Here is a 72,089-nt window from a genome sequence, read left to right as displayed (position 1 = left end):
TATTTTATTCATTCTTTTTTAATGACTTTTCTATTATCTCTCTTTATCGATGATGCCATAAACCTTGACTTTGAGGTCACTGATTCAATTTTCAGTCTAACATTCTGCTATTGAGTGCTGGGACTATAGTCTTTCAGTCCATCAATTACATATGAATGAGTTCTTTCACTTTTTCTCATCAATCTATCTTTGAGTTTATTGAGCCTTTCTTCTAGTGATTTCCTCAGTTCAGTGAGCATTATGAGGACTGTTGCTCATCCTTGGGCAGTATTGAAAGTACTTATGTACTTGATGACTTTTCTGGGCTTATTTCCCCATATGTTAGTACAGACAAATTCCTTCATTTTTTCCTTCTGTTCTTTGTGCTTCATGTAGCAAGTATATAGGTCCAAATTCCAGCTTATAAGAGCAGCAATCCAGTACTCTGGCTCTGATAAAACTCACTCCTAGTGGGCTATTTCTGACTTGGAAGGGGAGTGGGCAAGTATGCAGGATGTTCATCATAATTTCTAAGAGGCTGGAGTAATGCTAGAGAGAAAATCACCCACAAGTGTGTATTTATGACCTGGGCAGGGAAGCCGGCAAGCTAAGCTGAGACCATGATTTTAATTTTGTGTAAATATTATTTCTATTTAATTTTAAATATATATAATAGCTATTTTTATATGTCCCTAAAACTACCACTTACGACTTTTTGGAGACAAGTAATTCATACCCTGTTTCATTTCCATAGGTGATTGCATCAAGTTTACAATTTTTCTCTGAAAATATAGGAGGTCTAGGTTCCAATTGTAAAAGCTCTGTTTAATAATTTTTCACCTGAATTTTATATAGTCTAATGATTATTTTACTAAGAAATTTATTTATTGGTTATTTGACCATGTTACTTTAATACAGTGTAATTCCCCTACAATCAGGACCCTCTGAGGTCATCGCAAATTAAGCAATTCAATAGAAGTTCTAAATAGACTCTCTAATACTTTTTTTCCCTTTTACTTTGCCTGGTAAACTCCTGGTTAACATCCCTTGACTGGCTTCATATCCAGAATCTACTAATAGATATATGATAGCAATATTTTTGAGATAACCTTTGGGCATAAATTTTCCCATAGTTTGATCCAATTTGATTGTAATATCTTCACAGAATTGTTGAGATTTGCTCTAACAACAGAATGACTATTCTTTCTCATAGTCTTTTTATAGTTATGCTTGCTATTATTGTAATTGGGAATTACCTTTTACTTACTTATCTAAGTAAATAATACTATGTATTCCCCCTTACCTTTTCAGGAAATGAGCTTACAAACAATTTTTGATCTAAAAAAAGTTGAGACTCAGAGAGAAGTGTCTTTACCCTTGAGAGGAACTCTGAGTGTCTCCTCTTAATTTTAGTTGCAGTGGTTTGCTATTTTTAGAGGTATTTGTTTTAACAATAAGGGCCTGGTAAAAGTTGTTACTTTAGATCTTATATTCCCTTTGAACTTAAATATACAAATAAGTAGAGGTAAGAATAAAAGAGTCAACATTATAGGTGAATCTTACTTGAATATAACTTCTTTACTAATAATCAAAGCTTTTAATGAATGGGCAAAATCTGGACTTTTCAATCTTTCTTGCTGGAAAATTTAATGTTTCATTCAATTGAGAGATTGTGTAGAACTAATCTGAGACACAGGGCAATAAAACTACTTTTCACTTAAACTGCCTGTGGTAGAGTTTTATTATACTCAACACAGGTGGTGGCTTTCAGTATTTTTATATGATATGGTGCATTTTTTATGTGAGTGTTCCTTCATTTTAAATTTGTTTAGAACAATTATGGTTTTTTTTTTTTAATTTTGGATCACATTCTGCTGTGCTCATGGTTTATCCTGGCTCTCCACTCAGGAATCACTCAGTGGCAGGACTTGAGGACTGTATAAGGAGATAGGGATTGAATACAGGTTGGCCTTCTTAAAAACAAGCACCGACACATTGTACTATTTCTCTATCAGCTAGAACAATTTTTAGAAATGTTTTTTTTGAAATGTTTTTTGAAACATTTTTGAAACATTCGAAACATTTGAAACATTTTGAAACATTTTGAAACACTTTGAAACATTTGAAACATTTTTTGAAACATTTTTTGAAATGTTTGCTATATTTTATTAAACTGAACAACTGAGTTTGTGAGAAGAGAGCTTTCAGAACTTCTCATATGAACATTCTTCCACAGGTTTGTCATTTAAAATATTTTTTTCTCCCAAGATACCACCACCACCACCATTACTACTACTATAACTACTATTATTACATCATTTGTTTTTTGTGCCACACCTGGATGTCTCATGAATTATTTCTGGCTCTCTTCTATGGCAGCAGCTTCTGGCATTATCTAGAAATTGTTTTAAGTATTTTCTATAAATAAATATAATAAAAGTTTTGTATTATCCATTTACACATTTATTTTACAAATTAAGAAAACTGCGACTTGTTGAAGTACAGAAAGCAAGTTAATAAAAACTAAATATTGGAATTTAAATTTACTTGTGTCTCAATGAAAAATACGCTATGTTAAAAAAGAAAACGTATGTAGTAAATTAATTTTAGAGCTTAAATATTCGCCTTCTGGGGAAAAGACAACCAGGTAAGTAGAAAAGAAAGTAAATCCTGTCAGGGTTGCTTGCTTCTAGCAATTACTTTGGGCTTACTGAAGTGGAATTAAAAATATGCAAAGACATGTATGTAACTGACTACATAACAATTTTCAGATTCAGCAAAGCACTTCATATTGCCACCCAACCTGAAAATGACTATGAGCATGTTCTAGTCTGAGCAGTCAAAGCTCTTAATATATCCAAAACTTTTCACTAGTAATGCTGCACTTAGACACACAAGAAAATAACTATTATTTCATCATGTTGTGTCAAATGATGGGCTAACACTTAGGGAAGAAGAATCTAGAAATATGTAAACACTTGAGGGGATTGCTTTACAGATAAGGGTGTATACGCCTCATGATCCTCTTCATACTAAGTTAGTTAAGAAAAGTGTAAGATCTGGTAGCCATTTGCCAAATCCAACTCAATAGACATATTTATTCTCTGAAAATAGGTGCTGAATCAATGATCATTCTTTTAATAAGGTGGGTGTGATATTCTAGAGGAAGTCTTTGACTAGGTTTTAAACTGCAAATGGGACCACATTCAAATTCTTGTTAAAAAACACACCAGAATCTAACTTCACTTATGCAAGAATCTTAGAATTAATGGAATAACTACTTCAGAAATTGAGTCAAATATATCTGAGTACACTATTTTGTCTAACTTAAGGGTAAATATTGGATAAATTAAGACTTACTTATTTTTCATTTTATCTAGCAATACACTGTAACTTGTATTAGATTTGTAAAAATTATAGTATCTTCATTAATTAAGTATTGTCAAACTAATGACTATTTTAATAATGTATTCTGTCTCTTCAAGATGTCTATATTAGACATGAGAAATAGCTCAATGAGGAAGGTCATGCTTTTCATATGAGAGACTCTAGCTCAATCCCCAGAATTGCTTTTTTCTCCAAGAATTCCAATGGACTGGTTTCCTAAAAACAACATTGGAAAAAAATTTATTGTGTGTATATGTAAATTAAAATATATGCATATATGTATATATTTGTGTTTATATATATACACACACACAGTTTGACTGTATTTGGTATATAAAAGCTTTTCATGGATCATTTTGGGGCCACAACCAGTAGTGATACTGGTTTTATGCTCAGGGACTATTCTTTGCCAGGTTCAATGGACCCTATGGGGTGCTCCTGGCCATAGTGCTGTCACTGTGGCTCCAAGACCTTCAATAAAATAATTAAGGTTAATTGAAGTTATACACTTGAGACTAATTCAATAGAACTGGTGCAATGATAAAATGAAGAACAAATCTCTCTCTCTCTCACTCTCTCTCTCTTTGTCTCCATGTAAAAACATAATACAAATACTATAGCACTGTCCTCCTGTTGTTTATTGATTAGCTTGGGTGGGCACCAGTAACGTCTCCATTGTGAGACTTGTTGTTACTGTTTTTGGCATATCAAATACGCCACAGGCAGCTTGTCAGGCTCTCCGCGAGGGGCGGAGGAATGGAGCCCAGGTAGGTCTCGTGCAAGGCAAATGGCCTACGTGCTGTTCTATCGCTCCAGCCCAATAAAAATATTACTGTCTGTAAATGAAACATGGACATTTCTCATCAAAACCCAATTATTAGGCTTCCAGTTCTACAACGGTGTGAAAACAAGTTTTTGTTTTTAAAGTTTAGGAACAGACAGAATGAAGGGAAATAAACTGTTGGATTTTTTGAGCACTGAACTTGTTTACCATGGAGAGACAAAGGCTTTATGGACTATGGTAGGGGGATGTTTGTCCTTTGGTTGTGGGCAAGATGTGGAACATATACTTTTTTTTTCTTTTTGGGTCACACCCTGCGATGCTCAGGGGTTATTCCTGGCTCATGAATTCAGGAATCACTCCTGGAGGTGTTCAGGGGACCATTTGGAATGCTGGGGATCTAACACAGGTGGGTAGCGTGCAAGGTAAATGCCCTACCCACTGTACTATCGCTCCAGCCCCAGAACATATACTTTGAATAGTCATGAGATTCAGATTATATCCCTAAAAGGCATACAATGACGTAAATGCATTATAATTAATATCCAGTCTCGTATTTTATGCTCACATCATATTTATGTGATTTTAGACCAAAAGTCAATAAGAAACATTTACATTTTATACCTTTAACATATTCTTTTAAATAGCTTTAAAAATGCATTAAATTAACAATCTCTGAATGAAAAATAGCCCACTTACTTTTAAACAAAGAACAATGTTTATAAACCACCTATTTATCTTGGTTCCTAATTCAAATGAAGAATAGCAATTTTTTAATTATCTGAGATAACTTTCTTTATAATGAAAGAATAATTAATGTAGGTTTATTTTTTAGAGAAAAACTTTGTATAAATGATAAGTATTCAGCTAATTCTTATAGTATGAGGAAGGAGAAAGTAGGATGATTAATTATCATAATAGCCATAGTACTTAACTAAGGAGGTAAATATAATCCCTCCTTTTCATTAGTCATTTCCATTTCAAGGAACAATGAAATGACACTTAAATAAAAGATATCTTTTGCCAACATATTTTGGATAACTTACATAAGAATAAATATAAAACTCCATAATGAAAATCTTTTAAAAACAAATACTAACTGAACATTTAGAAATATCAATACCACAGCCTTCGAGGAGTATGATTAAGAGAATCATCTAGGAATTCTCACATATTTTTCATTTTTATTTTATTTTATATTATGCAACTATGCATTTAAGTGTATAATTTCAAATGTTTTCATAGTATAACTCTAATTATAATTCCAAAGTAGAATTTCAATTCTTTTTAAAATTGCTACATCACATCTAATGAAATAACTATAGATTGAATCCACAGGAATGTTTCTTTGGGTTTTCATTTGGTATACACCTTTCTCCTTCTGCTTTATTTCATTGAACATAGCACCTTTTCAGTCATCTCCATATAAAGCAAGATTTTATCTTTTAATAGTTGAACATTGTTCCACGTGGTATAAGTACTACATCTATACCCACCCATTTCATTGAATGTTTGAGTTCTTTCTAGATTTTGCCCTATTTTAAATAATGCTGCCATGAGTACTGTAGCACTGCATTGTCCTCCCGTTATTCATCGATTTGCTCAAGGGGGCACTAGTAACCTCTCCATTGTGAGACTTGTTATTGTTTTTGGCATATCGAACATGCCATGGGGAGCTTGCCAGGCTCTGCCATGTGGGTGGGATACTCTCGGTAGCTTGCCAGGCTCCTCAAGAAGGACAGAGAAATCAAACCTGGGTCGTCTGCGTGAAAGGCAAAGCCCTATTGCTGTGCTATCACTCTGCCATGAGTAGAGACATGCAAATATATTTTCAAATTGTTTTTTTGTGTTTTCCTTCTAGTAACCTAGGAGGGGGATTGACTAATCATATAGCAGACTCATTTTTTTAAAAAAATAGTTTGAGAGCAATTCATATTATTTAATAGAAATTTAATCACTTTACAACCCACAAACAGTAATTGGTGAGTGAGGGTTCCTATTTTTCCAAATCTCATTCAATAATATTACTATTGTTTTAGTTGTTGTTAGGCTGGAGCGATAACACAGTGGTAGGGCATTTGTCTTGTGCGCAGCCAGCCTAGCCGAGCCGGGTTTGACTCCTCTGCCCCTCTGGCAGAGCCCAGCAAGCCACCAAGACTATCATCAGCACAGCAAATCTTGGCAATCTCCCCATGATGTATTCAATTCATATGTCAAACACAGTAACAACAAGTCTCAAAAATGGAGACGTTACTGGGCCCTTTCAAGGAAATCGATGAACGGTGGGAAGACAGTGTTTGTTTTATTGCTGTCATTTATATAGGTTATTGTCGTGGGGTTGTGATTTTTGACTTACATTTTCCTGGTAATTAGTGATAATAAATAGTTCTCTATGTGCTCTTTAGAAAAAATATGGCTACTTTTTCAGAATGCTGGGGGGTTGAGCCCAGACCTGGCAGTGCTCATCAGGGCTTTGTGATCAAGGCTCACCCCTAGTGAGATGTGGAATATGAAATGTGTTTCTAGAATAGAGCAAGGTCTGGATATATGCATGGCAATAACCTATACTATTACTGTACTATGTTTTTGGACCTGTATAATTTAGTAAAATGTCTGTTCATCTCTTCCCCTTTTTATTGCAATTTTGTTGTCCCTGCTATTGAGATTTGGGGTTACAGATTGTTGTGGTTTGGATTATAAAGTCTTTCCCAGCAGTGCCCAGGACTTATTCCAGACTCTATTCTCAAGGGTATTATTGGATTTCCAAGGATAACTTGGGATTTGTACTTAATATACATTTCATATTAGCCCTGTGTTAGTTATCTGGTGCCAAATATTTTCTCCCAGCAGGGAGATGTTTAGCTTAACATAATTAATGCATGTATATGCTTTCTTTTATAAGAAGGATCAGTATCAGTGACATTGCAGTGCTCACTATCAATAATGGTCGAGAGAAAGGAAGTTGAATAGGGGATCAAATTAAGGTACCTGCAGGCAAGGCAAATGTTTTCATCATTGTACTATCTTTCAAGTCCCCACAATTTATTTCTTTACGCTATTGAGTTTGGGAAGCTGAGTTTAATCAAGGCATACACTAGTAACTTTGCAAATAGAAAAGTTTCTCTTTATTTATTTCTTTATATTCATTTATTATTTATTTCTCTTTATTTGAGAGATATATTATTAATAAGAAATCAGTAATTCCTTAGGGTAGCATTTGATACATCTTTTGGAAAGAGCCTTGAAACATTCAAAAAGTAATATTCAGAACTCAATTTTAAGCATTCCAATGCAGAGAGAAATATATTTTTTCATTAATTCTTCAAGTTTAAATATCATTAGAACAAATAATCTACATTGCAATATCAAATTTCTAAAGATAAACATGTAAATTTGCTTACTGATATTAAATATTAAATAATAAATGTAATATTACATCTGTAAGTAAATCTTTGTACATTAAAAATAATTGCACCTCTTTTGTGATGCCTGATATCATATGAGAGAGCATATTCAAGAAGACTTTCAAGAGCTGTAAGACTCAGGTTCCTAGGAGACCTCAAAAAAAGTGCATGTACAACAAAGGGAAGTTAGAATATATTTTAGAAAAAAATCAAATAAAGAGAAAGTTTTGTTTCTTAAAATTATACAGAATACTGCTAGAGAAAGCATTCTTGGAGTTGAAAGTTTAATCATCCTAAATTAGGCAATTAAATCAACAGTAATCTCATTATGTTGTTTAATCATACATTGCTCAAATATAGATAAAAATTAAAATTTAAAAAGATATTGACATTGGAGAAATTAAAGTAAGAATAATTTTATTAGTAGTATGACTCATGAATAATATTATATTGAGAAATTCATTAATATAGAATGGGCTGTCATAGTTCTATGTATGCAATATGCATCTGGATGCAGTTCCTCTATGTTAGGAACATTCATATAAACATAGGTGGAAGGGGTAGTTTTAAAACTTATTCTGAAGTAGCACTGTAGCACTGTCCTGTAGCACTGTCCTGCCGTTGTTCATTGATTTGCTCGAGCGGACCCAGTAATGTCTCCATTGTGAGACTTGGTGCTACTGTGTTTGGCATATCGGATACGTCATGGGGAGCTTTCCAGGCTTTGCTATGTGGGTGAGTAGTGTTATAAAATTCAGAATAATTCCTTTTATTTATTTTGTTTTTGTTTTGTTTTCTTCCGGCACATCTAACAATTCTCAGAGCGATTCTTGGTTATGTAGTGGGAATAGCTACTGATGATGTTTGGTGACCATATGGAGCTCTGGGGATGAGTCAGCTAGGAGCAAGGCAAAAATCTGGCTTCTGTACTTGCTCTTTGAGCCCTTTTATATTTCTTTTAACCTGAATTGCCTAATAGAAGATTCTCATCAATTTTACATATTGTTCTTCCTAAGTACAATAGGAAATATGGAGATAAGGGTGAAACATAAAGCCACAACACCTTTTTATTTTTGTTCTACATAGAATGCATATTAAAATAAGCATCTACAGAAATGGAATGAATGTTTTATACTAAGTATAACATGAGGACATATTTAACATAGAGAGGGAACTAAAGTCACTTGTCCCATTTCCCTAAATCAGTATTTGAATTGCAATCAAATATTGGGAATTTAAATATGCAGTGTGGAAAGAGAAAGAACAAAAAGCAAAAAAAAAAAAAACAAAAGAAATGCTTTTATTTAACACCCTATAATAGATCATTAAAAATATTGTTCATGTTTTAATTGTGGGCCCAAACCATTAGATCAATTAAAAAATCCATTAGTATATATATTTTTGCTTTGTGAGCACCACCCAGTGGTGCACAGGAATCACTCCTGGAGGGGCTTCTGGGGACCAGATGTCCTGGGTATGAAACCCAGCAGCTCATGTGTAAGAGCCCTACCCACTTAATACTGCGCTAGTTCAAGGTCTTTAAGGTCGCTAAGTTTTAAGTTAGAAGCATTGATTTTCATGCTTACATCATCTGCCTATAACCTTATTTACTTTTAATATTTACCTTCAATTGTTCATGATGACTTGTCTTTTTTTTTCTTCCTTATTTTTAGAATTTTTTTATTGTTTATTAGAGCATTACAAAGCCATTCATGATTGAATTTCAGTCATACAGTATTCCAACATCTATCCCTCCACCAGTACACATCTCCTAGCATCAGTATCTCCAGGTTCCCTCCAATCACCCCCACTCCCCAACCCTTGCCTGCCTCTTTGGCAGGCCATTTTCTTCTCTCTCTCTCTCTCTCTCTCTCTCTCTCTCTCTCTCTCTCTCTCTCTCTCTCTCTCTCTCTCTCTTTCTCTCTCTTATTTTGCCTATTTTGCCTTCTTTCTTTCTTCCTTCTTTTTCCATACTTCTCACCATCTCTTTCCTCTCCCTTCTGATTCTTCCTGCTGCTCTTCCCTTCCTAGAAGGTTTATATCTTTCATTTTTTAATTAAATTTTATGTTATTCCCTAGAAACAGTATATCGATTAAAAAAGATTTAGAGCTGAAATGTTTAGTAACATATGTGGTATCCGAAAATATTAAACACATATAAATAAGCTCACCCCAGTAAAATTCACCAAGAAAAGGTGAGTAGCAATATTTTCTGATATTTCTAATACTCTCTATTTGACAATTTGTGCTACAACAACTACAAGACAGAAATCACTTTTGTATCCAATTTAAAAACAATAATGTTCTTCTTTTTACCCTAGAGCTTAAAGAAAACTTATAGAAATAGGCCAGTATGAAGTATTGCCACAATAAAAAGTTGTTTTAGTTCCCTGTTGTAGCAAAAATTAGGAAAACACTGAAATGCTGTTGAGTCATAAAATATATTAACAATAAGACAAACATAAGCCATCAAGCTTATTTAATGCTTGCTGTTATAATCATTATTCAGAGTTCTTTTAAAATTCTTCTATAAGTTTGGGTATGATTTGTTTTGAAAAATATCTACCAAACTTGGAGTAATGGGTTATTTTCAAAATGCTGTTCCTAAAAACATAATATTTCATAAAGCAATTTTACTTGTCTCACCGTGGAAAAGTATTATTTGAAAATTTATTTTGAAAATATGAATAACAACAATATGTCAATCTACTTGGAATCTTTTGAAATATTTAGCTCTTTATTTACCCTCATGAAAGCATAAATTATTACATGTACTGTATCTGTATTAAGCAACAAAACATAGGAAAACATTACTTTGCTCCATTCAGAAGACTTTTATATTTAATAGATTTCATTTTAAACTGTGTCTGGCAGGTCGAATACTCTCGGTAGCTTGCCAGGCTCTCCGAGAGGGGCGGAGGAATCGAACTCGGGTCGGCCATGTTGGCCGCTTATAAGGCGAACGCCCTACCCGCTGTGCTATCGCTCCAGCCCATTTTAAAATTTACTTTCCACCATTGAAGTAATACAAAGTTATAAACATATATAAGTTTCTGAATAACAAATAAATAAATGAATAAAAATAAATAAATAAATAAATAAAAATTTGAAGCACTGTAATTTACAATACTGTTTATGCTAAAATTTCATAACTACAAAACAGCTAACACTATGCTATCCATGGTTTCTACTTCTGTCCACTATTATCCCATGGTCCCATCCCATACATACCCTTCCCATTTCTCTTGGTAAACTCAGTTCAAGATAAATTGTTATTTATAAATTTTTGTCTACCTAGAAATAACAATTTGTATGGCTATTGTGATTTTCTTTATATTTCTTTATAACCCACATATGAGAGATGCCATTTTGTGTCTGTCTCACTCCTTCTAGTTTCACTCAGCATAATACCCTATGGATCTCTTTAATTAGCATTATTCCCATTTTCATAGATGAGTAGTGTTCTATTGTTTAGTATTTCATTCTTTATTTAGTCATGTTTTCTCAAACGGTTGGGCTATTTTCAGATTTTTACTATTGTGAATAATGTTGCAGTAAGTGAGATCTGTTCATCTCAGTGGTGTGAGGCTGTATATAATTGTTGTTTTGATTTATATTTTCTTGATGATAAATGATAGAGAGTACTTTTTCATATACCAATTTCCCATCTTTAAATTTTTTTATTAGTGAATCACCATGAGGTACAGTTACATACTTAAAACCTTTCATGCTTGCGTTTCAGTCATACAATGATCTAGTACCCATTCCTCCACCAGTGCCCATTCTCCACCACCAATGATCCCAGTATCCCTCCCACCAGTCCACCCCATCCCCCCCACCCCACACTTTGCCTCTGTGGCAGGGTATCCCATTTTGTTCTCTCTTTCTTTTAGGGTGTTGTAGTTTGCAATAGAGGCATTGTGTTCAATCTATAGTCTATATCTGGCATGCATCTCCCAACCCGAGTGGGTCCTCCAAACACCCTTTACCTGGTGTCCCCTTCTCTATCTGAGCTGCCTTTTCCCCCAGCATTTGAGGCTGGCTTCCAAGCCGTGTAGCAGACCTCTTGGTCTTTATCTCTACTATTCTTGGGTGTTAGTCTCCCATTCTGTTACTTTATATTCCAGAGATGAGTGCAATATTTATTTGCCATGGAGAAATGTTTATATCTCTTCTCCTGATTTTTATGTGATTGATTTTTTGTCATTAAGTTATTAAGTGCTTTATTTTGTATATTAGACATGACAAATGACCTGCACCCAAGCTGCGCAGGAGGAAGAGAGCGGCTTGGAACGCCTTCAAGAGCTTCGAAGAAATAGCTAAGGGGACAAAGAATCTCTGGCTCTGGCCACATCTCTTTGATTCCACTGTTCTTCCTGCATTAACATACACCTCAGAGACCTGGGCCCTACGCAAACAGGATGAGAACGCTATTCCGGTCTCCCAAAGAGGAATTGAAAGAGCTATGCTTGGAATATCACGTTTCACTCAAATGAGAGAAAGAATCCGGAGCTCGACCTCTGTCGACGATCAAGAATCAGGGATGCTGTCTCGTTTGCCAAGGTGTCAAAAATCAGATGGACTGGTCACGTAATGAGATTTAAAGATGACCACTGGACTAGAGCTGTTACTGACTGGATACCACGGGATGTCAAAAGACCGCATGGCCGCCCACCTACCAGATGGTCAGACTTCTTCATCAAGATCATGAACGATCAGTTTGAGGCTCTTCGTGTTCCTAGAGCGAACAGACGTCATTGGGCTACACTAGCATGCGACAGGAACAAATGGAGACGTTACTGGCGCCCGCTTGAGCAAATCGACGATTAACGGGAAGTCAAGTCAAGTGATCAAATGATTATAAATTTAACAATTACTTAAAATTTTAAGTAATTAAATTATTAATAATTAAAATATTAACAATTACTTCGTTGTCACTGTCACTGTCCTCCTGTTGTTCATCAATTTGCTTAAGCATGCCCAGTAACAGCTCCATTGTGACAATTGTTACTGTGTTTGACACATCAAATACACCACGGGGAGCTTGCCAGTCTTTACCGTGTGGGTGAGATATTAAAATGCCTTTTAAATGTTTTCACATATATCAATCAAAGTTTTAGCAAAAAAAAAAACATTTTATATTTACCATAAAATACATTAGAATATTTTGGGAATTTGTATTCCATATTATCTGGAGTTACTTAAAGAGGCATTATTACAAAATAAATTACATTTTTATTGACCTCTATATTGTAAATGTGTTACATCAGAGACTATTTCTGATTTTATCTCAAATATTAAACAGTTTAACAGAATCTCAAATCTATCAACTGAAATAAAGGTGGAGAACACCTAACCTTAAGAAAGGTTATAATTCTCTAAACAAGCATGAAGAATCTTAAACAATGTAGTCAACTTCAATTTTTATGCAATTTATAGATATTATGAGAAATGCAGCAGTCTTAGAAATACAAATACTTCTTAGAAATAAAAATGATACTATATTATCAGAAATATCTGGCTGAAAATAACAATTCAAAGTAGAAATGTCCCTGTTTATTTAGAGCTAAGAAAGAAACAACTTGGAAAATAGTGTGAATTTGTTTATATTAGTGATTTAATTATTATTATTTGGTTCTTTAATTATTTTAGTAAATAGTAAAGGCCCTCCCGTTGTTCATCGATTTGCTCGAGCGGGCCCAGTAACGTCTCCATTGGAGACTTTGTTGTTACTGTGTTTGGCATATCGAATACGTCACGGGGAGCTTGCCAGGCTCTGCCGTGCGGGCGAGATACTCTTGGCAGCTTGCCGGGCTCTCCGAGAGGGGTGGAGGACTCGAACTCGGGTTGGCCATGTTGGCTGCGTGCAAGGCAAACGCCCTACCGCTGTGCTATCGCTCCAGCCCCTGCTATCGCTCCAGCCCATTTATTTGGAAGTATCAAATGATCTAGAAATTCTACTTCTTTCTGTATATACACAAATAAATAGAATCCTTTACTTCAAAATAGTTATCTGTGACTCTCTTTTCATTGCAGCATTATTTACATTGTGAAGAAGGAAATAAAATTAGATTTCACCAATGGATGAATAAGATACAAGCATATATATATATGAATGCAAATATATATGCATGTGTCAGTATATATATAGATATAGATATAGATATAGATATAGATATACATGCACAAAATGGGATAATATTGAGTTACAAAAAGTAATGAAATGCCATTTGTCGAAATATACTATCATGTCTGTACCATAAGTTAGGGAGATACATAGGACAGGAGGATTGCTCCATAGCTGGAAGCCTGAATCATGAGCAAAAGGGAGAAGGCTGCTGGAATAGAGAAGGGATCACTAAGAAAATGATGACTTGAGGTACCGGTCAGGATGGGAGATGTGTGCTGAAAGTAGATAAAGGACCAAACACGATGACCTCTCAGTATCTGCATTGCAAACCATAATGCCCTAAAGTAGAGAGAGAATGGAGAATATTGTCTGCAATGGAGGCAGGGGGAAGGTGGGGGAGGGGGGTATATTGGGAATATTGATAGTGGGAAATGTGCACTGGTGGAGGAATGGTGTTTGATCATTGTGTGATTGTATTGCAAACATGAAAGTTTGTAACTATATTACGGTGATTCAATAAAATTTAAAAAAATATAATTGGATTCCCTAAAAAAAAAACAACAATCACCTTTCCAATGAACTACTCATCCTACCGCTGTCACCTCTACTGAAACATTCTCCTTCTAAAAGTACATTCCCTGAATGTTTTTAGAGATGAGAAAGTTCTGTCTTTTTGTGTGTGTGTGTGAAGTTTTTTTTCTTTTTTTTTCTTTTTGGGTCATTCCTAGCAATGCAAAAGGGTTACTCCTGACTCTGCAATCAGGAATTACTCCTCTCGGTGCTCAGGGGACATGCTGTGCTATCTCTCCAGCCCCAAAGTTCTGTCTTCTGTATTGACTTCCTGCTAAAAATTGGGAGCTGATTTCTCTCAGGACATTGGGGTTTCCCTTTTTGCTATGTAAAGGGTGCAATAAAGGGTGACTCCAATTCTTGGAGATTTGATTAAACAGGGCATGGTAGAAAGAAACAGAATCTCTTGAAATTGCTTTGGAATAGACTATTCTTGGAACCTGTGGCCAATGTGTGAAACTTTCTCCATATATCTAGGGATATCTGTGAAATACAAATTTCTCTAAGGATTAATTCTCAATGTGGGGTATCAGGATTCAAAGTGGTGATTTTTCTGTGTACCTTTCCAAACCAATATAAAATGTTTTCAAGAGTTTTTTTTGACTCTCGCACAATAGTGATTAATGTATATTTATGAAATTTTCCCCAGTTTCACTAATCCTTCAACTTGAAAACCAAAAATTGTGACAAACACCAAACATCATTCTTTTTGTCCATTTTCATGAGCCAAATCCAGTGATGCTCAGGGGTTACTTGAGCTCTGTGAACCGTATTGAATGCCAGGGATAGTACCTGCATGTAAGGAATGTGCCTTACATACTGTGCTATCACTCTAGTCCCAAACATCAAAGTTATGGTAATGATCCCATCCTGGGTAAACTCAGAGAACTGCTTCAGCTCTGTCAGATTTTGGCAATTTTGTCAAATGTAGCTGATCTCCAAAGCCTTCTGCATTTTCTAGAGTACTATATCATTTCCTTGATGTTATAGTCTGAGTTTACCTAAACATTACGAAGTAATAAGAAATAAATGTTTTATATACCTGCCAAGGGGACACACTGCAGTAACATGGAAACTGGGGCTCTGGTGGAGGAAAGGGGATATTGGGGTGGGATTCTTGCTGAATACAACTCTATTATGAACAACTTTGTTAATCACAGTGTCTTAACAAAAATTTAATTAATAAAATAAGTATTATACCATTGCAAGATTGAATGCCTGTGCCAAACTCTGAAAGTGATGTCGAGCTTATTTGCCAAATTGGCTGGGGGCTAGCCTCAGGCAACCACAGCTAATGTCAGAGCTTGCAAAGCAGTGCAGAGAAGCAATAAAGGAAGACCTCAAAAAGAGAGAAGAGCAGCAGTGCTGACAGATGTGGCAAAATCTGGGAAAAGCATTTGAAACGCCCACCTGTCCTTCGCCAACTACAAGATAAAGGTGACTACCCTCCGATGTCCTGATGGATCTATCACATCTCCCATAAGGGCAAAAGAGAAGATTATCCACAACTTCTACTCAGATCTCTTCTATAGCCGTGTCTACCTGCCTTTATACCAAATTCCACAAGATAGATATGTCATTCCCAACGTTCTCCCTTCCAAAATCCAACAGGACATTTCTTTGCTAAAGAAGTGGACAGCATCTGGCCTGGGCAAAGTCAGACCCGAACACTTGAAGAATCTGTCATCAGTACTTGTCAATACACTGGCTCAGCTCTTCACACACTACCTGTCTGAATGCAAGGTTTCGTACCAATGGAAAACCAGCAGGACCTTTCTACTGTACAAGAAGGGCAACATCCATGACATTGGTAACTATTGCCCGATCTGCCTGTTGTCCATCATCTACAATCTGTTCACTCGAGTCATCATGAATAGGACTGGCAGAACACTAGATGAAGGACAACCACGAGAGTAAGCCATTTTCCGAAAAGGATTCAGCCCGATCAACTATATCCACATGGTAATGGAGCGCAGGAGTTCAAGATGCCGCTAAGATGATTTAAAGGCCTTCGATTCTGTTGAGACTGATGTGGTCATCGCAGCCCTAGCCAAACAGAAAGTTCAAGCTCAATACATCAGGATCACCCATGATCTGTATTACGGATTCACTACCAGGATCTTATGATTCTACAAGGAAGTGATCATCCATGTCAAGAGAGGGTTTCGGCAGGGTGATACCATTTCACTGAAACTCTTGCCACCCTTGAGAATGTCATGCAACACTGGAATGGGAAGAAATAGGAATGAAGATAAATGGTCAGCAACTACACTACCTCTGCTTTGCTGATGACATTGTTCTAATAGCACTAAACATTAGGCAAGTGACACAAATGCTGGCCAACATTGACCATGAATTTGGAAGGTCAGCTTGCAGTTGAATCTCATGAAGACAATGTTCCGAGAAATGAACTCGTTCCTGACTTTCCATTCACTCTCAAAGCAACGGACGCCTCCGAATGCAGCAGTTATGTGTACCTAGGTCGAGAACTCAACATGATGAATGGCCTGGCACCTGAGTTGCACAGGAATAAGAAAGAGGCTTGGAATGCCTTCGAGAGCGTTGAAGAAATAGCTAAGAGGATGTAAAACCTCCAGCTTCGGCCACATCTTTTCAACTCCACCACTCTTCCTGCATTAACATATGCGTCAGAGACCTGGGACCTATGAAAACAGAATGAGAATGCTGTTGGTTCCTATTTGGGTCTCCCAAAGAGGAATTGAAAGATCGATGCTTGGAGTATCATGCTTCACACTCAAGTGAGAGAAGCAATACAGATTTCCGACCAACACTGACAATCGAGAATTAGGGACACTGTTTCCTTCGCCAAGGCATCAAAAATCAAATGGGCTGAACATGTAAGCAGTTTGGAGATGCCCACTGGACTAGAGCCATTACTGACTGAATTCCACGGGATGTCACAAGATCATGTGGTCACCCACCTAAAAGATGGTCAGAGTTTTTTGTCAAGACCCTGAATGAATGATTTGAGTCTCTTCGTGTTCCTGGAGCGAACAGATGCTATTGGGCTATACTAACACGAGACAGGGACGAATGGAGATGTTACTGGAACCCGCTTGAGCAAATCGATGAGTAAGGGGATGCCATGTGATTGCATAATCAAGTATAATTTTATTATCTATCCCAGGACTTGTGCTGGAGGAATAGAACAGTGCATAGGGCATTTGCCTTGTACGGGACTGACTTGGGTTTGATTCCTCTGTCGCTCTCGGAGAGCCTGGCAAGCTACTAAGAGTATCCTACCTGCACAACAGAGTCTGGCAAGCTCCCTGTGGCATATTCGATATGCCACAACAGTAACAACAAGTCTCATAATGTAGATGTTACTGGCACCTGATTGAGAAAATTGATGAACAGTGGGAAGACAGTGCTAGAGTGCTAGTACAGGACTCATGCTCTGTTTAAAAAGTCCCCTTTTGGCATCAGGGTAGCATTTCTTATAATCTTACACAAAAATGACAATAATATCTTGGTGGCAGCACATTCTTTTCCTCACCAAAATCAGTTTCTGCAATGGTTGAGTAGGTGATAACACCCATTCATAAAGCATCTGTGTCTTCTAGTTCATGACAAAATTTTTGAATGAAGCAAAACCAGAACCCACTGACCAAAGAGCTGCCCTCATCTTGGAGGCATTTCATGGACTAGATAGAAGTTGACTTTCTTGAGAATAAAATTATACTGGCCTTAGGCAAAAAACTGGTAAGGTTTGATGAACTTTTCTCATGCTTGGTAGAATGTCACTATAGACTCCGACAGGAAAAACAAAACAAAACATCTTATAAGCTGATGTAAGAGTGAATTTTCAGACAACTATTTATGGAGCCTGGACTTGAAATTGTGAAAAGATTTCCACATTTTATTTCATGTTCAATCTAGAGTCTACTTTCAGCACACATCTGCCGTCCCAAGCAAGCTCTCGAAGCAACCTTTACTTGGTGATCCCTTCTCAGCTGCCTTTTCCCCGAGCATGTGGAGCCAGCTTCCAAGCCGTGGAGGAATCCTCCTGGTCCTTATTTCTACTATCCTTGGGTGTTAGTCTCCCATTATGTTACTTTATCTTCAACAAATGAGTGCAGTCATTCTATGTCTCTCCCACTCTTTCTGATGCATTTCACTTAGCATGATACTCTCCATGTCGATCTAATAGTATGCAAATTACATGACTTCATCTTCTCTAACAGCTGCATAATATTCCGTTGTGTAGATATACCAGGGTTTCTTTAAACAAGTCATCTGGTCTCAGACACTCAGTTTTTTCCAGATTCTGGCTACAGTAAACAGTGCTGCAAGGAACATATAAGTGCAGATTTCATTTTACTGTACTTTTTTTCATCTCCGGGATATATTCCCAGAAGTGGTATTGCTAGATCAAATGGGAGCTCAATTTCTAATTTTTTGAGAATTGTCCATATTGTTTTCCACAAAAACTGAACCAGTCGGCATTCTCACCAGCAGTGAAGGAGAGTCCCTTTCTCCCTACATCCGCGACAACACCGATTGCTTTTGTTCTTTTGGATGTGTGCCAGTCTCTGTTGTGTGATATGATATTTCATTGTTGTTTTGATCTGCATCTCCCTAATGATTAGTGATGAAGAGCACTTTTTCATGTGCCTTTTGGCCATTCGGATTTCTTCTTTGAGGCAATTTCTATTCATCACCCCATTTTATGATATGATTGGATGTTTTCTTCTTGTAGATATCAACCAGTGCCTTGTATATCCTTGATATTAACCCCTTATCTGATAGGTATTTCTCATTCTGTAGATTGTCTTTATATTCTGGTCACTGTTTCTTTTGAAGTATAGGAAATTCTTAGTTTTAGATAGTATCATTTGTTTATTTATGTTTCCACTTGCTTTGTCAGTGACATCTCATATTTGAAGTCATCTTTGGCTTCAATGTCATGGAAGGTTTTGTCAACCTTTACTTCATTGTACCTTACGGACTTTGGCTTCAATGTCATGGAAGGTTTTGTCAACCTTTACTTCATTGTACCTTATAGACTTTGGCTTCAATGTCATGGAAGGTTTTGTCAACCTTTGCTTCATTGTACCTTATGGATTCTAGTCTAATGTTGAGGTTTTTAGTCCATTTTTAACAGACTTTTGTGCATGGTGTTATGTACAGGTCAGAACCATTTTTTTTTTGTAGGTAGCTGTCCAGTTTTGCCAGCACCATTTGTGAAAGAGGATTTCCTTGCTCCACTTAACACTTCTTGCTCCTTAATCAAAGATTAGATAACCATATATTTGAGGGTGTATGTAAGGATATTTTACCCTGTTCCATTGGTTTATGGATCTGCCTTTGTTCTACTACCATGCTTTTTTAATTATCATCTCGTTTTAGTAAGGGATGGAGTGATAGCACACCGGTAGGGCGTTTGCCTTGCATGCCTTTCCATGTCATTAATTTCTACTCTAAGTTCTATGATCTCTTTCCTTCTGCCTTGTTTGGGTTCCTTTTGTTGGTCCTTTTCTAAGATCTTGATCTGTGAAGTCCAGTTATCTATGTGGTCCCTTTATTCTTTCCTGAGAAATGCTTGCAAAGCTATAACTTTTCCCTTTAGCAAGGCTTTAGCTGTGTTTACTTATTTCATGTTTTTTCATGTTTACTTATCCAGTCACAGTTCCTAAAGTAGTGTCTCACAAAAGATAGGTATTCAATAAATTTGTGGAAGAATAATAAAATTAATCAAATAATAATAATAATACAACTTAAACAAGATAAAATTATTGAATTTGGGTACATTTTTTTTTTTAGTTTTTGTTTTTTATTTTTTTATTTTTATTATTTTTTAAAATTTTTATTAGTGAGACATCATGAGGTACAGTTGTAGACTTACAAATTTTGTGCTTGGGGTTCAATTATACAATGATCAAATACCCATCTTTCGACCAGTGCCCAGTGCCCATTTTCCACCACCACGGATTCCAGTATCCCTCCCACCACCCATCTTCCCCATCCCACCCTGCTTCTGTGACAGGGCATTCCCCTCTGTTCTCTCTCTCCTTTTGGGTGTTGTGGTTTGCAAAATAGGCATTGAGTGGCAATCATGTTCAGTCTATAGTCTACTTTCAACATGCATCTCCCATCCTGGGAAGATCCTCCCAACACCCTTTATTTGGTGGTCCCTTCTCTATCTGAGCTGCCTTTTCGCCTAGCATGTGTGGCTGGCCTCTAAGCCATGGAGCAAAATTCCTGGTACTAATCTCAGCCATTCTTGGGTGTTAGTCTCCTATTTTGTTATTTTATGTTCCCCAGATGAATGCAATCTTTCTATGTCTATCCCTCTCTTTCTGACTCATTTCGCTTAATATGATACTTTCCATGTAGTACCACTTGTATGTAATTTCATGACTTCATCTTTTCTAACTGCTACATAGTACTCCATTGTGTAAATGTACCAAAATTTCTTTAACCAGTCATCTGTTCTCAGGCACTCAGGTTTTTTCCAGATTCTGGCTATTGTAAAGAGTGCTGCAATGAACAAACAAGTGCAGATGTCACTTTGACTATACTTTTTCCCTCTCCGGGATATATTTCCAGGAGTGGTATTTCTTGGTCAAATGGGAGCTCAATTTCTAGTTTTTTGAGAATTGTCCATACTGTTTTCCAAAAGGGCTGAACCAGTCAGCATTCCCACCAGCAGCGAAGTAGGGTCCCTTTCTTGCCACATCCATGCCAGCACCGGTTGCTTTTGTTCTTGTGGATGTGGGCCAGTCTCTGTATTATGAAATGATATCTCACTGTGGTTTTGATCTGCATCTCCCTGATGATTAATGATGTGGAGAATTTTCTCATGTCCTTTTTAGCCATTCGGATTTTTCTTTGAGAGTTTCTGTTCATTTCATCACCCCATTTTTGGATCGGGTTGGATGTTTTCTTCTTGTGGAGTTCAACCAGTACTTTGTATATCCTTGATATCAACCCCTTTCGGATTATTTAGGTGAATATCCTTTCCCATTCTGTAGACTGTCTTTGTCTTTTGGTCACTGTTTCTTTTGAGGTGCAGAAGCTTCCTAGTTTAATATGGTCCCATTTGTCTACCTCTATTTTCACTTGTTTGGCGAGTGGCTTGACATCTTTGAAAATACCATTAGCTTCAATATTATGGAGGGTTTTGCCAACTTTTCTTCAATGTTAGGTACATTATTTTTTACATAATTTATTACTTGAGTTGCATAATAACTAGATGTCATATTTTTAAAGATGGTGGTGAGACAGTTCTCACAGATCTCTTTGTAATGTGATCTTGCCACTATCCCATCCTACTACTCATCAAGCAGTTTTGTTAATTTCTCAATCCAATAAAACTGTCTGAGTTTTTATATTGATCATAAAAAGGTATAGATTATAAAATGTAACAGCAAAAGAATTAGAAAGAACAGTAAGTGACAGCTTTCTTAGTTGATGTCATGTGGAATGAAGTCAGGTCACTCAACTTTTCCACATGGGACGGGAACAGCTTAGAGAATTCATAGCCCTGAAACCAGTTTTGCAAGAAGCATTAAAGGAAATTCTTTTATTTTTTTATTTTTATTTTTTTGCTTTTTTGGGTCAGACCTGCAATGCACAGGGGTCACTCCTGGCTCTGCACTCAGAAATTATCCCTTGCAGTGCTCAGGGGACCATATGGGACACTGGGAATTGAACCCGGGTCGGCCAGGTGCAAGGCAAACACCCTACCTCTGTGCTATAGCTCCAGCCCCTAAAGGAACTTCTTTAAGGGACTAAAGGACAGTACATGGAACTCACTCATGGGTCTTTTGGTGGCCTTCTATTAGATTAAGACAGGTATGCTTATTGCCAGCTTTCTAAGATATTCTGTGCATTTAAAATAATAAATTAACATCTCATTTATATTGCTTGTTCTGTGTGTCTAATCAGTTATTTTTACATCCATAGAGATTTTATTGCAATCTTTTACTTTTTCCTGCTGATACTGAAGTATTATATATATATATATAATAGTCTATAATATAAAATGAATTTTCTTTTCTCAGAAAAAAACACTTTGTATTTTTATAGGCCTATTTAGATATTCCCACTTAAATTTAATTAACTCTCCTTACTGTTACTAAAATTTACATTTGCAGTGTACATTTTACCTATATCATGCACTCTAATATATATCAGCACAGAAGTTTTTTGAAAGTTTTATAATTGGAAAAATATAATAATAGCGAAATAAGATCCAAAATACAAATTAAAATTTAATGCAATATATTTCAGGTGCCATAATTGAAAACTTATTTATGTGAATGACAATAGGCACTATATTCCATGGTATTAAATGCTTTTAATTTCTTTAAAATAATAGATTAATCAATCATCACAAATTAATTAATAATTACACTGCACTGTAGCACTGTCCTTTTGATTTACTCGAGCGGTCACAGTAACATCTCCATTGTGAGACTTGTTACTGTTGTTTGGCATATTAAATATGTCATGGGGAACTTGCCAGGCTTTGCTGTGCGGGCAAGATACTCTTGGTAGCTTGTCAGGCTTTCCAAGAGGGGTGGACGAATCGAACCAGGGTCGGCTGCGTGCAAGGCAAACGCCCTACCCGCTGGGATCGTTCCAGCCCAATTAATAATTTTTTTATAATTTTAGTTCTCATTTCTTTAAGTCCTTTAAAGGAATAAATATAAAATAAATGTGTTACATGTCTGCCCATGGTGCAGTTGGTGGGGAAGGAGGAACCCTGGGGAATTGATGAAAAGAAGGAAACTCTGGTGGCAGGATTGGTTTTGAAACATTATATGCCTGAAAGATCTCGTTGATGAAAACTGTAAATCACAGTGTCTTAAAAATAAAAATTGTTGTTAAAGGACAGAAAAATAAAACAACAAACAAAAATCGCATACACTATAAATGCCTGTTTTTAGCTATTTGTGTGTGTGTGTTTGTGTGAATATGTTACACTATTTACTTATAAATACAAGTATAAATAATCTCTAATAACACCTGGATTATAATACTCCTTTTAGTGGAGTTATTTGTTTAATTTTTATACATTATTTGATATTTTAACCCTAATAACTATTATACAGTACAATTAGCCTTTTGCTCAGATACTTGGACTTTGACCTTGGGAGTCTCACTCCTTGTCATGATGCTAATAAATGATGCTAATGAAACAGAAACTAGTCAAGCACACAAAATAGCTAATTTTGCCAAATGTGTTTAGATGTTTTATACACATTCAGACATTTTAGGATGCATTGAAGCCACATAAGCACTTGAAGTATTTGTAGAGTTCTTTAACTGAGAAAAAGAATATAATATGTATATATATATATATATTTCTTCATATATATATGGAGAAACATGTAAGGAATTGAGAAAATTGCCTATTCATGATTTTTTAGTATCAATATCCCTTTAAAAAGCAAAGATTTATTATGGATACTTACAGTGTTTTCTGAAGAAATTTAAATATGAGGCTTGTGTGATGACAGTGTGTGAGCTTCTTGCCTTGCTTGTGGCTGGTCGTGTTTGATATCCAGCATCCCACATGGTCCCTGAGTCCACTATTGATCCTTAAGTGCAGAGCCAGGAATCATTCCTAAGAATGCCAGCTGTGATCCCAAAACAAACAAAACAAAAACAAACAAGTAAATTTAAAAATATATTTTGTTAAAATTTTTAAAAGACATTTTTATTATTTTGTTACTTGCAACATCCACCACTACATAGAAGTAGCCTAAAAGTATATCTCAAGTAGCCTTCAAAATTCTTTAGAAAAGAAAAAAAAACTTTAAAAAAATAAAAAAAATCTTAAACTATAAATTCTTTTAATATGCTTTTAAATACTTTGGTCACATGATATATACTAGCACTAGCTAGTATATATATATATATATATAGCTAGTATATTTATATTAATGTTTTATAAAATTATATAAAATTACACTACAACATCAACATATTGCCAATATATTCCCATGCTATTCCGAGGTCTTAGAGCCCTGCAGCACTGTAGCACTGTCCTTCCCTTGTTCATCGATTTGCTCGAGCAGGCCCAGTAACGTCTCCATCGTGAGATTTGTTGTTACTAAGTTTGGCATATCAAATACAGCACGGGGAGCTTTCCATGCTTTGGCATGTGAGTGAGATACTCTAGGTAGTTTGCTGGGCTCTCCAAGAGGGGCAGAGGAATCGAACCCAGGTTGGCTTGGTTGGCAGCATGTAAGGCAAACACCCTACTCACTATGCTATCACTCCAGCAGGTCTTAGAGGCTCACTCAATATTCACTGGTTGGCAGACTTAATTCTGTAGAGAAACATAGTGTTTGTTTTCATTGATCATTGTATATTCCCTTACTTTGTCTTTATATTCTACATACTAGTGATCATCTGTTTTTGTCCTCCTGCTGACTCATGTTACTTAGCAGGATTCCTTGAGTTTCATTCAGTTTTCCACAAACTGCATGATTTCATCTTTCCTTATAACTGAATAGTACTACCTTTTGTAAATATAACACAATTTCTTTATCTACTTATCTGTTACTGAACATTTGAACTGTTTTCAGTTCTTGGCTATTGTAGGTGGTGCTGACATGAAGACTGGTGTGCAAGTATTTTTAAACTCATTTTTTTTCCTAGGATAGATGTCATGGAATACCTGATCAAGTAATAGTTCTATTTTCTTATTTTGTAATAATTTTCCATACCACTTTCCAAAGAAGCTGAATTAGTCCAAAGAAGGTAGATGCACAATATAAAGTAAATGATGCTGGAAAAACAGCTATGCCAAAGAACAGAACAGAAAAGAAAAAAGGAAAGAAAAGAATAATATCAACAAACACTTTTTTTCTCACAACATTAACAAACATGAATTCAAAATGGATCAATGACATCAATAAAAGTCCCAAATCTGTAAAATTCACTGATAAATGAATAACTTCCCCATGATGTTAATTTCAGAGGTATAATCAATAATTTAAGGGTCATTGGAAAATAAAGCAAAATTTAATAAACTAGACAAATACAATTTAAAAAGTTTCTTAATGTAGAATGAAATGACAGTTATAATAAAAATAGATTCTCTGCACTGCAGAACGTATTCTCAACCATACATCTGACAAGAGTTTCATGTCTAAGATACTTTAAATTCTCAAAATTCAACAATTAAAGTTAGAAACTACACAAACATTCCCCCAAAGCAGGAATATAAAGACTGGAACTGTAATGTGGCTGTTAGGGCACTTGCCTTATATAACCCAACTGGGGTATGAGTTCAGGCATTCTATCTGGGTCCCTAAGCCCTGTCGGGAGTGACTATTGAGGGAAGAAATGTGTCTTGAGGACTCTCAGGTGTGGCCTAAAACTGTAGCACTGTCCTCCCATTGTTCATCAATTTCCTCGAGTGGGCACCAGTAATGTCTCTATTGTGAGACTTGTTGTTACTGGTTTTGGCATATCAAATATGTCACGGGTAGCTTGCCAAGCTTTGCCCTGTGGGGCGGTTACTCTCAGTAGCTTGCCGGGCTCTCTGAGAGGGGCAGAAGAATTGAACTTGGGTAGGCTGTGCCAATGCTCTGGCCCCCCAAAAGTAAACAAAATTAAGGCATACAAATGAACAACTGATATGTGAAAAGCTGTTCATCATTATTGCTTATTAGAGACAGGCTATGTAAATTAAAATGAGATACAATTTACACCATCAAGAATGCCCTACTTCAAAAATAATAGAAATAACTAATTCTGGGAGGGATGTGGTGCAAAATGATTGTGAAAACTTCAAATCACTAAAAACAAAAAACAAAAAAAGAACAACCTAGCAAGTTCTGCACTGAGCACTGTCCTCCTGTTGTTCATTGATTTCCTTGAGTGGGCGTCAGTAATGTCGTCATTGTGAGACTTGTTGTTACTCTTTTTGCCATATCGAATATACCACTGGGAGCTTGCCAGGCTCTGCCATGCAGAAGGGATGTTCTTGGTAGCTTGCCGGGCTCTTTGAGAGGGACAGAAGAATCAAACCTGAGTCGGCCACATGAAAGACAAACACCCTATCTGCTGTGCTATCTCTCCAACTCTAGCAACTATGTACTAAACAAAATTTTAGTATAGTAAATAATAATAATTATAAAAAGTCAATGATAATATAATTTCAGTGGAGTTGATAAAAAGCACTCTTTTAATTCATAAATGCTACAGTGACTTGTGCTCTTGTTTTTCACCATGCTAATCTCCTTTACTTACTATAGTTTAATTTATATAAATAGGAATACACTATTTTGAGTTAATTTAACTCTAATTAAATGTTTGAATTATAAGAGCATGTGTAAAGGGAACTAAATACAAGGCATTTATTATAATAGTTTATAGATTAGTTACTTAAATCCATTATTGTAGAACACCATGAGCTCTTGTGATTTTTTTCAATTGCTTTTAATTGTACTGGTTTTATTATTTTATTTATAAGAATTGCAATAATAAAATAATCATAAAAATAATAAAACACATTTTGAGATTCATTGTTATCAGGTTTAAAAGTCCTCCCATTTTCTTTGTTTATTGATTAAGCATAAGCAGAAGGCACATGATAAAATCCTATTGTATCTGTTATTTATATATGACAGCATTTCATTTTTCATTTCATCTTCCAGTTATTCGTCGATTGCTTCTAGCTGGCCCAAGTAATGTCTCTTTCATTCTAGCCCTGAGATTATATTCAAGGCTCTTTAGGAGAATGAGACCCATCATTGTTACTGGTATTTGGCATATTTGGTATGCCACGGGGAGTTTGCCAGACTCTGTCCTGTGGGCAGGCTACATTCGATAGCCTGCAAGTTTGTCCAAAGTAGGAATGAGATAATAAGATGTCATAAAAAGATGTCCTGATAAGATGTCGCGTGGCCGCTGGTCCTGGCTGGTCCTGGAGGTCTTTGGCTGGTGGAGCCCTGGTCGGGGCGGGTAGGAAAGCTCAACCCGCTCCCCTCCAAGGGGTCCCGGTGAGGAACAGCCAGGCGCGGGGGCAGAAGACTGCACTGTTCTCGTCCGGGAGCTGGATTTTATAGTCTCTGAGTCTTGGCCGTTGATGGGATTACACGGCGCCAGGGGGCCAGGTGGTGGGTGTGACCCCCACCTACTGGAATTTGGAGGATCTGGGTGGAGGATGCTTGACTCCAATCCGAGTAGGCTTGGAGATCTTGGCCCCGGAACCCACGTGGCTTTGTCCCTCTGCCAGTACCTTCATGTGTGTGGAGAGTGGTCTCAGCATGGTGGTGGCTGGTCCTGGAGGTCTTTGACTGCCGGAGCCCTGGTCGGGGCGGGGAGGAAAGCTCAACCCGCTCCCCTCCAAGGGGCCCCGACGAGGATCAGCCAGGCGCGGGAGCAGAAGACGGCAAAGTTGTTCCAAAATGTAGTTAAGATTTTATGTAGGCACTAAAATATTCTATGCACTTTCAAAGAAGAAGCACATTAGTCAAAGTAAAACAGGCAAGGTTGACTTTATTCACAACCATTACGTTAGGGAAACAGTTCTCAGTTCCACTGAAACAAAGACATAAAAAGGGTTAAAGATTTAAAAATAGGGAGTGGGATCGGGAGAATAAGTGTTGACTGGTTGTCCTTACTCAAAGGAAAATCAAACTTCCTTTTTACTTAGTGACAGAAATTAATTTGTATCTTATAGTAAGATATCCACCCAAATTGGGATATTACCATTCCTCAGAGACTAGAAGATAAATCACTATCTCTTTTGATTAAATTTCTAATGGAAAATTCTAGGTCTTTGATAAAGATACTCTTTAGGATATAAAACTCTCAGGAGACTTTTAAGGGAACTATACATTTCATAGGAAATAGAGATGAAATTTTCCATTATAGGTTTTCTCACCAAAAAAAGGAAGTAAAACAAAAATGGTTAAAGCATACAACTGCTCAGAGACCAAGAGAACAGCAAGTAGGGTACTTGCCTTGCATGCAGAGACAAAGGGGTTATCCCTGATATCACATAAGGTCTTCCACAACCAGACTTACTCCCTAAGTCAGACTTGAGCACAGTAAGGTATGGCCCCAAAACGAAAAAAGTCAGTGTTGGTGTGAATGTACACAAAAAGTGATCCTCATTTAGTGCTGGTGGGTGTGTTGACTGGAGTAGTCTTTTTGAAAACAATGTTGTCACTTCTCAGAAAACTAAAGATTGAGATTCTATATCACCTATAATTTTACTTTTCTGGCTTCTACTCCAACAAGAAAAGAATTCTATTCAGAAAAAGACATTTTCATTCCTATATATATTGGAATGAATATTCACAACAATCCAAATCTGGAAACAATCCAAATGTCCAAGAACAGATGACTAGATAAAGTATAGTACATATGTACACAAAGGACTATTACTCCTTTAAGAAAAGATGAAGTCATGCAATTTGCTTGCACGTGGATGGACCTGGAGGTGATCATGACAAGACATTTTAAAAGAAGAGATGCAGAATGGTTTCTCTCATATGTGGGATATGAAGAAACTAAGTAGGAATATAACAAATGCCTAAGGGCTGAATGGAAGCTTCTGAGGGTCCAGGTGGTTGGGAGTGAGGACACAGGGGCAAGAGTGCAGAGATGTAGATGCTCTAGTGGAGGGGATGGTACTAGAATGTTTTATGTCTATGTTTACCAGCTTTGTATGCTACAGTTGCCAAGAAAAAAGTTTAAAAATAAGTAAATGAAAATGTATAGCAAATCACCAAGACATTTAAAAATGTGTTCATAGCATTAGAAATTGTGTATGATTTAACATTTAACTCATATAATTGGCTTATGAATGTTACATAATATAAAGTAATAAAAGCACAAAATTAGTACAAATAAGACCAAAACCTTCATTAAAATAATCCTAAATATGTTTCATTTTCACTAAAATTTATATAATATTTTGTTATTTCATCTTATATTTTTATATACTATACATAAAAAAAGGCTGTTTTCACTCAGGGAACCCCAGAGCGGGGTGTGTGAGAGCCTTCCCTGCCCCAAGGGACCCAGCCCCTGCAGCCAACCTCCACTACCCAACAGCTACCACGCTCCAGACCACTTTCCACATGCTCAGGCCGAGCTTCATATATGGGTGGACATATTCCTGGACACATCATAAGACACTCCCTACCCATTTTCCATAATTACCACACCATATTTGATGGGGTTCATACAGTAGGCAACAAATCATAGAGGGAAATATATATATATGTATATATATATGTGCGTGTATATATATACATATATATATATACATATATATATAACAGCACAACAGGTAGGGCTTTTGCCTTGGCCTTGCATGCGCCCTACCCAGATTTGATTCCTCTGCCACTCTGGGAGAGCCCAGCAAGCTACTGAGAGTATTTTGCCCACATGGCAAAGCCTGGCAAGCTACCCGTGCCATATTCGATATGACAAAATCAGTAACAACAATTCTCACAATTTGTTGTGAGATGTTACTGGTGCCTACTTGAGCAAATCGATGAACAACAGTAGAGCAGTGTTACAGTGATATATATATATATAGATATATATATATATCTCTCTCTATATATATCACTTGGAGAGCCTGGCAAGCTACAGAGAGTATCCCATCTGTGCAGCAGAGCTTAGCAAGCTACCCATGGCATATTCAATATGCCAAAAAACAATAAAAATAATAGGTCTCATTTCCCTCACCCTGAAAGAGCCTTCAATACAGCAGCATTGGGAAAGACACTAAGGAGAGGCTGACAAGTAAGGAGAGGCTGATAAAATCTCAGGGCTGGGACGAATGGAGACATTACTGGCACCTACTTGAGTAAATCAATGAACAATGGGATGGCAGTGATACAGTGATACAGTGATATTATATTTTAACAAACTGTTATTTAATATTTTTTTCTAAAACAGAACTCTAGAAAAACCTTCAGTATAGACAATTTTGGAGACAGAGTGATAATACAGAAAGACAAGGCATTTGCCTGGCATAAAGCCAACCCATGTTTAGTACTTGGCACCTCTTATGGTCCCCAGAGCACTATAAGTGTTCTCTAAGCACAGAGCCCCATTCACTGAAGAGTGTGGACAAAAACCTCAAAAGAAAGGTTATCATTAAAATGATTTTATATGACATGGATAATTCTGTAATACTGAAAATATAATTAATTTTTTAAAATTTTTATTAAAGTGTTATGCTTCACAAAGTCACTGATGGGTTTGTTTTAGGCACACAGTAATTGAACACCAATCCCTCTACCAATATCAAATTCCTTCCACCAGTGTTCTCATATTCCCTCCACACTCCAACTCCCACTTCATCCCCACCTGTCAAATTGATAAGCACATTAAAATTTCAGTGGTTACCTCTTAGATTTCATGTTTTCAGTTCTGTTGAAAATGTGTTTTGGGCATATGTCCATAGCCCCCACTCACACATTGGTATAATAGAAGCCCTGATGCCTGTTCACCCGTTGTGTCTTGTTGTCTTCTTCCCTCCTTGATTTATTTCTTTCTCTTTTTGTCTCCTCTCTAAATACTGGGGGCACAGGTGGTCTAGGCATCCCCCTTTTACTACAATATGTTTCCTCATCCAGTAGTCTATATTCCCAAGATAAGTGACATTATCCTGTATTTGTCTCTATCCTTATGGCTTACTTCACTCTACAGGATATCTTCCAACCATGTTAAGCAAATTGCATGATTTCACATACCACATTTTCATAATCCATTCATCTATCAATGGACACATAGGTTGATTTCATCCATATATTAGCCATTGTACTGAGTGAAGCCATGAATAATTATGTATATTTGAGAGATTATCTTTATGTCCTATTTTGAGCATCTATTTTCATGAGATCGGGAATTTTTTCTTTTTTTTTTTTTACAATTACTAATAGGAGAGTCTGCAAATATCAATTTTAAACAATGACTTCTTAAAAGTTGACTTCTAGTTAAGTATACTTTTGCTCTCTGCTTATAAGTTTAATTCCCCATTCAACAAAATAAGATATTCAAATATTTAATGAAGCAAAATAATAAAGTATAGTTTAGAATAAAAAGGAATAATCACTTATTTTGTCTTTTCTCTCTTCTAATGAAGACCACCGAGGCCCAGCCAAGGCCATGCTGAGAGCACTCTCCACACACTTGGATGAGCCTCACGCATAAAAGAACTGACAGAGGAACCCAGGTGTGTGGGACCCGGGGCTGAGATCTCCAAGCCTGTACAGTTTGGGACTGGACCTGCCAGTAACTAGACAGTTACACCCACCAACTGCCGTGTAACTCCAACAACGGCCAGGATCCAGAGATCATCACACTCAGCTCCCGGAAGCGCGCGGCTGCATTCGCGGCCGCGTGACATCTTATCATCTAATTCCTAATTCGGTCAAACTGGCAGGCTACTAAATGTAACCTGCCCACACGGCAGAGTCTGGCAAACTCCCCGTGGTATACCCAATATGCCAAATACCAGAAACAATGATGGGTCTCATTCTCCTAACCCTGAAAAAGCCTTGAATATGGCACTTAAAAAAAAAAATATCTCAGGGCTAGGACGAAGAAGACGTTACTGGTACCTGCTCGAGGCAATCGACGAACAACAGGGTGGTCGTGATCGTGATCGTGATCTCTTCTAATACCACTCCCCTATGATGCTATATTTTCTCACGTTCTGTTGTAACACAATAGATTGAATTATTGACTCTAAACCAGTGTGCTCATTTCTACATATGTTTATGCTCCTTTTTAGGGGTGGCTAAGCCCAGCAGTGCTTAGGACTCCCGATGGTTGTGTGCTCAGCAGCCACTCCTTGTGGTACTAGGGAAACCATATCCTGCACCAGTAATGGGACTGGCATGGACTGTGTGCAAGGCAGTAGCATGACCTTTTGTATTCCTGCTTGCAAGAGGCCTGTATTAGATATACATACTACAGGCTGAACAATGAACACTGCCGGGAGAAATGCATAAGTACTGAGAAATATGTCATTCCTCAATTTCACAGCTGTGGCTTAAAACAAAACTGTATGTGTGGAGTGATGCCTCTATCTAGCACTTAGTGTTGACTGATGGATGTCCCCATTTCAAGGAGTAGATTGGTCAGTTCTTCAAGAGATCACAAATCTTCATAAGGAATTTGTTTCTTTCCTTGAGTATCTCTATTATTAGGTCCAATGTGAGTGAATGGCCTGGTGTTTCCATGTCCATGATAGAACCTAGACCCAAATCCTTTTCTATCAAACAAATTCGTGGTTAAGACAACACTTATCATTTTTATAATCATAGAAATAGGCATAGTGCTATTGCTATATTGCTTTAGTTTTTGTGTTTTTAGTCTCATCATCCAGAGAGTGTTTTCTAAGCACTGAACAGCTCTGCCCTTCCAATGACAAGGGGAAAAAAAGGTTTTTTAATTCTTTCAGTTCAAGCCATACTGTTATCTATTTTCAGAATGACAGTTCTAAACCCAGTGAATAATGAAAGGACATGGGTCCCATTAAAAGAGTGAATAGTGAATGGCCACTAAAGCATGATGTCTCAGTCCTTTTGCAGGCAGGGTCTAGAGTCATTCTGTTAGCATGAAGAAGCTCTAGAAGATAAACCTTCACCCATGCCCTTCTTTAAAGATTTAAGGTGGTGAAATCTATAAGGGTGGATATGAAGCAGGAAGACAGACAGATAGGAAGACCTACCACCCCATGGAAATTATCTGAAAGTAATAAAACTAATAGCCCCCAAAACCCACGTTGTGGACACAGGAATTATGGTTTGAAAATACCTATATCTGGTGCCAGCGCTGACCTAGAGAATGCTGGAACTCTCCCTCTCTCTAAGGGAAGCTATAGCAGGAACAAAGACACAAAAGGATTTTCAAAGAAGACCATCAACAGCTCCTCACTCTACCCCTTGACAACCACCTTAGCAATGCCAAGACCATGTGTTACTGCCTGTGGCCATATGTTACTGCCAAGCACATGTGGTGCCCAGAACTCCCTTATTGAGATTGTACTTTTATACTTTCATATCTATTGCTAGAATGCATACTGCGCTTTCTCTCAACGCTTTGACTCTTCTAATCTGGAGATCCCCACGTTCTCTGATGAACACTTTCTCTGTCTGTCTGTCTGTCTTTCTCTTTTGCTCTCTCACTTTTCCTGCCCTTTCTCAAAACATCCAAATAAAAAACTGTTTTTTATTTTAAAAAAAAAAAGTACATTATATTTTTATATCTATCTGGTAATATAAAAAATATCTGATCTATACGTTATCAAATTTAATTTAAGGATATTTAGAGCATTTAGTATTTTTCAAAAATATGCAGAACATTATATTTATAAGTCTCCTTAGATTATTTTATGGAATTCTATGTAAATCTCTGAATTATACACATTTTTTATTTTGCATTCTCTTCCTCTGTATCATGTTCTATTAATAAAAATCCCATTTATTTAAAATAACTTGTATGTATCTGTGGGTAACTGACATATCCAGGTTGAATGAAGAAATAAAAACGGATACTAAAGATATTTCTATACAGCACTGATACATTTATTCTGACAAAATTGTTATAAAATATCATTTTAGATACAAAGTCAAAATTAAAATGTTCATATTTTTCCCCTTTATTTTATTTTATTTTTTTTAAAGTTGTAGATTTACATTTTTTTGTGCTTTGGTATCAATTATACAATGATCAGATACCCATCCCTCCACCAGTGCCCATTTTCCACCACCATGGATAATATCCCTCCCACCCCCATCCCCCCATCCCCGCTGTCTCTGTGGCAGGGCAATCCCCTGTGTTCTCTCTCTCCTTTTGGGTGTTGTGGTCTGCAAAAGAGGCATTGAGTGGCAAACATGTTCAGTCCATAGTCTACTTTCGACATGCATCTCCCCTGCTGGGAGGATCCTCCAAACATCCTTTATTTGGTGCTCTTTTCTCTATCTGAACTGCCCTTTCCTCTAGGATACCCGGCTGGCCTCTAAGTTATGGAGTAATCATCCTGGTGCTAATCTCAGCTATTCTTGGGTATTAATCTCATACTTTGTTACTTTATATCCCCCAGATGAATGCAATCTTTCTATGTCTATCCCTCTCTTTCTGACTCATTTCGCTTAGCATGATACTTTCCATATTGTACCACTTGTATGTAAATTTCATGACTTCATCTTTTCTAAGAGCTACATAGTACTCCATTGTGTAGATGTACCAAAGTTTCTTTAACCAGTCATCTGTTCTTGGGCATTCAGGTTTCTTCCAGTTTCTGGCTATTGTAAAGAGTGCTGCAATGAACAAACAAGTGTAGATGTCACTTCGACTATACATTTTTACCTCTCTGGGATATATTCCCAGGAGTGGTATTGCTGGGTCAAATGGGAGCTCAATTTCTAATTTTTTGAGAATCGTCCATACTGTTTTCCAGAAGGGCTGAACCAGTGGACATTCCCACCAACAGTGAAGGAGTGTCCCTTTCTCGCCACATCCACACCAGCATCGGTTGCTTTTGTTCTTTTGAATGTGGGCCAGTCTCTGAGGTGTGAGATGGTATCTCATTGTGGTTTTGATCTGCATCTCCCTGATGATTAATGATGTAGAGCATTTTCTCATGTGCTTTTTTGCCATTCGGAATTCTTCTTTGAGAACGTTTCTGTTCATTTCATTGCCCCACTTTTGGATGGGGATGGATGTTTTCTTCTTGTGGAGTTTAACCAGTATTTTGTATATCCTGGATATCAACCCCTTGTCAGATGTGTATTCGGTGAATATCATTTCCCATTCTGTAGACTGTCTTTGTATTTTGGTCACTGTTTCTTTGGAGGTGCAGAAGCTTCTTAGTTTAAGATAGTCCCATTTATCTATCTCTGTTTTCACTTGCTCGGCCAGTGGCGTGGCATCTTTGAAGATACCATTAGCTTCAATGTCATGGAGGGTTTTGCCAACTTTATCTTCAATGTACCTTATGGTTTCTGGTCTGATGTTGAGGTCTTTAATCCATTTTGATCTTACTTTTGTACATGGTGTTAGGCAGAGTTCTGAGCCTATTTTTTTGCATGTAGCCGTCCAGTGATGCCAACACAATTTATTAAAGAGACTTTCCTTACTCCACTTCACATTACTTGCACCTTTATCAAAGATTAGATGAGCATATGATTGAGGGGAGATGTCAGTGTATTCAATCCTGTTCCATTGGTCTGCAGTTCTGCCTTTGTTCCAGTACCATGCTGTTTTAATTATTACTGCTTTGTAGTACAGTTTGAAGTTCGGGAGGTTGATTCCTCCCATTTTCTTTTTCCCAAGAATTGTTTAGCTATTCGTGGGGGCTTATTGTTCCATATAAATTTCAGGAGTGTTTGCTCCATTTCTTTGAAGAATGTCATGGGTATCCTTATAGGGATTGCATTGAATTTATACAATGCTTTCGGTAGTATTGCCATTTTGACAATATTAAGTCTCCCGACCCATGAGCAGGGGATATCTTTCCATTTCCTCATGTCCTCTTTTATTTCCTGAAGTAGCGTTTTGTAGTTTTCTTTGTACAGGTCCTTTACTTCCTTCGTTAAGCTGATTCCTAGGTACTTGATTTTTCTGGGGCACAATTGTGAACGGGATTGCTTTTTTCATGTTGCTTTCTTCTCTCTCACTGTTTGCGTATAGGAAAGCCATGGACTTTTGGGTATTGATTTTATAACCTGCAACTTTACTATACGAATCTGTTGTTTCTAGGAGTTTTTTGGTGGAAGTTATTGGGTTCTCTAAGTAGAGTATCATATCATCTGCGAATAGTGAGAGCTTGATTTCTTCCTTTCCTACCTGAATGCTCTTAATATCTTTTTCCTGCCTAATCGCTATTGCAAGTACTTCCAGTACTATATTGAACAGCAGTGGAGAGAGTGGGCATCCGTGTCTCATCCCTGATCTTAGAGGGAAGGCTCTCAGTTTTTCCCCATTGAGGATGATGCTTGCTGTAGGCTTGTGGTAGATGGCTTTAATTATGTTGAGGAAGGTCCCCTCTATACCCATTTTGGCTAGGGTTTTCATCATAAAGGGGTGCTGGATCTTATCAAATGCTTTCTCTGCATCTATTGATATGATCATATGCTTTTTATCTTTTCTTTTGTTGATATGGTGGATTATGTTGATTGATTTCCGAATGTTAAACCATCCTTGCATCCCTGGGATGAATCCTACTTGGTCATGGTGTATGATCTTTTTGATGAGTAGTTGGATTCTATTTGCTAGTAGTTTGTTGAGGGTCTTTGCATCTGTGTTCATCAGGGATATCGGCCTGTAATTCTCTTTCTTTGTGGTATCTCTGTCTGCTTTTGGTATCAGTGTGATATTTGCTTCGTAGAAACTGTTCGGGAGTGTTTTTGATATTTCAATTTTGTGGAAAAGCTTAAAGAGCATTGGGAGTAAGTCCTCTTTAAAGATTTGGAAGAATTCACTAGTGAATCCATCTGGGCCAGGATTTTTGTGCTTGGGGAGACTTTTTATTACCATTTCAATTTCCTTGATGGTGATAGGTCTGTTCAGGTATTTCAGGTCTTCTTGGTTCAGCCTTGGGAGTCTGTAGGAGTCTAGGAATTTATCCATTTCCTCGAGGTTTTGATGTTCCATGGCATAAAGCTTCTCAAAGTACTCCCTGAGGATCCTCTGAATTTCTGTGGTTTCTGTTGTAATGACCCCCTTTTCATTTCTGATTCGATTTATTAGGGTTTTCTCTCTCCCTTTCTTTGTGAGTTTTGCTAGAGGCTTATCGATCTTGTTAATTTTCTCAAAGAACCAGCTTTTGGTTTCATTGATCTTTCGGATTGTTTTTTGGGTTTCCATCTCATTAATCTCTGCTCTGAGTTTTATTATTTCCTTTCTCCTGTTCGGGTTGTGCTCCTTTTTTTGGTCCTTCTCCAAGCTCTTAAGCTGTGAGGTTAGGTTACTTATGTGTGCTCTCTCCTCCTTCCTGAGGAATGCTTGTAGAGCTATAAACTTTCCACTTAACACAGCCTTTGCTGTGTCCCATAAGTTTTGGTAACTCGTGTTCTCATTTTCATTCGTTTCTAGGAATCTTTTGATTTCCTCTTTGATTTCCTGTCTAATCCACTCGTTGTTCAATAGTACACTGTTTAATTTCCAGGTGTTTGATTTAATTTTCTGTTTTTGTGTGTGATTTACTTCTAATTTCAGCGCATTATGGTCTGAGAAGTTTGTTGATACAATCTCTACCTTCTTAATTTTATGGAGGCATGTTTTGTGGCTCAGCATGTGGTCTATCTTGGAGAATGTTCCATGTACGCTTGAGAAGAATGTGTATTCAGCTTTTTGTGGATGAAGTGTCCTGTATATATCTACTAAGTCCCTTTCTTCCATTGTTTCCCTCAAATGAAGTATGTCCTTGCTAAGCTTGAGTCTGGTTTATCTATCAAGAGGTGACAAAGCAGTGTTGAAATCTCCCACTAGTATTGTGTTGCTATTGATGTCTTTTTCCAAATCTATGAGTAGTTGTTTTACGTACTTTGCTGGTCTCTCATTAGGTGCATATACATTTATTATTGTAAGTTCTTCCTGTTGTACAGATCCTTTGATCTGTAAGAAATGGCCATCACTGTCTCTTATGACCTTCCTCACTCTGAAATCGATGTGGTCTGATATAAGGATGGCTACGCCAGCTTTTTTATGGGAGCTGTTTGCCTGTAGGATTGTTTTCCAGCCTTTGACTCTGAGTCTGTGTTTGCTTTGACTATTGAGATTCGTTTCTTGCAGGCAGCAGAATGTTGGGTTCAATTTTCTAATCCATCCTGCCACTCTATGTCTTTTAATTGGTGCGTTTAGCCCATTGACATTGAGAGAGATTATTGTTATGGGATTTTGTCCCAATGTTCTGTTAAAATTTGGTGTATTTGAGGGGCCTTTCTTGCCTTAAAGTAGCCCATTTAGTTGTTCTTGTAACCATGGTTTTGAGTCTATGAAGTTCCTGAGCTGTTGTTTGTCTGTGAAACTGTGTGTTGTTCCTTCTATTATGAATGAGAGTCTTGCTGGGAAAAGTATTTTTGGGGAGGCATTTATTTCATTGAGTTTTTTTACTATGTCCCACCACTGTTTTCGGGCCATGAGGGTTTCATCAGAAAAATCAGCTGTGAATTTTAAGGATGCTCCTTTGTAAGAGATTTCTTTCTTTGATCTTGCTGCTTTCAGAATTTTGTCTCTGTCTAGGGTTTTGGTCATTTTGATCAGAATGTGTCTTGGGGTATTTTTTATTCGGATTTCTTCTAGCTGGTACCCTTCGGGCCTCCTGAATGTGGTCACAAGTTTTCTTCAGCTCTGGAAATGTTGTAGCAATGATTTCTTTGACAGTTTCTTCTTCATCGAGGTTTTCTTCCTGTCCCTCTGGGACTTAATAATTCTTATGTTACCCCTCTTGGCTTCATCACGATCTTCTCTTGCCATCTGTTCCCGAATTGTGAGTCTCTTTTCCATTTTCTGCTCTTTTCTGGAGAGTCTCTGAACTTCATCTTCGAGCTCACTGATTCTGTTCTCAGCCGCTCTTAGTCTGCTGCTGAGGCCTTCCACTGAGCTTTTCAATTCGCCTACGAGATTTTTCAGGTCTGACATTTCTGATTGCATTTTCCTCATTTCTGCCTTCAGATCCTCTTGTCTTCTATTGGCATTGCTTTCCATTGTTTCTTTTAATTCCCTAAGCATCCTAAGTAGCTCCCTCCTGAATTCCTTGTCAGAGAGGTTGTCTAACACTACAGTACTGTTGGTGTCATCTGAGCTAGACTCTTCAATATGAAAGTTTGGTGGGCTTTTGCGTTGCTTTACCATTGTGAGAGGTGTGGTTTAGTCCTTCACGTTCACTGTTACTATTCTGCTTGATATGCAGTGTGAGTTAAGTTAGGCTTATGAGTTATTGGCTACTGTGTTTCTAGTGGCTGAGCTAAAATAGAGAAGTTTCCATCTAAGAAGGTAGCTTATGGTTCCTATCGCATATGTAGTGAGAAAATATTTCGCGGCCGAGTTAGCGGCCGTGGCTCCGGAAAGAGTCCCTGGCACTGGGCAAGGAGTTGGGAACGTCTCCTGTTTGGAATTGGAGCCGTTCAGCTTTGTTGCCCAGAGCTGGGCCTCTGTGCCCGTCCCACGCAGATCAGGGGTTGAAAACCGGCTTTCTAGGGGCTGTTTCTCTAAAATGTTCATATTTTAACTTTAGGAGTTACATACCTTAATAACCTCCTTTTTTTCCACAACTAGTGTTATTAAGATATGACTACCATATAACACTATGTAAGTTTAAGATACATAGCGAATTAATTTGATACATATCCATATACAGAAGTGATTGTAATAGTTTAATATAATAGCTATAATATAATAAAATTAAAAATATAAATAATATTTCTTATATTTATACATGTGTACAGCAATTAAGTCACATGTCTAATAGACTCCTGATCTAAATTGGTCACTTGTACCACATGTGGCTATGAGCTTTGCTGGGTGCATCCTTGGAGGCCCCCAGAGGCACCAAGTGTAGCCTAGAAGTAACCAGAACTCTGCCAGTATGAGCTAGGTAAAACCAGGCACTAAACAACCCAAGAAAAAAATATGCCTTTGACCCTTACATAGAACCATTATCCTGGATGGCCAAGAATTGTCAATACCCAAAATTACTAGCACTTTGTCATCTCAAAGAGAATATTCATGAAGCAGTGGAATTGAGCCTTTGTGGGTTGGTTGCAGCAGTCTGGGCTTGGTTCACCCACCTTTCGAGGGCACCTTGGTGTTTTCAGATATGGGTATCAATCCTGTCCTGTCCTGTCCTCCCATTGTTCATTGATTTGCTCGAGTGGGCCCAGTAACATCTCCATTGTGAGACTCATTGTTACTGTATTTTGGCATATCGAATACTTCACGGGTAGCTTGCCAGGCTTTGCCATTTGTTGCCTTGAATTTTAGCTGCTTGGCATGCATCTTCTGGGAAATTTAGTTGGCAATCAGTAGAGCAGTAGGTGAGTCAACATGATGGCATCTCTGGGAGGTGGACGTGCTACTAGGGTTTCTGCAAATACGGATGTTGGGGAAGGCTGCTTACATAGAATCCGAAAACGTGTTCATCCTTTTGTAAAGGTCCCTATGCATTCATATGTAGTTGAAAAACTTATATATATATATATATATATATATATATATACATACATACATATATACACACAGACATACATATTTGCGTGGAGCGATAACACAGTGGGTAGGGCATTTGCCTTGCAAGCGGCCAATATGGCCGTCCCAAGTTTGATTCCTCCGCCCCTCTCAGAGAGCCCGGCAAGCTACCGAGAGCATCTCGCCCATACGGCAAAGCCTGGCAAGCTACTGGTGACGTATTCAATATGCTAAACACAGTAACAATTGTCACAATGGAGACATTACTGGGCCCGCTAGAGCAAATTGATGAACAATGGGAGGACAGTGACAGTGATATATATGTTCACATTTTTAGAGTGATAATACTAAAAGTAGTTATTAATCATTCTATACAAATTGTCTATTTATCATTTCTCACAATTTTGCAGTTCCAGTGAAAGCTTGTACAACCTTAAATGCACAAGGAAATAGATGATGAGATATAATCCTGGCAGTGGATCTGATTGACCACAGTTTTGTGTGGAAAGTGAGATTAACACACAGACCCAGTGATGTTGTCAGTTTAGGAAACATTCTTTACAATACACATAGGTAGTTACTAGGAGAACAGTATATTCGGGGATACCTGCTGATGAAACTCATTTAAAGACTGTAGAAATTAACTGAGGGAAATAATATGCCTTTTCAGCAAAGAATACTAAGTTCAACGATATGTCATTGTTGAAGAAAAGTCTTCCATATGGGGTTTCAAAGTGGCAAAGTATATCCAAACCAGTGAAAGGCACAATGTATATCCAAAGCAAAGCCAATGGTAGAAACTGTTTCCAGATTTTTATTCTGTTTTGTTTAGGAAACAAATCTAGTTTTTCCCAGGAACTGCTTCTGCTTGTGTTGTGTGGTCACCACTATTGTTACTCCAGAAACCATCCATGATACCAAAAATGGTATCAGGGGTCCTGCATGCTATGTAAATTCTCTCTGGCTTGACCCATTGTCAATTTTGACAAGTTTTATTATTAAATTTTCTGATGTGCCCTTAAAGTCTGATTTATTCATTCTACTTTTCCTGATGACCAAGGTCTTTATCAGAATACAATTCCTGTTTAACCCTCAGAACTTTGTCTACTGCTGACTTATCTCTCTAGTGAAGGAGGAGCCACTGTCACTTTGTAGATTAGAGGGTAGCCTGAATCTGGGGATTATTTCTTTGAGGAGTTCCTTGGTTACTGCTTCTGCACTGATGAGAAATGCATGCATCCATCTAATTAAGGTACTTGCCTGGATCAGCAGGTATTTTTACTCACTCTGTGGTGGAAAATGAAGAAATTACAATTTTCACTGTTCACCAGGTTATGTACTGCTGATAAACTTGTGAAACCGAGCTCCCAGTAACTTGTTCTGAGTACAGGTAGCACAACTTTGTTGTAACTTGTCCAAACCACAGGTAGTTCTTTTCCAGTATGCCGCATCCCACATGGCTAAGTCGAACAGAGTCCCCAATGCAGAGAAGAAACGGTCAACGGGGTAAGGAGGGCTCACAAGCAGTGCTCATGCAGCGTCTTTACTGAACAAGCAACAGACTTTTATAGGTCTCTAGAAGGAAGCATACAGTGGAAATATATACAGGAATGTTCAGTTTAGAATGCACTGGGCTTCTAGACATCGATGATGTTTTTCTATAATTACATAGTTTCAATGATATTTTCCTTAGTTATATATTGATATACCTTAGCAACATGTTCTGCCATAAGAATGAGGAAAGAGCCCCCTAGAAAAACAAGAAAGTCAGCCCTAGATTGCATAACCCCAAGACAATGGTTTCTATAAACCAGTCTTTAGACAACACGTTCCCAGGACAAGAACTTGCTTAATATTCAACTAGCAAAGGGTCACAACACTAGTAAATACAGAGTGACTGAGAGCCAGTGTTTGTCCCTAACTAAACATCAGTATAGACCCCTAAAAGTTTCCATAAGAGAGGATGGGGAAATGTAGAATGTACCTTCTCAGATCCATACCCCACTCTCTTTCTATCCTCTTTTCAGTGTTCCAAATTGCCTCTCTTTCATATAGGAATGGACTGTGTTCCTGAGATCAGTTGAGGGAATAAGACCAAAACTGTGCCAGTAACCTGTGTAGCCTTGGCTCTCTTTCTATCTGTCGAATACTTTTATTTTCCAGTGCTATCTCACTGTTGTCTTGTTAGTGATGTTGGCATACAAATACAAATACAAATCTGTAACAATTTTAAAGAGAGGAGAATTTTTAACCGTTTAAGAATCTGAGGGTTGTTCTTAATGGCTACTACTGTGGCAGTCAAAATACTATTTCTCTTCAGATTTTAGTATATGAACATAAGGCTAGGATAGCATAACCAGGGTCTATGTACACATTATTCAACAGCACTCAGGGTTCTCATCAGAGCTATGAGTTTCAATATTTGGATAGAATATTCCGAGGTTAAAGTTTTGCTTTCCATCACTGTGTTGTCCTACTGATTGTAAGGTTTGTAAGTTGAGGATTCTAAGTTGCTTGTTCTACAAAGATTGTAAATTGCTTGCTTTACAAAGGATTGTAAGTTGCTTGTTCTACAAAGATATTGCCATTTGTAAACACAATATCATATGAATTTTTCCAAGGGCATATTAGATAAGTCAGATAAGCTGTCACAAGTTTATGCTAGAGCCTGAAAAGAAGAGTTCACCAATTGAGATGCAAGCCATGCCACAAAATGTAAAGTAACTTAGATTTAAAGAAATATACACTTTTATTGGGCATGAATGGTTAACTGTACCTTTCAGAAACTCCTTTCATATTTAAGCTGGAATATGCCTATAATTTATGCCTACAATATGCACAGCATTCTTAAGCTAGGCCCCAAACCTCCAAACCCTGGCACCTTCCCCAGGTAGAACTTAAAAGACCTTCCTGTCCTACTCCAACACACAACACGCTTTGGGAACCTACATACGCAGACATGCAACAGTTATACTTCATCTAACTCAAATATTCTAAGGACTGCTTGGAACCCAGAAGGTCTTACTAATATGATAGAATGACCTTCTGAAAATCTCCACCATTAGAAAAGAGAAACTTGCTCCACTATTACCTGATTTTTTGCAATCAGCCCAGATAGAAAACAATAGTGGCACAAACAATAGCCTGATAAACAACAAATCTGATTGATACTCATATATTCTGGAATCTGAAGTCAGCACCTACAAAACTATAAGAAAATGATAAAAACAAAAATTTTCAACTAACCTAGAAGACTGGGTAAAAATTACAGGTAAATTCTCAACTGTATCAAAACCCTATGACCTGGTCAAGGAGAACTACAAAATGACAAATCATAAGGAAGTAAAAAAATTATGGAAGAAATAGAATTGAAAAACAAGCAACAAAAAGAAGAAATGATTTAGCATATAAAATAATCTGCATAAATAAAATTTAAGGACCTAAAGCATACAATAGCAAGTCACAACACCAAAAATATGATTGCTTAAAATTGTTATCACTAAATTTGAGGCAAAATACGAACTATCAATAAACAGAGGAAAGGAAAATTTATTTAAAAATGGTGGTTTTGTAAGATACTTAATGGACTAAAACAAGAGATATAATCTTCAAATCAAAGGAATAGGAGATAAAAAACAAAAAGGAGAAAGGGCTGATGGAAAAGAAAATATCTTAGAACTTTCCCAGTCTCTGGAGGAAGACTTCTGCACAGACTAAAAAGGAACAGAGTATCAGCAAAAGAAAAATGGACTCAAACGGAACAGCTCTATGCATATTGTCGTTAAAATGAAGAGCCAAAAGCAACAACAACAACAAAACCAATGTAATGAAGTAAAATCGTAAATATGGGGTGGAAGGACATAAAAAATCACAATTGGTCTTTCCTAGTAAACCACGTAGACAAGAAAATTATAGGATCACATCTTCAAAGAAGAGAATGAAAAACATCTTTAATCTGGATTTATTACTATGAGATTTTGTAATTTAGATTTAAGGGAGGAATAAAAAACATTCTCATACAAAAAGAAACAATTGACATTTCCTACAACTTAAAACAATGCTGTAAGAATTACTTAAAAGCCACCAATTTAAAAATAATTTTTTAGAAAAGTCAATTGCAAAATCAAACCAATTCTTACACAGAAAAATATGACAATATAGCTCTTTATGCAAATTGCTTGTCTCTGAATGTCAATCGACTGACTTCCCATATGAAAAGGTTTAATGTATCAGAAAATAAATCCCAACTTTCTAGTGCTTACAGAAAATAAACTTGAATTTATGAGATAAAAATTCCAGAGTGAAAAGATGAAATAAAATTATTCAAGCTAACAGTGGGAAAATGGTGTTGGAGAAGGACAGGGAAGCTCCATTTATATCAGACCGAACAGTACTCAAACTAAACAAATAAGACATAGGGGTGGTCACTATATTCTGGCTAAGTGATAAGTATACCAGGAGATCCTGACACTTATCAGCACATATGTGTGTATATAATTATGGCAGCAATGTTCTATCTCTCTTGCCACTTGGTAGTCTCCGCTTCTACCACCCTGGGAAGGTTGACGGCAATGGGGAAGCAAAGGAAGGAACAAGGGCCATACTGGTCGGTATCAATTGCAGTTTATTCCAATCTCCTCTTCAGACTCCTTAGATTCCTCTTCTGCTTCTCTCTCTCGAGCCCCCTTCATTCTTTTTCTTGTTTCCCCCTCATTCTCCTTCTGGCCTCTTATCCCACTCTTATAGTCTAGATTATATAGAAATCATGTAGGGTGGGCATACAAAGGTGACTGAACATTAACAAATCAACAAAGAGAGGTAAGACCACTCCACCAGGAGATTAACTCAGGACACAATCTCATCTAAGGAGATTATTCCAGTTTACTAGGAGATCTGCTCAACGTGGGATTCCATTCAAGGTGTGTTGCTTTCATCTTTCCCCAGCTAATAATCTACTTACATAGTTATAAAACCCAGCTCCAGGAAGAGAACAGCTCAGAGTCTCCTGCCCTTATGCCTGGCTGTCTTCACCGGGGCCTCGCGGATGGGGGTGGGTTGAGTTTCCCCTCCCTGCCCTGACCAGAGCTCCGGCAGCCGAAGACCTCCAGAACTAGGCACAACCATGCTGAGACCACTCTCCACACGCATGAAGTAACCGGCAGAGGAACAAAGGCATGCGGGTCCCAGGGCTGAGATCTCCAAGCCTGCTCGGATCGAGGCTGAGCATCCTCCACCCAGATCCTCCATCTTCCAGTAGGCAGGGGTCACACCCACCAACTGACCTCCCGGCCGTGTAATCCCATCACGGCCAAGACCCAGAGACTATAAAACCCAGAGACTATAAAACCCAGCTCACGGACATCTTATTATCTCATTCTTACTTTGGACAACCTGGCAGGCTACCGACTGTAACCTGCCCACACGGCAGAGTCTGGCAAACTCCCCGCGGCATACCAATATGCCAAATACCAGTAAAAATGATGGGTCTCATTCTCCTAAACCTGAAAGAGCCTTGAATATGGCACTTTAAAATCTCAGTGCTAGGACAAAGGAGACGTTACTGGGGCCTGCTCAAGGCAATCGATGAACAACAGGATGATTGTGATAGTTATAATACTTCTACTTCTAATATTTTTAGCATTGTCATTCTGTATGATCACAGTAAGACGTATATCAAACTTAAAGTTTGGTTCTTCCTGAGGACATCTCACTATATATTCCAGACCGCAGTCCTCAGGCCAGGTTAGCATTCCTAACCCCAGTAGGGTCCTAATCTCGTGGTTACTTTTGGATTGTAACAGCATTTGTCCATGAGCATGCCCTCAGTTTAGAGTCGAGTGTTGTGGTTCTTTAGCCTGGCCCATTTTGATGCCAGGGTAGCTCACAGCTTTCCCTGAATCCATTCATTCCTTCATCAGGACCCTGCTTTTGGGGTGCTAGGAACTAAGGGCAACTGAGTCGAGAAGGCAGATGCCGAAGAGTAAATATTATTCAGAGTCAATTAATGCCCAAGTTACAAAAGCATAATATTAACTGTCTTCCTATGTCCATACAGAAAGGACATTGTTTTAAGGTAAACTCCTTGTTCTGGGAAAGAATAGTATGGTCCTGGGTAACGTCAACAATGTTAAAGATTGGGCCTTGGGGATAAAGTGTGGTGGTTCTATTGGGGAGAAATGGAACTGCTGGCAGAAAAACTGTAGGGTCCTCTCTTTTTGGCAAGGGGAAACAGAGGGTTCTTTCAGATTTGCCTTCTGTTTATGGTGTCTTGATGAAAATCTTTAATTGGAGCCTGAAAATCATTTGTATCCTAATCTTGCTCTCTATTTCTGGGGTCTTGTTTAGTATCAATTCTACCTGGAGCCTGAGAACTACTTATATCCTGAACTTGACCCCCTGCTTCTGGGGTCTTGATTAAAAGTAATATTTTCTTGGAGTGACAGTGTAGTGGGTAGGGCATTTGCCTTGCATGAGGCCAACCTGCGTTTGATTCCCAGTATTCCATATGGTTTCCTGAGCAACGCCAGGAGTAATTTCTCAGTACAAAGTCAGGAGTAACCTCTGTGCATTGCTGGGTGAGATCCAAAAAGCAAAAAAAAAAAAAAAAAAAAAGTAATCTTTCCTTGAAGCCTGAAAACCACTTGTACGCTGAACTTGCTTCTGTTTCTGGGTTATACCCCAGCTCTTGGAGGCCATATCCAAGCTGGAATTTGAAGCTGATTTGCCATTATCTGAAATATAGACATGACTAGCAGTTGCTGCTCAGTGACTGGAGAAGGACTTTACTTTTAAAATTGCTTCCCTTATCAGAGCAAAACCAAAAATTAGCACCTTTTGTCCATACATAGATTCTACATGTCATGCTTATCTTAGAAACAAAGAAATAAGCACGACCACTTTTTCTGAAAAGACAAAACCAATTACTTCTCTTTGGGAAAATAAACATTTCCTTTTACATAGGTTATCATCATTTATTACTTTATTTGCAATTGTATAACCTGAAGTTAGTATTTTTAGTAAAACAACAGATCCTATATTTGTTTTGCTTCCTTAGAAAACACAGAAGTAATCTCCAATACATTTCTTACAATGGCAATGATAAATTTAACCGGATTTATACCTGAGGCCCAAATGTTAAGGTAGGCAAAATTGATCACTCTTTTGGAAAGGTCAGAACCAAAGTAGAACACAATCAGTAATTTGAATATCTCATTCCACTCTTTTCTCACCTGTACCATTTCTTATGGAAGATTTGCTATGATTCTTATGTTATTTCCCTTATATTGGAGGTTTCTCTTGATGCTGCTTAAGAAGTTCATCTCTCTCTTTATTTTTTGCCAGATTGATTAGTGCATGTCTTGGTGTTGTTATGTTTGGGTCCCCTTGCTTAGTTCTCATTTGCCCTCTTGAATCTGCAAAGCTGCCTCCCTGCAGAGAGTAGGGGAGGTTCTCAGTTATCTCTCTCACCACTCTTTCTTCACCATTCCATTTTTCTGCACCTTCTGGTAATCCTATAATTCAGAGACTATTCTTCCAGTTTTTGTCATAAATACCTTACATTTTCCTTCTTTGGTTTCTCTTTTCCTTTACAACTGGCCTGTATTTTGTCTTCAAGCTCATTTCAATGCGTTTCTGGCTGTGAGATCCTGTTACTATGGCTTGCTGATGTGTTTTCTGACTCCTTCCTAACCTGTTGTATGGAATCTCTTATCTTTTGGAAACAGTCTTCTTTGAGCAGTTTGAATATCTCATCTAGAAGCTTCTTAATTTCACTGGCAAGTGCTTGCTTATTCTCTGTTGCAAGTGCATTTTGTTTATTTCAGTTCCTTATCAACCAGAATTAAACATTTTCATCAACCAGACTTAAACTTTTTGTGGGACCTAGGGACTTGCCTGCGTTTTTATTCCTATCTGCAACTGCAGTGGATTCCTTAGTTTCCCCACTGTTATTCAGTTTGTTGTGGGTTTTAATAGTAGAGGATTAGATTCCCAGTTACTTGAGAACAGTTTTGTGCTTTTGTTAATACCAAGCACCTACCAATACTACATCTGCTATGCAGGTTATTTTCCTCATGATTCAATATTGTTTTAGTATGCCCACCAACCCCTCCCCAATTATCAGCTAGTTATTTGCTTGAGTTAACTGACATTTAAGTCTGTGTAGAGTCTGTGAAACAGGAATGGCCCTCACCACCCTATATAAGTTATACATGAAATAATTTTGTGTGAATGGTACTGCATCTGTGCAGTTTGGGTATTAGAGGTCAGAGTGTTGCAAAATGGCAGAAGAGAAGTGCCTGGCACAGGAGTGTTGGGAGGTGGAACAGGTCAGCAGTATCAGATCCCTGGGTTTCCTTTTCTCTCTCTTTCTGTGTGTGTGTGTGTGTGTGTGTGTGTGTGTGTGTGTGTGTGTGTCAGATTGGGGAGGGTGCATGTCTGGGTCTGTAGTGCATGCACTTGGATTAGAGGTAAGAGTCTGAGTTCTAAATGTGGGTGTGTGGTGTGTGAGTTCAGTGGCATAAAACTGCTCCCCAAGCCTCCCTAGAAGAGGAGCAAAGGGATGGGGGATTCATGGATAGATGGTAAAATGGCCCACTTAATGCAGAGCCGTTAGGATACTTATTGAACACCTCATGCAGTTCAAGGTATAGGACTGTACATGTGTGACTGATCATTTACAGAAGTACACTCCATTTCAGTGGAGGCAATTTTCTTCTCTTCAGAGGATTAACTCAAGAAGACACTGTCTCACAGGGGCAACTATATTGCTTTCTTTTCCCTTTAGTTGTATATATTAAACCATTGCATTTACTTGTTAATACTTGTGGTTATTTGGATAAATACAGTAAGAAATATAGATTCCAAACTTAGTTCCCTGGGCTCTGAGGGCAAGCGCGGCTTTTACCGTAAATCCCAGACTAATTCCCCAGGCCATCCAGCTTGTCCTTCCCCATGGAGTCCTGCCTCTTAAGTCATAGCAGCTTACATCAAGACCACGTTTTTATGCTTTCTAGATTGTCCCATTTTGATGCTGGAGTAGCTTTGTCATTTGCCTTGGGTCCATTCCAGTCCCACAGTGGGACTTTCGTTTGTGGGCTGTTAGGAAGTACAGCTACTAAAGTCTGAGTCAAGTAATTAGACTGGATGCTCGGGAGTAGATAATATTTGAGTCATTGATCTCCCAAATATTAGGAGCACAGCGTTAAGGGTCTTTCTGTATTTAAGCACTTTTTGTGCTCCATAGCAAAATATGAAAAGGGTATAGGGAAAATAGAAAAGCAAGTAATTAACTTCAAATAGCAGGTCCAGAATCACCAGAAGTTTTGACGTATAAGTAACCAAGCCTAGCTTGGGGAATGTAGCAATGAGAGGCAAAGTACAAAGAAAAAGTTAAAAATAAACTCATAAAACTAGAGGTGCTTATAAGAGCAGGGTAAGCTTATGTGGGAGGAGGAAAAGCGGCAATTCATTGACAAAACCTAAAACAAGTAGGGTTGATATCTAATAAGAGCCCTTAATTAGGTTTTGTATGTGTGTTAGTAAGAGGTTGTTGAGGTATCTCAGTTTCCCTTTCACTAATGGCGCTTTATTGTGTGCTTGATTTTCAGGTCAGAGTTACAATTGTTTTTCCAAATTGTTGGTTGACTTAATACTGTTTTCATGTTAGTTTAAGACTGTTAATAATAAGTTCTGGTACCAGACTCTCCACTATTGTATCTCCTCCCTCCTCCATTCTCCTTTTATTTGGGGGGAAGGGCATGCCCGGAAATGCCAGGGGTTACTCCTGGCTTTGCACTCAGTAATTACTCCTGGCAGTTCTTGGAGGACCATATGGGATGCTGGGAATTGAACCAAGGTTAGTTGCCTTGCCATCAAGCCCCTCCACCATTTTCTCAGCGTCCTCCCCTGCAATCCTCTCACCCCCTCCACATTGGTAGGCTCAGATCTGTATACAGCTATCATTACCTACAGCCTTTGCTCATTTGTTATTCACTTCATATGTTTCTTTATTTCCCACATGTGAGAGAGATAATTGTATCTTGCCCTAACTTCACTGCTAACTTCACTCAACATAGCCACCCATAGCCATCCATGTAGTGTTAATTTGCCACTAATATTTTTTTTCGATTGAAGGTTCTATGGATTGACCACAGGGAATCACACATGTGAGGGATGTGCTGTACAACTGAACCATAACCCTGACTGGTGCTAAATAAAAAGTTTTTAATTTTTTTAACTCTAAGCTTCCTTTGAAATCTTTAAAGACTATCTACAATTTCAAAACGGTGAAATATTTGTTAAACAGTATTGAAAAGAAAAAAATATTATTTCTACACACTGATGGAAAATTTATCAGGATTGGTTTGATTTTAGAAGGTTTTTGACTCTTATGACAGCCAAGGTATTGCAACTCATTACATGATATTATATCTTATGTCAATAAAATGTCATTCCTGTTATATACTAAACATATTTATACCTGAGTCCTATCTATAATGCTATTCTAGATAATTTGAAAGCTCATACTCTGGTCACACTTGGTCAAAAAGGAACTTATCTCTACCAAATTGGATTAATGATTGCCTGGAAGATAAGATTCTAGATAAATTGTTCTCCAGAATAAGTTATAATATTTAAATTTTAAGAGGTATCAATAATACTTTCTGAGATGTGGAAATAAGTGAGGAAGAAATTAATGAGCAAAATATGTAAAGTAAACATAAGAATGAAAGAAGAACTGTGACTAGTTCCAGTTGTGCCTCAGTCCAGTGTATTTCTTTTACTTTTTGTGATTTTAGATCATGTTTAAATTTTATAACCTTCAAATCACTTCTAATCTTCATGATAACTTTTTAATATTTTAATCAAAGATATTTCTTAATTTAAAGTTTAATATCATCAACTTTATTTTAGAACAAAAACTATAGCTCTTTGTTTTAGAAATAAAAACAGACTTTAAATATTTAAACAGAAAATGATGAGGGCTTTCTTAATAGAATTAATTCTTAAATAAAGAATTTAATTCAAATATTAAGAGGAGTTTATTATTAAAAGTAAAGGAAGCTACTCTCATTTTATTTACAAGAAATAGCTCAGCAAAGACTTGGAATGTATTTTGACTCTTACATATTAGATGGATCTCCAATAATTTCTGTATACCATAACAAATATTACTGAAAAGTTGTATTTTCTTCAGGCGAAAGTAGAAACAAAGTCATCGCGAAGATAGCTGTATAAATTTTTCAGTCCTTAGAAATTGATTTCTAGGTTGGAGTACAAAAATCACAAACCTTATTTCCTTTAATGCAGGTCAAAATTTACAGCCTGGTATCCATTTGAATCATGTTTGCTAAATGAACCTTAAGATTAAAATGAGGTTTATATTTTCCAGTTATTATTTATAAGTCAGCCTACCTAAGACATATTCTCATTGCCTTGAAAAATTTAAGCAATATATTTTCTAATGCAAATATTTTTATTATTTTTTTTATTATTAGTGAAACACCATGAGGTACAGTTGTAGATTTACAAATTTTTGTGCTTGGATTTCGGTCATACCATGATCAAATACCCATCCCTCCACCAGTGCCCATTTTCCACCATCAGGATAATATCCCTCCCCCCCATCCCCCCCATCCCCTCATCCCCCCTGCCACTTTGGCAGGGCATTCCCTTTTGTTCTCTCTCTCTTTTTGGGTGTTGTGATCAGCAAAAGAGGCATTGAGTGGCAAACATGTTCAGTCCAGTCTACTTTCAACCTGCATCTCCCCTCCTGGGAGGATCCTCCAAACACCCTCCATTTGGTGTTCCTTCTCCATCTGAACTGTCCTTTCCCCTAGAATACCCGGCTGGCCTCTAAACTATGGAGTAATCCTCCTGGTGTTGATCTCAGCTATTCTTGGGTATTAATCTCATATTTTGTTATTTTATATCCCCCAGATGAATGCTATCTTTCTATGTCTATCCCTCTCTTTCTGACTCATTTCGCTTAGCATGATACTTTCCATATTGTACCACTTGTATGTAAAGTTCATGACTTCATCTTTTCTAAGAGCTACATAGTACTCCATTGTGTAGATGTACCAAAGTTTCTTTAACCAGTCATCTGTTCTTGGGCACTCAAGGTCTATTCCAGTTTCTGGCTACTGTAAAGAGTGCTGCAATGAACAAACAAGTGCAGATGTCACTTCGACTACACATTTTTGCCTCTCTGGGATATATTCCCAGGAGTGGTATCGCTGGGTCAAATGGGAGCTCAATTTCTAATTTTTTGAGGAACGTCCATACTGTTTTCCAAAAGGGTTGAATCAGTCGGCATTCCCACCAACAGTGAAGGAGTGTCCCTTTCTCGCCACATCCACGCCAGCAACGGTTGCTTTTGTTCTTTTGAATGTGGGCCAGTCTCTGAGGTGTGAGATGGGATCTCATTGTGGTTTTGATCTGCATCTCCCTGATGATTAATGATGTAGAGCATTTTCTCATGTGCTTTTTTGCCATTCGGATTTCTTCTTTGAGAAAGTTTCTGTTCATTTCATTGCCCCATTTTTGGATGGGGTTGGATGTGTTCTTCTTGTGGAGTTCAACCAGTATTTTGTGTATCCTTGATATCAACCCCTTGTCAGATGTGTATTCGGCGAATATTCTTTCCCATTCTGTAGACTGTCTTTGTATTTTAGTCACTGTTTCTTTAGAGGTACAGAAACTTCTTAGTTTAAGATAGTCCCATTTATCTATCTCTGTTTTCACTTGCTCAACCAGTGGCATGTCATCTTTGAAAATATCATTAGCCTCAATGTCATGGAGGGTTTTGCCAACTTTGTCTTCAATGTACCTTATGGTTTCTGGTCTGACGTTGAGGTCTTTAATCCATTTTGATCTTACCTTTGTACATGGTGTTAGGCAGAGTTCTGAGCCCATTTTTTTGCATGTAGCCATCCAGTGATGCCAGCACAATTTGTTAAAGAGGCTTTCCTTACTCCACTTCACATTTCTTGCACCTTTATCAAAGATTAGATGATCATATGATTGAGGGGAGATGTCAGTGTATTCAACTCTGTTCCATTGGTCTGCAGTTCTGCCTTTGCTCCAGTACCATGCTGTTTTGATTATTACCGCTTTCTAGTACAGTTTGAAGTTAGGGAGGTTGATTCCTCACATTTTCTTTTTCCCAAGAATTGCTTTAGCTATTCGTGGGGGCTTATTGTTCCATATAAATTTCAGGAGTGTTTGCTCCATTTCTTTGAAGAATGGCATGGGTATCCTTATAGGAATTGCATTGAATTTATACAATGTTTTCGGTAGTATTGCCATTTTGACAATATTAAGTCTCCCGACCCATGAGCAGGGGATATCTTTCCATTTCCTCATGTCCTCTTTTATTTCCTGAAGTAGCGTTTTGTAGTTTTCTTTCTACAAGTCCTTTACTTCCTTAGTTAAGCTGATTCCTAGGTACTTGATTTTCTGGGGCACAATTGTGAACGGGATTGTTTTTTTCATGTCACTTTCTTCTCTCTCACTGTTTACGTATAGGAAAGCCATGGGCTTTTGGGTATTGATTTTTAATGCAAATATTTTTTGAGAAGTCTGTTGATTTTTTACACCATATTATGAAAAAAATGAATGATAGGAATTCTGATACTGATTTTATTATGAATAGCTGTTTTGAATGAGAGACATTATAATATAAAGAGAACAATAAAGCTCAATTTGTTATAAAAGGTCTGTTGTGACATATAATGTAAAACGATGCTGCTTACTTTAAATCTTATGAAACCAAGTTATAACAGTTTCTTATTAAAATTCATTTTCTTTCAGAAATATAATTTAGCATTCCTTTTATTAAAGAGGGTTTTAATAATTATTTTTCTAAAAGTGTAATTATTTTTGCCTGTAAGTTGAATCTGGGCAAGATAAAATTTTACTAAGAATGCATTTTCTATTTTATTTGGGAAAATAAATGAATAAAAATGCGATTAATGAAACTAACATTTTCTCAAAATTGTCACTTTTGGGGCCAGAGAAATAATACAGCAGGTATGGCGCTTGCCTTGTATGTGATTGGCCTAGGTTCCATTCCCAACACCACATGTAATTCCCCAAGCACTGCTCAGTGTACCCGCAAAATCAAAAGATTGTTTTTATTAATTAGTCAAAATAATGGTTATATTTGGCAGAATCTCCTGCCCCTGCGCCAGGCTGTCTTCACTGGGGCCCCTCAGAGGGGCGTGGCTTGACTTTCCCTCCCTGCCCCAAGCAGAACCTCAGCAGATGAAAACCTCTGGAACTCAGCCACAGCCACAGCCATGCCCAAAGAAACTCTCCAAACAGAAGAGACTCACACACGAAGGAAATGGCAGAGGAACCCAGGAATGCAGGACCCATGGCTGAGATCTCCAAGCCTGCTCAGATTGGGACTGTGCCTCTTCCACCCAGCTTCCCAGTTTTCTAGTAGGTTGGTAGTCACACCCACAAACTGCCCCCGGTGCCATGTAATCTCATCAACAGCCAAGATCTAGAGACTTTTTTAAAAAAAGGATCCAGCAGAGTGTGTGCAGTATTTCCTGGAGCAATTAGAGATTGCCCCAAAAGTCTCCTTCTCTCTCAGAGAGCCCAGCAAGCTTCTGAGAGTATCTTGCCTGCATGGCAGAAACTGGCAGGCTACTGATGGCACATTGGATGTGCCAAAACATTAATTGTAATGGGTCGCATTCCCTTGACCCTGAAAGAGCCTCCAATATAGCAGAGCTGGGAAGGACAAGAGGAGAGGCTGTTACAATCTGAGGGCTGGCCTTCTGGAAAACAGTATGGACGATTTTCAAAAAATTAGAAATTGAGCTCCCATTTGACCCAGCAATACCACTCCTGGGAATATATCCCGGAGAGGCAAAAAAAAAAAAAGTACAGTCAAAATGACATCTGCACTTGTTTGTTCATTGCTGCACTGTTCACAATAGCCAAAATCTGAAAACAAACCCAAATGCCCGAGAACAGATGACTGGTTAAAGAAACTTGGTACATCTACACAATGGAATACTAAGCGGCAGTTAGAAAAGCTGAAGTCAGGAAATTTGCAAGAAAGTGTTTCTACACGAAAAGTATCATGCTAAGTGAAATGATTCAGAAAGAGAGGGACAGATATAGAAAGACTTCACTCTCTGGGGACTATAAAGTACGGAATGGGAGATGAACACCCAAGAAGAGTTGAGATAAGTACCAGGAGGTCTGCTCCGTGGCTTGGAAGCCAGCAGCAGATGTTGCAGGAAAAGGCAGCTGAGATAGAGAATGAACACCAAGTAAATAGTGTTGGAGGACTCGCTTGAGCTGCGAGATGTTTGCTGAAAGTAGAATATAGACCAAACATGATGGTCACTCAATACCTCTATGCAAATCACAACACCTTAAAGGAAAGAGAGCTCAAAAGGGAATGTGTATGTCTAAAGCTCAACTATGAATAACCAGAAATCAAGAGGCCTTAATAAAATAAAAAATGTAAAAGGAGAAAAAGAAAACATAACAAACGATTCTGGATTTTATGTGGACTCATAAAAGACCCTCAATAGTAAACATAATCATGATATGAAAAAAGAGAAATTTTCTGAAGAGATAGTACAGCAGGTATGGAATTCAAGTTTTATGCTGCTGAATTCAAACATGGCACCCCATACGACTGCAGAAGTCCCTTCAGATGTGGTTTCCCGAGCCAAGAGCCATAGGATGTGAGTAGCACCCAGGGTGTCCTCTGGGTGTGTTCATTCTCCCCCCAAATCTGGGGACAAAAAATGCTTTCAGGAATGTTTAAAAAAATCATATTCTTTGTTAATGGACTTGATTCAGCTGCACTGGAAAACAACTTGAAGACATGCAAAACAAATAGAACTTACTTTTTACTTTGCAGTAATACCTTAAGAATATAAAAACCCTCATAAATCCAAAAGGTCATATCCACAAATCCTGTTCCATTATTTGAAGTAGTCGAGATATGGAAACGCAAATATGTGACAACTAGCATTTGATATAAATATACAAAATATAGTATTAATACACAGTGGAACACAATTCAATTATGAGAAAACCTTTTTTTTTTTTACTTTTTGGGTCACACCCAGCGACGCTCAGGGGTTATTCCTGGCTCTGCACTCAGGAATTACTCCTGGTGGTGCTTGGGAGATCATATGGGATGCTGGGGATGGAACCCAGGTCATCTGCATGCAAGGCAAATGCCCTACCCACTGTACTATCACCCAATTAGGAGAAAATCTTTAATTTTGATGTATTTGGGATATGACTAAAAGGACTGAGTGAAAAAAGACACATGCTGATAATCTTACATATTTGCAGAGTATTTTTTGTAAATCACTTAATCACTTAATCACTTAAGTTCCGGTTGGTCGTCGATTTGCTCCAGCGGGCGCCAGTAACGTCTCCATTTGTCCCTGTCGCGTGCTAGTGTAGCCCAATGACATCTGTTCGCTCTGGGAACATGAAGAGCCTCAAACCTATCATTCATGATCTTGATGAAGAAGTCTGACCATCTGGTAGGTGGGCGGCCACGCGGTCTTTTGACATCCCATGGGATCCAGCCGGTAACAACTCTAGTCCAGTGGTCATCTTTAAATCTCATTACGTGACCAGCCCATCTGATTTTTGACACCTTGGCAAATGAGACAGCATCCCTGATTCTTGATCATCAACAGATGTCGGAATTCCGGATTCTTTCTCTCATTTGAGTGAAACGTGATATTCCAAGCATAGCTCTTTCAATTCCTCTTTGGGAGACCCGAATAGCGTTCTCATCCTGTTTGCATAGGGCCCAGCTCTCTGAGGCATATGTTAATGCAGGAAGAACAGTGGAATCAAAGAGATGTGCCCGGAGCCGGAAGTTTTTCGTCCTCTTAGTTGTTTCTTCGACGTTCTTGAATACGTTCCAAGCCGCTCTCTTCCTCCTGCGCAGCTCGGGTGCCAGGTCATTTGTCATGTTGACTTCTCAACCTCGGTACACGTAGCTGTTTCATTCGGAGATGGTCGTTCTGTTGAGAGCGAATGGGGCGTCAGGAACGAGGCTGTTTCTCATAAACATTGTCTTCGTAAGTTTCAGCTGTAGTCCTACCTTTCCACACTCACGGTCAAAGTCGGCCAGCATTTGTGCCGCTTGGCTGATGTTTGGTGTTATTAAAACAATGTCATCAGCAAAGCGGAGGTGGTGTAGTTGCCGACCATCTATCTTCACTCCCATTCCTTCCCATTCCAGTCATCGCATGATGTTCTCGAGGGTGGCACTGAAGAGTTTCGGTGAAATGGTATCACCCTGCCGAATCCCTCTCTTGACATCAACGATTACTTCTTTGTAGAATGGTGAGATCCTGGTAGTGAATCCGCAATACAGCTCACAGTGGATCTTGATGTATTGGGCTTGAATGCCCTGATTGGCTAGGCCTTCACTGACCGCTTCAGTCTCAACAGAATCAAAGGCCTTCTTTAAGTCAATGAACGTTAAAACAGAGCGGCATCTTGAACTCCCGAGAAACCTCAATTAGCTTGGTTATCATGTGGATATGGGTTTTTTTTGTAAAGAACAAATGTATTAGACAATTACTAATGGAAATAACCCTGAGATAGTGTCATTAACACTGTAAACTGAGTGTGCTGTGCTAGGGGTTGGGTTTTCTTGTGATAATGGTGGAGGCATCCTGTTACTGGTCCTGCAAATGGTGTAGCAGCACTGCAATAATAACACAATAACATTGCATTATTGTAGTTTTATAAACATAATTCACTAAATTAAAAAGAAAATAAAAATTTGAGTTCATGGGATTTCTAATTCCCAACTGTTGAGAAGATACTGATTTTTTGTTAATATTTATTTCCATATAATGACACCGAAAATAGAAGTCTTTTTTGTGCTTTTCCACTTTGATTTTTCCTAGGTTTAATAAATCCCTCATATTTTCTTCCTTTGACCTGGTATTGCAGACACATGGAAACATGTGTAGGTCAGAAGCAGTTTTACCTTTCTTTAATTTGACCTCTGCTTTCTAGTACTACAAAATCCTCAACATGAGCATTTTTGTTTTATAATGAAATTGCTGCTATAGGACTCACTAAAATATGAAAGTCAACTCAACATCTTTTTTAAACATATCAGGAAGATAAATAAATCTACTCTGGTTGAAGAGTATAGTATAGGTTAAAGCACTTACCTGGGTATGGTCAACTCCAATTCATTTGCTGTACTATATCTCATCGACTAAGCAACATTTATTGTGTGTTCTGAGTGCAGAGCCAGGAGTAAATTCTGAGCATAATTAAAGTGTCTCCAAAACAAAACAAAGAATTTTGTATTACAAAGAATTGACAGTAATTTTATATTAAAGTGCATGGTATATCATGCTATGCTGGACATACGTTAAAAGGATCCACTTATAATTCTAAATTAAAGACAATATTATCACTGTTCTGGTTGATCACATAAAACTATGACTAGCATTTTTATTGTACCTGATTCCTTGTACCTAAATTACAATGTTACCAACTAAAATGAATGTCTAAAACTGGATGCTAATTGACTTTTCTCTGAAGATTTTGATAAGTCAAGGTTCAAAGATTTTGGAAAGCTGTAAGGGGCATGTTTTCCTATTTTTTTTTTTTTTGTATATCACGGAGGGTAGGGCGTTTGCCTTGCACATGGCTAACCCGGCCGACCCAGTTTCGATTCCTTTGCCCCTCTCGGAGAGCCCGAGCTACTGAGAGTATCTGGCCTGCACGGCAAAGCCTGGCAAACTACCCATGATGTATTTGATATGACAAACACAGTAACAAGTGTCGCAATGGAGACATTACTGAGTTCGCTAGAACAAATAGATGAACAATGGGAGGACAGTGACTGTGACAGTTTTTTTAAGCATATGTTTATATAACAAGCATACTGTTTATTACAATCTAAGATTATTACAATGTAGTAAATGGAGAAGACAACTGGTAAATATTAATTTAGTCTTACCCAAATGGAAAAATACTTTTTAAAATATTTCTGTTGTTGAGATCAATATCTGTGACAAGTACAAAAAGCTCAGTTCTGGGATAACACCATGGAGAAATCATAGGACCATGCTCTCCCTTGGATAATGTCATTAAAAAGGTACTACTGATTTCCTGACCTCATTGCTCCATTTATTCAAAGGAAGAAGAGAAATGAGAAGGTACATTTTTACTGAAAGCCTAAATCTTTACACTACAGTAGAGGAAACAAAGATGAACACTATGATTCTACCTTCAAAAAGCTTATAGTTCAGTGTGATTTATGAAGATTCTCACAGAGAGCTGCATTACAGACAGTTTCAAATACTGGTGTGGTATAAAAATACACACAAGGAAAATGATATTTTGAGACTATTATGACAATTCTTGCACTCCTGTAGTGATGTAGAGCTACAATAATAGAGACATGAAAATAGCATCTATTTTCAATAAGCTTATTTCTTCTATTTTTTCTTTGTTTTCAAAACTGCTTGAAATTTACTGACAAAAACTACTGACTTCCTCTCTTTTATGTTCTTGTCAAAAAGAGTAAAAGTATTTGTATTAAATGATATGTTTATGAACATATAAAGCTAATGTTCCTGAGTAATGACAGCTTTCATCATCATGGCTATTTAACAAATTGATTCTTACTGATTTCTTCTGAATTGATTAAAATATCTGGCATATGAATTTGGGACTGTGTCAGCCTAAACCAAAGATTTTTTTAGGATTTGGAAATATATTACTGAGTAAGGTAATTCATATGCAGAAACCAGACCAGCATTGACTCCCAACACTCATATAGCACTACATATCAGATCCTGAGCATGGCCAGAGGGAATCCTCTGCACAGAACCAGGCGTTAGCCTGAATCACTTCTGGGTGTGGCCCCAAAACCAGATGAACCATAATCTTTTATCATCAAGTTATTTAGAACATATATATAGGATGCAAAAAATAATCAGATAATTTTATCATTTCTCACATATTATCAATATGTTATAAAAGAATATTCTGTCAGCGCGGACATATAAGTCTCCTTGTTTTGTTTTTGTTATGTTCTAGTGTCACAGCTGACTCTGCTCAGGTCTGCACTCTGATTAATATCTTGACAAGGCTCTAGGAATCATATTCTAGGCCTGGGATCACTCAGATTAGTTGTGTTCAAGGCAAGTGTCTTGCTGTGGTACTATCTCTCAGGACAAATATACTTTTCTTACATATACTAATAATCTACTTACATTTAAGTAGAATTCATTAATCACATTTTTGTGTGACCTATAGCACTTTGTATAAACTATAGTTAGGAGAAGCTTCCATTAATGCTATTTTTTTTTGGAAAACATACAATTCAAAATTATATCTAATTTAATTTTTTTATATTTGAACTTTGGGTATAGATGCTCATAGTGCTTTCTAATATGTAAAATATTTAGAACTCTCACTGCTTCACCAAAGTAATTTTTATTTCCATAAATATTTCAGATTGCTAAGCCACTTCAGGAGAATAAAAGATATCAATTTTATCAAGCTGAAAATCACAATCATGACGACCACCTTGTTGTTCGTCGATTGCCTCGAGCAGGCCCCAGTAACGTCTCCTTCGTCCTAGCCCTGAGATTTTTTAAAAAGTGCCATATTTAAGGCACTTTCAGGGTTAGGAGAATGAGATCCATCATTGTTACTGGTATTTGGCATATTGAGTACGCCACGGGGAGTTTGCCAGACTCTGCCATGTAGGCAGGTTACATTCGGCAGCCTGAAAATATCCACCAAAAATGTTAGAAACTGAGTAATTTGTTCATCTTCAGCAGTGAATTATGGTTTCTTTCTTAAAATGAAAGCAAATATTTCAAATAAAATAACAAAGCTAGAAAAGGAAACAAGTGCAACATTTTTATATATGAAATATAAACATGCCAAGTTCATAGAAGTAGAGAACTGGTAGGAACGGTAGGGACTGACTAGGAATGGGTAAAAATGGGAGATGCTGATAAACCCCATGGACCCGAGATACATACAGCAGTGTAGTTAACAATCTTACATCACACAATTGAACGTTGCTGACGGAATAATATTAAATGTTCTCACCACACATAAAATATGGCAATGATGAGATAGTATAGAGGTGTAGAAATCTCATAACATGTAACACACAAATATATCAAATCAGCACTTTGTACACCTTCAACTTACACAATGTTGTGTGCCAGTTTTAGCTCAGTGAAAATATCATTATGAAAAAAAGTATCATTAAAAGATTCACACAAATAACTCTTTATTTACTAACTATAAAATATTGAAGAAACCTGATACACAGTAAAACACCATGATAGTATGGTTTCTATTCATCTGTATAGTGTACCAGTAAGGATTAATTATATAAATCAATGGGACATTTAAGCAATGAACCCCACAAAAATATAGGGAAAAGATATAAACAGATATTTATTCATAGAAGACATAGAAATGATGCAGGTTACTGGATAAACTATGGTGCATGTATGCAGCAGTTAGGAAAAATGAAGTCATAAAATTTGCTTATAAATGGATAGACATGGAGAGTATCATGCTAAATGAAATGAGTCAGAAGAGAGCAACAGCCATAGAATGAGTGTATTTGTGTGTGGTATAAAAATATAATAGAAGACTAATATCCAAGACCAGGGAAAACAAGGGCTGGAAGGATTGGTCAATGTTTGCAATCTACCACAAGTGTGTATGGGACAGAAGGTAGGTAAGATCGAGAAGGAACTAGTACAACAATAGTAGTTAGAAATTATCACACTGGAAAAGAACTGCATATTAAAAGTAGGTAAAGTGATATACATGACAACCTTTCAGTATATGTATTGCAAACAACAATGTCCAAGTCCAAAAGGAGAGAGAGAAAGAGAGAGAGAGAGAAAGAAGAAAGGAGACATAGACAAGAAAGGAGAGAGATAGAGAAAGAGACAGAGACATAGAGACAGAAACAGAAACAGAGACCTACAAGTGCATGCTGGTGTGAGGATGGGTGTAATGGGACAGAAATTGGGGACACTGACGCTAGGAAACATACAATAGTGAAGGGATGGCTGTCGGAACACTATGACTAAAACCTAATCATGAACAGCTTTGTAAGGGTCTATTTCACATTCAATAAAAAATTAAAAAGAAAAAAGACTAGAAATGACAAATCAGTATATGAAAAAGTGCTATGCATCACTGGTATCAATAAAAAGCAAATTGAAATGACAATGAGATATCGACTCACAACATAAATCCTGTCACAGACTAAAATGAGCAAAACCTCCAGAGTTTACATTAACATGGGGAAAAAGGAATCCTTATCTACTGCTCGACATATTGTCAACTTTTTATTGTTAGTTCAGTACTTTTGAAAATAATATGGACATTTCTCAAAAAACTAATAATTGAACTTCTATATCCAGCAATTCTTCTTCTTGGTATCAAACTCAAGATACAGAAACTTTTCAGAAAAAAATATTATGTTCTCCTTCATTTATTATAGCATTATTCAGGGTGGGTAAAAGTGGAATCAACCCAAGTGTTCAGGGATATATATCTAGACAAAAAAACAGTGGTATATGGACTCAGTAAAATATTAGTCAGGTATAAGAAAAAAATAAAATATAATTTTTGATACATAGGCAACTTGCAGACTATATTGCTGAGTGTACTTGGGTCTAAAAAGAGGCCAGCTACAAAGCAATAAAGGAATATGATAAGGAAATATTAATTGGCCAAAGCCAACAGAGCTTTAAAACTGATCTTAACGATTTAACTTACCTGGGTGTTGAATGGGGGTGGGAAACAGAACGCTGGTGTAGTATGGAGAATTTGAAATCTATGTGCATGAAAGAGCAGCATTAGCAGTATTGTAAATCACAGTGTCAAAAAGGAAGTAAGGTTTTAATTTTTTTCTTTTTGGATCACACCCAGCAATGCACAGGGGTTACTCCTGGTTTTGCACTCAGGAATTACTCCTGGCGATGCTCAGGGGACCATATGGGATGCTGAGAATTGAACCTAGGTCAGCCGCATGCAAGGCAAATGCCCTACCCGCTGTGCTATCGCTCCAGCCCCCAAGTTTTTAAATTTTTTTAAATAAAAATTTTTAAATTTCACAGTAAAGATTATTCAGCTGTTCATTCAACACCTTGTTCTCTTTGGTGCTGTCAATATTGACATGCATTTATTATTTTAGTGTTTTTTTCTCTGACTGAAATATAAACTCCATAACAGAATTAATTTTTTATTTATTTATCACAAAGACTGATAAATTAAAAAGTTGCTTGTGAAACATAACTGAAACAAAGTACATTTAGAATTTCTTGATGCTACTGGACACATACATTCCATCTGCTACGAGTCTGCTATACTCCTGATGCAAACAGCCAACTAATTCACTAACCCAGGAACTATCTTTAAGGACAGCATAGTTAGGTAGTCATTCGGTATAATGTCTTGAAGACCTTACGGTTTATACGTCTCTGATTCTGTGTGGGTTTTCTGGCTTCAGATCTCAGTAATGTATCTTTGTTTCTGGTCCTTCCCTTTTTCTTGATTATTACTTTGAATTCTAGTCAAATCTTGTCCTTCCACACATATTTATACTTACACCTTTTCCTGTCATTCATTCAATTTTTTCTCTGTCATCCATCTAAAAGGAAAAGAAATACAAAGTGGCTTGTTTTACTTACGTATGTATTTATTTAAACAATACATCCCTAAAATATGTATTATTAAAAGTCTGCTATTGTATTATTAAACAGGGCTGGAGCGATAGCACAGCGGGTAGGGCGTTCGCCTTACAAGCGGCCAACATGGCCGACCCGAGTTCAATTCCTCCGCCCCTCTCAAAGAGCCCGGCAAGCTATCGAGAGTATTCGATATGCCAGACACAGTAACAACAAAGTCTCCAATGGAGACGTTACTGGGCCCGCTCGAGCAAATCGACGATCAACGGGAGGGCCTTTACCTTTACCTTACCTAGTAAACTTTTGTACTTAGAATCGTGAGTTGAAATTCCCAGATAGAAGAAGCAGCACATAAAAGAGGGATTTACTTTCCCCCCCCCCCCCTATTTTAAGGTGGGTGAACACCTGGTAGTGTTCAGGGAATACTTCTGACAGTGCTCAAGGGTCCGCATGGGGTGCCAGGGATCAAACCTTTATCAGTAATGTAAGGCTAGCACCTGACCTCTTGTACTACCTCTCAAACCCCTACTTTATATTCTTATTTTTATCATATTATTTTCTTTGTTATTCTGTTACTTTCTCTCTGCTTTCTGTTAAGTTATATTAAACACTTTTTTAAGTCTCTTACTCCCTGGAAAGTATTATATAGGTTTTTTTTTCATGTCTTGTCTGTATATATTGAATTTTAGAAAAAATATGTAGTACAGTAATCTGAATCACATTACCTTCCAAACAGCGCACTGGTGAACACTGATTAGAAGCCAGAGATGAGACTGGTAGGAATATTGGCAAGAATAGAACTGTCTGATGATGCCAACATATTGGAGAATTGTCACAGAGCCAGCAAAAAAGTCAGACCAAAAAGAATTATTTGATATTTTAACCTCAAGTCCTAATTTTCTAATTCAAATATGAGATGATCTTATATTTTTACTCTTTGTATGTGTGTAATAGAACCAGTCTATAGTGATTGGTTGATATACTAAACTCCTCTTGTTCCAAAAACATCATCTCAGATAAAAGGCTTAGATGTATTCAAATAATCTCTCTTACCCAATGTTGATGAATAATCTGACTTTAAATCAATAGAATTTGGCAAAGGTAGTTGACTGATATCACTCCTGTAGCTATTTTTCATTAAATCAAACTGCATCTTCCTAACAGTTTTTCTCTGAAGACTCTTTTTGCTGCCTAACTTGATGAATAAAGTAATGTTGTGAGAAATTTAACATTATTAGAATGGTAGGTAATTCTAGGAAAACATGGGCCACCTCTATCAGCTACAGATCACCTGAAACCTCTAGCCATCCATGATCCTGGACACTGAATCCTTTAGTGGCAAAGGAATGATATTATTTTTTCCTAATTCTTAAATGGACTTGAAAACAGAATCCTTATTTGCTGTTGTTTGTTTGGGAGCCCACAAAGGAGAGCTTGAGTGCTGCTACTCCAGAAATCGGCTGCATGGCTCAATCTAAGTGCTGCCTGGAGAACACACAGTTCCATGGATTAAAGCTTGGTCTTTGGCACTCAACACATCTATTAAGTCCTCTGAGTTATCTCTCTGTCCTTCCAAACAGATGCTTTTCAAATCAAGCTATTAATAGATGCCCAGCTGGACTTTGTTATTGCCTTATGAAATTCTAAGCAAATAAAGACGTGGACTCTCAGCCCGCTGAAATTTAAGATGACAAATTTGTGTTTATGCAATTTTCTGTTGACAATTGGATATACAGCTGTAGAAAACTAATACACTGAAGTTGAAAACCCTAGTGAACTCCGCATGTTAAAACACTTTACGTTCGCTGTATAACAAGGCTGTCCTACCTCCACTGTTTCTTTTGACCTAATAAGGGCATTCCTTAAATGATTCAGACTCATTTTATATGTGAATAGTGGGCAACTTCCAGTTCATAAACTAAGAGATGTTTTGACTTCAGCAATTCACCTTAAAAAGTAAAATTGGGCTGTTTGAGGATATATAGTGATGTGGGGAGGGTATTTCTCTTCTGCTTGGCTATCAGAGTTGGATCCCTGGCTCTTTATGGTCCTCCAGTCACCGCCAGGAATGATACCTGAGCATAGTGCCAGGAATAAGCCTCGTGCACTTCCAGGTGTGTCGCCAAAGCAAAAAAGTACAAAACAAAACAAAAAAATTGTATTGTGTTTTAGTCTCGGTACAAACTAAACATCAATTTATATTAACAAATCTGATATACCTAATAGTGTAAAATAATAATTATTATTGGGCAAGGCCATTTGAAGGGGTAGCAAAGTACCAATGACAAGAAATGAATAATGTAACATTTTTATCAAATACTTCACATATAAAGGAATAAATATTATCTCATTTTTACTTAATCATCATTAAATTTAATATTAAAATAGATATATTTCAACTATTACTAAATTATAAATGTTGAATGAAATATTAATATCAGTGTTAAAACATAAAACTACTTAATAAAGGAAATAGTAATATATGAAACTTTGTTAAAAGTTTGTTATCCAGCTGGAGCGATAGCATAGCAAGTAGGGCATTTGCCTTGCATGTGGCTGACCCAGGTTCAACTCCTCCAGAGAGCCTAACAAGCTACCAACTCCTCTCAGAGAGCCTAACAAGCTACCAAGAGTATCCTGCCTGCACAGCAAAGCCTGGCAAGCTCCCGATGGCATATTTGATATGCCAAAACAGTAACAACAAACTCAAGCAAATTCATAAACAAAAGGAGGGCAGTGATACAGTTCTTATTATTTTTACTGTAAAATAATATTGATTCACAAAAACCTGTAAATTTTTTCCTATGGCATAGACAAGATTAAAGCACATGCACATGAGTCCTGATTGTCCCAAATGCCACGTATGGTTCTAATCTTATTTCAGGTCAGTCATTTTTCAAACCCTCACTTCACTTTTCCTACACACGCGCCCCAGGCATCCTCTACGACCCTGGATTATGCACCATGCCTGAGCCTCTTCCTGTTTGTGGCACCTGGTTTTCTTCTTCTCCTAGGTTATACACACAGACAAGGATCCCGTGGCCTTTTCAGAAGCGGGAGTGACCTCTGCAGATGTGGGTTTGGCCTATGTTGGAACCTGCAGCTGCAGGTAGATTACTCATACAACGCAATCTCATGTAATATCTCAGTCTCCATACCACCACACCAACATGAAGAAACAACACAAATCCCCACCACAAGGGGAGGAGGATGAAAAGAGTCTAGAAGACTCATTAGGAATTACTCACTTAAGGGAGTCCTCTGATAAAGAATTTAGATATGAAGTAATGAAGATGTTCAAGGAAGTAAATGAAACAGTGAGACAGATATCCAGTAAATTAAAGGAAGACATGAAAGAAACAACTGAGAAAAAAAATGAAGAAATGAGAGAAAAAATTGGAAAGCTATGCACAGAAATGTCATGAATAAAAGATTCGGTAGATGAAACAGAAAACTCAGTGGGTGCCCTCAACTGTAGAATGGCTACAGCTGAAGACAGAATCAGAGAGCTGGAAGACGAACTGCATGAAGCCTATAGGCAACAACAAACAATGGCAAGAGACCTCAAAATAGCTCTAAAGAGAATCTGAGTCCTAGGAGATGATTCCAAGAAGAACAGCATTAGAATAATTGGAGTACCAGAAGGTCATGGAAACAGTCCCAATGAAAAAGCCACAGTTAAACATTGCTAAAAAGTTCCCAGAGCTGGACAATGCAGGCATCCAGATTCAAGGAGCACAAAAGGTGCCAGCTAAGAGACCCTAATAAAAATACTCGAAGAAATATCATAATTAGAATGATGGATGCCACGGATAGAGAATAATACTGCAAGCAGCAAGGTAAAAGAAGGAAAACACAAAGGAGCACCCCTTAAATTCAGAGCAGACCTATCAAAGGAAACCCTACAATCCCGAAGGCAATGGTGGAATATACTGAAAAAACTCACTGAAATGAATGCTTCACCAAGAATACTTTTTTTTAATTTTTATTTATTTATTTTTTTACAGTTGTAGATTTACAATTTTTTTTGTGCTTGGGTTTCAATTATACAATGATCAGATACCCATCCCTCCACCAGTGCCCATTTTTCACCACCATGGATAATATCCCTCCCACCCCCATCCCCCCATACCCCCCTGCCTCTGTGGCAGGACAATCCCCTGTGTTCTCTCTCTCCGTTTGGGTGTTGTGGTCTGCAAAAGAGGTTCACCAAGAATACTTTATCTGGCAAAACTCTCACTCAAACTCTAAGGAATGGTACACCATTTTCTGTATAAACAACAGCTTAGAAACTCCATAGACTCAAAACCAAAACTAAAAGAAGGGCTAAAGGGGCTACTGTAAGACAAGAAAATCCCTACAAGCATAACAAACCCTTACAGAAAGATGACACAAAATCCCAAAATAATAATCTCTCGCGTCCAAATTCACCAATTAAGAGACACAGAGTGGCAAAATGGATTCAGAGACAGAACCCAACATTCTGCTGCCTACAAGAAACACATCTGAACAATCAGAACGAACACAGTCTCAAAGTCAAAGGATGGAAAACAACCCTGGAAACAAAGAAGCCCCTCAAAAAAGGCGAAGTGGCCTTACTAGTATTGGACAACATAGTATTAAGGTTAAAAAAGATTAGAAGGGAGAGTGAAGGCCATTTTTTATTAATCAAGGGATATATACAGTAGGAAGAAATCACACTCCTAAATGTATACGCATCCCACGAGGGACCAGCCAAATACCTACAACAACTGCTAACAGACCTTGAGAAGGACATTACAAGCAACACAATTATAGTTGGAGACTTCAACATCGCCTTATCACCCTTGGATATATCAAGAGGATCAAAACTCAGCAAGGAAATAATGACTCTGAAGGAAGAAATTGAAGACAAAGGGCTAACAGACCTACACAGGACTTGATACTCCCCCAAAAATAACACATTCTTTTCCAGTGCACATGTAACATTTTCAGAAATAGACCATGTGCTGGACCACAAAGCAAACTTCAAGAGAATCAGGAAGATAGACATTGCATCAATTATCTTCTCAGACCAAGATGCAGGGAAGATAGAAGTTATTCATGTACAGACACAGATAACCAATTCAAACACCTGGAAATTAAACAACTCAATGTCAAACAACAAGTGGTCAAGAAAGAAATCAAGGAAGAAATCAAAAATACCTGGAAATGAATGAGAATGAAGACACGAGCTACCAGAAACTATGGGATGCACCTAAAGCTATGTTAAGGGGGAAAATTTGTAGTTCTGCAAGCATTTCTCAGGAAGGAAGAAAGGGCTCACATCAACAACTTGACTTCACAGCTCAAGATCTTAGAAAAAGACCAATAAAAGGAGCACAAACCAGGCAGAAGGAAAGAGATCATAAAACTTAGAGCCAAAATCGATGACATGGAAACCAAAAAAACAATCTGAAAGATCAAAGAGCTGATTCTTAGAGAAAATAAACAAGATAGATAAGCCACTAGCAAGACACACAAAGAAAGAAAGAGAGAATCCTAAGAATCTGAATCAGAAATGAGAAGGGGGACATCACAACATAAACCAAAGAAATTAAAAGATCATCAGAGACTACTTTGAGAATGTATGCCACGAAATAAGAGAACCTAAAAGAAATTGACAAATTCCTGCATTCCTATAATCTCCCAAGGCTGAATCGAGAAGATCTGGAATACCTGAATAGTCCTATTAATATCACGGAAATTGAAACTGTAATCAAAAGTCTTCCCCAAAACAAAAGCCCAGGTCCAGATGGATTCACTAGCAAATTTTTCCAAACATTTAAAGAGAACCTATTGCCAGTTCCTCTGAATCATTTCCAGGAAATTGAAGAAAGAGAAACTCTTCCAAACAGTGGATAAGAAGTTGATATCTCTCTAGTACCAAAAGGAAACAAAGATACCACAAGAAAAGAAAACTACAGGCCGATATCCCTGATGAACATGAACGTGAAGATTCTCAATAAAATACTAGCAAATAGAATTCAACAACTCATCAAAAAGATCATACACCATGACAAATTGGGATTCATTCCGGGGATGCAAGCATGGTTTAACATTCAGAAATCAATCAACATAATCCATCATATCAACAAAAGAAAAGATAAAAACCATATGATCATATCAATAGATTCAGAGAAAGCATTTGACAAGATCCAACACCTGTTTATGTTGAAAATGATCATATGTTTGAGGGTGTGTGTAAGGATATTTAATCCTATTCCATTGGTTTGTCGATCTGTCTTTGTTCCAGTACCATGCTATTTTAATTATTATCACATTGTATTAGAGTTTGTGGTCGATGAAGGTGATGCCTCCCATCTTATTTTTCCTAAGAATTGCATTAGCTATTCATGGGGATTTGTTGTTCCTTATGAATTTCAGGAGTGTTTGATCCCTTTCTTTGAATAGTGTCATGGGTATCCTTATGTAACAGGTTTTCTTAAAATGGAATATTGAAATAGTGAAGTGATTCTCTATCATTATATACAGAAGTTTTAATAAATTAAAATATAATTATTTTAATAAAATACATTACTACAAATACAGTAATGAATACAGTAATGTAATGTCAGATTTCTTATATACAAATTTTATGGGTCACATTACACAGATACTTTATTAAACATTATTATGAATGTTTCCATCAACTTGTTGGTGTTGGGATGATCAATATTTAAATCAACAACTGGAGTAAAGAAGAATACCTTCATAATGTTTGAACTTTGTTAAATTTGTTGAAGGTCTTGTGGAAAAGGTGAAATCATAATGAAGAAGAAAGAAAGATTCCAGCAGATAGCCTTGGAACTTGGATTGCACTTCTACCCTGCGTTTCTAAACAGTTGCTCCTCATTACAGATTGTGGACTTGCACCTTTACAACCAATCTGTTTCTTTGGAAAAATGACTTGATCATTCTATCTCTGTTATAGTAAATACTTAATCGCTAAAGCCTTGGATAATTTACTACATTCCTAAGTAATAGGATTTGGAGTAAGTTGACTTCAAAATCTCTTAGAGCAGAATTTCTATAATCTGCAATTTAAGAGTACCTTCCTAAAGAATTTTAATGGATAAGTTTCATCATATGTTCATTGCTCATTTGCCCTGAACAGGTAATTGCAGGAATGGTTTTTGTTAGCTTATATGAAGTATTCAGGGGATAAATATCTCTCTTTGTCATGTGTGATATCTTCATCACAGGCTCATATCTGCAAAGTGAAGCAAAGTTTCTACAAAAGTTAGACTCTTAACCTATCGTCAAAATAACATTGAATACTGATTTCCTTGATGTTTGCTATTCAAAAGATATTTCTCAGATCTTTAAGAAACATGCTTGTGGATCATAAAACTGATATAGGATCCCATTTTCAAAAAGTTTCGAATAAAATATAAAAATAGAAATAACTAATGTAAATACTAATGCCAAGTAAATACCCTAATAGAAGGGGGACTTCTGTTATTTAATTTTGAATAGAAGAGTTAAGCCTCTTGTTAATTGATTATGATATGATTACATTATCATTACAACTTGATGCAATACATTTACACACTGCAAATTTTGGTAGTATAACTTTAAACCTCTTGATACCAGACATACCATCAGATTTCTAACAGCTCTCTACAACTATTCAATCAACTTCCTTTATCTCTTTATTTCACCCTTTCCCTTTAGTACAAATGTCTTGTTTTGAAATTTAATTTTTCTTTATCATAATGAGTTCTGATATAAATTTGTAAAAATGTATTTCATGTAATTTTTTTTAAAAAACCTTGTGTTTATACTATGTTTCTACAGATACCCTCAAACATAAAAAAGTCTGAGTATATAGATCCTTCCCAAAATATATTTTTATAACTTTCTGGGATGACCATAGCTACAACTCTGCTAGTTTTTAGATAAGATTTATTGCTTTGACTGGAATTATATTTATTTTAGTGGTTATT

Source organism: Sorex fumeus, unplaced genomic scaffold, assembly GCF_029834395.1.
Source record: "Sorex fumeus unplaced genomic scaffold, SorFum_2.1 ptg000010l, whole genome shotgun sequence".
NCBI lineage: Eukaryota > Metazoa > Chordata > Mammalia > Eulipotyphla > Soricidae > Sorex > Sorex fumeus.
This window is presented reverse-complemented; position numbering follows the sequence as displayed.